General features: G+C 36.6%; 4 protein-coding genes across 5 annotated transcripts; 2 read left to right on the top strand and 2 right to left on the bottom strand.

Annotated features, from left to right (window-relative positions):
* The first annotated feature begins 5,614 nt into the window (after positions 1-5,614).
* Positions 5,615-7,216, top strand: LOC119765599. Its single transcript, XM_038249833.1, has 4 exons — positions 5,615-5,792; positions 5,849-6,684; positions 6,753-6,795; positions 6,856-7,216. The coding sequence occupies exons 1-4, from the start codon at positions 5,736-5,738 to the stop codon at positions 7,075-7,077; spliced, it is 1,158 nt and encodes a 385-aa protein (XP_038105761.1). The 5' UTR covers positions 5,615-5,735; the 3' UTR covers positions 7,078-7,216.
* Positions 7,217-7,495: 279 nt separating this feature from the next.
* LOC119769524 lies at positions 7,496-8,900 on the bottom strand. Its single transcript, XM_038262335.1, has 5 exons — positions 8,844-8,900; positions 8,455-8,785; positions 8,000-8,336; positions 7,885-7,927; positions 7,496-7,831 (listed from the first exon to the last, which is right to left on the bottom strand). The coding sequence occupies exons 1-5, from the start codon at positions 8,898-8,900 to the stop codon at positions 7,598-7,600; spliced, it is 1,002 nt and encodes a 333-aa protein (XP_038118263.1). The 3' UTR covers positions 7,496-7,597.
* A 5,316-nt stretch (positions 8,901-14,216) lies between these two features.
* On the top strand, positions 14,217-38,872 carry LOC6047059 (serine/threonine-protein kinase stk11). Of its 2 annotated transcripts, none has more exons than XM_038259976.1 (6): positions 14,217-15,130; positions 22,917-23,282; positions 23,350-23,486; positions 23,551-23,736; positions 23,803-23,966; positions 37,758-38,872. In XM_038259976.1, the coding sequence occupies exons 1-6, from the start codon at positions 14,612-14,614 to the stop codon at positions 38,162-38,164; spliced, it is 1,779 nt and encodes a 592-aa protein (XP_038115904.1). In that variant the 5' UTR covers positions 14,217-14,611; the 3' UTR covers positions 38,165-38,872. The 2 variants fall into 2 exon arrangements, with proteins under 2 accessions (XP_038115904.1, XP_038115911.1); XM_038259983.1 differs by having other exon boundaries at positions 37,708-38,052.
* A 4,901-nt stretch (positions 38,873-43,773) lies between these two features.
* On the bottom strand, positions 43,774-59,110 carry LOC6047061 (integrator complex subunit 5). Its single transcript, XM_038266994.1, is given in 7 exon segments — positions 43,774-44,349; positions 44,352-44,466; positions 53,057-54,057; positions 54,060-54,851; positions 58,062-58,528; positions 58,530-58,669; positions 58,727-59,110. Coding segments are annotated over 7 exon segments (3,123 nt in total). The 5' UTR covers positions 58,946-59,110; the 3' UTR covers positions 43,774-43,960.
* Between the last annotated feature and the right edge of the window lie 12,979 nt (positions 59,111-72,089).

Below are 72,089 nucleotides of genomic sequence, written 5' to 3'. Positions count from 1 at the left end.
ACATATTTCAAAATGATTAAAGTTCAAAAAAATCTTAATTAAAAAAAATCAATATAAAAAAGTTTTAAAAAATTCGAAATAAAATAACAAAAGTTTTTTTTTAATTTATGAGTTCAGAATATAACAAATTCAAAAGCTACAGTTAAAAATAATAAGATAGAAACTCAAAGAAATTATAATTTCAAATACAAGTAAAATTGAAAAATTCCGTAAATCAAAATTTTTGAAACTCAGCTATAAATAAAAAAGGATTTTAAGATTGTAAGAATTTAAAAATTTAAGAATTTAAGAATTTATGAATTTATGAATTTAAGAATTTAAGAATTTAAGAATTTAAGAATTTAAGAATTTAAGAATTTAAGAATTTAAGAATTTAAGAATTTAAGAATTTAAGAATTTAAGAATTTAAGAATTTAAGAATTTAAGAATTTAAGAATTTAAGAATTTAAGAATTTAAGAATTTAAGAATTTAAGAATTTAAGAATTTAAGAATTTAAGAATTTAAGAATTTAAGAATTTAAGAATTTAAGAATTTAAGAATTTAAGAATTTAAGAATTTAAGAATTTAAGAATTTAAGAATTTAAGAATTTAAGAATTTAAGAATTTAAGAATTTAAGAATTTAAGAATTTAAGAATTTAAGAATTTAAGAATTTAAGAATTTAAGAATTTAAGAATTTAAGAATTTAAGAATTTAAGAATTTAAGAATTTAAGAATTTAAGAATTTAAGAATTTAAGAATTTAAGAATTTAAGAATTTAAGAATTTAAGAATTTAAGAATTTAAGAATTTAAGAATTTAAGAATTTAAGAATTTAAGAATTTAAGAATTTAAGAATTTAAGAATTTAAGAATTTAAGAATTTTAGAATTTTAGAATTTTAGAATTTAAGAATTTAAGAATTTAAGAATTTAAGAATTTAAGAATTTAAGAATTTAAGAATTTAAGAATTTAAGAATTTAAGAATTTAAGAATTTAAGAATTTAAGAATTTAAGAATTTAAGAATTTAAGAATTTAAGAATTTAAGAATTTAAGAATTTAAGAATTTAAGAATTTAAGAATTTAAGAATTTAAGAATTTAAGAATTTAAGAATTTAAGAATTTAAGAATTTAAGAATTTAAGAATTTAAGAATTTAAGAATTTAAGAATTTAAGAATTTAAGAATTTAAGAATTTAAGAATTTAAGAATTTAAGAATTTAAGAATTTAAGAATTTAAGAATTTAAGAATTTAAGAATTTAAGAATTTAAGAATTTAAGAATTTAAGAATTTAAGAATTTAAGAATTTAAGAATTTAAGAATTTAAGAATTTAAGAATTTAAGAATTTAAGAATTTAAGAATTTAAGAATTTAAGAATTTAAGAATTTAAGAATTTAAGAATTTAAGAATTTAAGAATTTAAGAATTTAAGAATTTAAGAATTTAAGAATTTAAGAATTTAAGAATTTAAGAATTTAAGAATTTAAGAATTTAAGAATTTAAGAATTTAAGAATTTAAGAATTTAAGAATTTAAGAATTTAAGAATTTAAGAATTTAAGAATTTAAGAATTTAAGAATTTAAGAATTTAAGAATTTAAGAATTTAAGAATTTAAGAATTTAAGAATTTAAGAATTTAAGAATTTAAGAATTTAAGAATTTAAGAATTTAAGAATTTAAGAATTTAAGAATTTAAGAATTTAAGAATTTAAGAATTTAAGAATTTAAGAATTTAAGAATTTATTGAAGAATTTGAGAATTTTAATTTTGACAAAACAATTTTTTTTGTTCATATAAGAATACAAATTGGTAGCACCGTTAAAGGTATAAATAATTATTTGCCAATTAAATTTACCTGTTATTGAACACACATATTTAGTATATTTCGAGGTATATTCGAAAACAATCGAAGACCAAATATTATTCCTAAACAAATATCTATTTGAAATTATGAAACTCAAAAGAAATGTGTCTTTTAAAAGTTTTTAAAACAATTTTTTTATAGTACAATTTTTGTTGGGGTACTAGCCGTGCTGTAATACTATGGCTTAAGTTATCAATTTTTAATCAGGTAAAAATATTAACACTGAAAAAAATCGCTATATCATTTACATAAATGAACTAAGCCTGAAATCGTTAACATAAAAAAAAATCGGTCTCAATAAAACCAGACATAAAAAAACTACCCCAAAATCATTTATTATTTTTATTACAACTTATAATAAAATGCTTAATTTCACCCAACTTGCAGATTTTATGTAAGCGTGTAGTCAACATCCACCACACCAAATTGCAGTAACTTTTCAACAAGAAAGAGAAGAGAGAGAGCTTGCAAAAAAGTACGGGAACGGTTTTGCTGCAACTTCTACCTCTCTCACTGCAGAAATTCTGCCTGAGAGAAAAGTTACTTTTGTTGCAGAAAAATATGGGAACGCTCTGCTGCCATTTTTGTGCAGAATTGCAGAATTCTGCAGTACGGGAATAGACCTAATGTCCGCTGGCAAGAAGATTTTTTAATTAAAACGACCGAGACGCAACACGCCTTGTTCAGATTGTCCCTCCGACTGGTGGTTGCCAAATCCACAGTGTTTTAGTTGAATTAAATCCATCCATCACAGCCAGTAGCTGCTCATATTTTCCACTACATAACTGACGGCATCGTTCCGTCGCTTAGCACGATGCAGGGCGCGTGATTCCGGATCATCGCAAACATGAGTCGCACGATACTGGCCCATTCTAACGAACATTTCCAGTAACTCCGAGCTGGACACGGCGACGGTGAACATGTAAGCATTTCCGGCGACCGCTTCCGCCATTCCGGGTGGTTCCGTTATCGTGGCACAGATTATTAAAATTTGGCATCCGCACAGGCAGCCACGTCCCTTGTGAAGAAAAAACACTATCAATTTTGCGTTCAACCTAACCTCGCTTTTCCGACAACCAGAGACAGCTTGAAAAAAAAAAACATCAGGAAAGAAATGTCATTAATGTCAAAATTGACATTTCTAAAGAGAATAGCATGGTTTCTCTCATTTCTCTCATTTCTCTCGATTCCTCCCGTTTGCTCCCGGAGTAGGGGAACAGCATCTAATTCCAGCGTGCCTCTAATGTTGGCAGGTCAGAACTTTGACATGCAATTAAAGCTAATTAAAAGCGTTTTCAACTGAAATCGAGTGATAAATAGCTCAATAAGAAGTGAGCAAGCAAGTTTCTACCAAAAGTTTTGCAAAATTAGTTGTTTAAATAGTGAAAATCAGCAAATTGGATGGAGTTAGGAGCGAGAGCTTAACCTGCCAAAGATACGAGAATTTCCCCTAACTCTCGTTTGTTCTGGTTTCTTCACTGTCTTGCCCCGAGTCACAGTGTCCTGATGCAAACAAATATTTGGCTCTACTCCGAAATAGGGTGGTCCAAAAAATTGCGTTTTTCGTTGATTTTCACAAAATGCACATTTTTCCAAAAATCATATCTCTGAACCAAATTTAGAGCGTCACAATTCAAAAGAAAGATTAGGCTTTTAAGGAAAAATATGTTGAGGTTCGGAAAAGCTAGCTGAATATCTTTATCAGACTGTACAATAAAATTGAAAAAGTCCAAAATGGCGTGTACATCATATCGCCGTAAAACGGCAGTATGTTAATCGTTGATTTCTTATGAAATGATTTGCTCACAAAAAAAGATAAACGTTTGACGGTTCTTCTGTTTGCGAAAGTTTTTTAAAAGATTCATTTGCGTTTTTGTGATGTGCCCGAAAATATGCAAAATCTGGCATGCTTTGGACTCCTACACTGAGCAAAACTCCCACAACGCATCGAAGTGTTTCGCACATGATCTGACCCTGCAGTACAGAGCACTCAAAAATCATTCGCTAAACACTTGAAATTGCGGTAACTGGCCTTGAAATAATTTCAACAGCCAATAGCGATGTACAAGCTCTCGCTTGCTAGTCGTGCACGCTACCACTGTGCCGGCCGGCCAGTTGAAAACGGGAGAATTTTTCAACCCGTGGAGACTACTCCTACACCTGGAATGACTTAACGGCCTAACAACATCCAAGGCCGGGACCGACGTTTTACTTCCCCATCGGATGGAAGGTTGGAGCAGATGGGAATCGAACCCATGATCTCCCATGAGCCCCTTCTCAGAAGTGGTGAAATACTGGTAAGCGTGTACGTCAACTTGTGGGGAATGTTGATTTTCCGTGCAGAGTATTGAAAAATTCGACGACGTTTTTTCCGCTAGGTTCGCTGTTGTTCCAGCGGTGTTCGGAATGACAGCCCCCATACAGTTTGAGCAGTTTTAAGGGAAAAATCGCGTTTTTGATGAAAAATCAAGCATTTTCAGAAAAGTGGGGTATTGCAAAGTGTGGCAATTTCGCTAACGATCATAATGCGTGGTGATTTGTAGAGATTAATTGTGACTAGTATTTTATTTAAACGATTTTTCTAAAAAGATGATCGATATTTTGGATAACTTGAGTTAAATGTTGTAAAAGATAAAAGTAATGATGAATTGTTATGTAAAAGTGTTTAAACTTTACTTTTCTTCCCCTTTGACCAAAATATTGACCATAAAAATGCATTTTGGTGATTTTTTGGATTTTTTAGGAAAAAATCGAATAACTGGCAATTTTTTCAGAAAATTATTGTAATTATGCTGTAATATGACTCTAATAGTTTGTTCTATCAATAATACATGCATAAGGAGCATTATCAATCAAATAAATCATATTGAGGTTTTGCAGCACGACTGTGTTTCAAATGTAGGTGGCGCCAAAATGAGGTTACTTGCCAAAAATCGTATTCCTTTCAGCTAGATTGAAGAACAAAATCGCTTATTTCTCATGATTCCCTGCATCAATCTTAATGAAACTGATTGCAAAAGACGAGAAAAATTTTTTGCTTTAAAATAATGAACATCAAATTTTGGGCGCGCAAAAATTGTGACCTTTTTCTTTAAAAACTGTTTTTGAACACGAAAAATTAGTTTCCTGTATATATCAAGGAAATAACCAGTTATATAGTTGATAACAGATGTGTTAACGTATATTCAACAATTTTTATTGATTTTTGACAGACTTTCTTGCCAAATAGTCCAGATTACTATCTTTTTCTAAATTTACAGTTTTCTCATAGAAAAATCAAACAAATATTGGAAAGTTATACACCAAATTGTTGGAAATAATTTTTCTCATCCGAATCCGGCATAAGTTTTATAAAAATGTTGATTAGGAAGGAAAAAACACATTTTTTCTAAAAATCATAGGTTTACGCTATTTGTTCATAGGTGGCGACACGTGTCTTTTAGCTTTGCTGCAAATTCTCTATTTAAATCAATTTTTCAAAAGATCTTTTTGGTAAATTTGAGGAAAAAACATGAAAAATTAACTCAGCCCCTATGATTTATACATCATTCGATTCGTTTATGCGATTGCCACACTTTACAATAACTTTCATCGAAGTTAAAAAATATTTGAAGGAAATAAAAATCAAAAACGGCAAAAAAAATAATATTTCCAAGCACGCTGTCATTCCGAACATCGTTGCGTAGTGCTTCTACTCGCCACCAGGATGCGTGCACGTTTCTGTCGAATCTCTCAATTCTATCTTATTGTTGATTGTTGCAAATGAGCGTGAATGTCTTGAACACAAATCTTTTTAATTTTCAAAACAAAACAAGAATCAACCCGACTCTGTCCAGTATTTTTTTGCTTTGGAAGCAACCCCTTTTCATCGAATTTAGTGGACAGAAAATTGTAATGGAAACGAAAGAAGACAAACAGACCGTTCCGGATCTCAACGATTTTCCAAATGAGGTAGGTAACTGGTATGGTTCTTTTTCGAAGGAAATTTCGAATTATTTTCCTGTCAGATTTTGGCACTGATTTTCCAGCACCTCCGCTTCTCCGATCGTCTCCGGATGTCCGCCGTTTGTCGTCGCTGGAACGAGCTGGTGTTTGCCTTTTTTGGCGATCGGATTAAGCTGCACCTGAGCGCTTCCACGGATCATTCCGTTCCGATTGGAAAGCTTTCGAATCGAAGCTACCGACACGTTCAAGTGTTCTGGACCGAGGACAGTTCCGGCTGGATGGACGCGGTCGAAGACCTCGCTCCGAAGCTGCTCTCGTTGGATCTGTACATAATGCCGGAGGAGAGGGGCTTTCTGGCCAAGTGGAATCCTCCGCCCTCGTTGATGGAACAGTTTCTGCGAATTCTGGCCAACCTTGAATCATTAGCGACACTCTTCATCAACACTACGCCGACGACTTTCGGTGCCGTTCTGGAAGCAATTCACGATCTGACCAATCTGGCCACCTTGATGGTCGAGATCCGGATCGACGACGGCAGCTTTGCCCTGTCCAGCTTCAACGGGTTGTGCCGGCTGCCCAAACTGCGAGCGGTTTCGATTTGCTCGTACGTTCCTTTTTGCGCTCCGGGGAAGGACCGTCTGGTTCCGGCTCCCTTCGTCGAGAGTCTAGCTCTCCAGCAATATTCGCCGTGTTTCAGCATCTTGCACTTTTACAAGCTGTTTCCTTGTTTGACCAAGTTGGATGTTCGTCAGGTCGAAATGGATCCCGAAGAGCTGGAACTCGTCATCGTCACTTGGCCGACACTGGAAGTGCTGGTAATCGGCCTAAATTCCTCGCTGCTGAATACAACCGCTCTGGAGATGCTGCAGCAGCTGCCCAAGCTGCGCAAACTTGAACTGTACGTTTACAAGCTCAAATTGAGAAATGAATAATTAAACTTTTTTTTGTTCTTCGGTTTCTTTACAGGCAAACTCAGGTTTATTGCACCGATGAATGCATCGAATTTGATGTAATATTTTCTTTGAAAATAGAAATAATCTTTCAATTTTTAAATAATGCTTTGATCCAGTTCCTACAGGCTAGCTATTACCTGCTGGAAACAATCTTTCAGATATCAACGCTGGAGGAGTTGCGCCTTGTACACGGACCCGCCGCCGGCATCTGGTGGTCCGGGCGGATCCCAACGGACGCGCCGTCCTGCCGGCTGTTCATCAACGACATTTACGTGCCCCGGACGTGCGCGTCGCCCAGCTTCGAGAGTGATGCTTCGAAGCAGGAAATTTTGAACTAAGGGAAAAGTTAAAAAAAAAACGCCTAAGAATGAAATGATTCTTTAAAAAAGTTTTTTTTCCAGTTACTTGAACTATACTTGTACTACACATAAATGAACTTTGGACTATAATTTCAAATATATACGGATTCCACTTCGATGCCATGTTTTTCAATTTGTTGACAGAGATGCATCGAGCTCTATAGTCTCCAACTCGGTCCTGGGCAGCTTCTCTCCAATTCCGACTCGGAACCCCCACAATTTCCAGATCTTCCTCCACTTGGTTTAACCACCGTGCACGTTGCGCCCCCCTCCGCCGCGTTCCAACCGGCTCCGAATTGAACACCAACTTCACCGGATTTATTGTTTGGATTCGGCCAGCCTTGGCGACCTTCCGAATACTTGGCTTGCCGTAGAGTTGCGCTAGCTCGTGGTTCATCCTTCTTCTCCATACATTGCAACGGTTGTTCTAACTGGTTACATTAGGTTATATTTATATATTGTAATACAGGTGAATACATGTTAAAAGGCCAGTAATTTTCTATACCGGAAGTTTCCATGGATAACGGGGAAGCTTATTCACGAAGCTGGCCAACGACGCCGGCGACGTTCGGGGCATGTACACGTTGTTGATGAACAGTCGGCAGGACGGCGCGATAATTGGAATCTGCCCGGACCACCAGATAGTATCCCTTCTTCCGTGGACAAGTCGAAGCTCCGTAAGCGTTGGAATCCGGAAAAGTGTGCTGAGCTTGGAAAAGTCGACCTGCAGATGCTATAAAATACGTTAGTTTCCAGTTCGTTCTGTAAGTTGACGTTATTTCTTACTTCAATTTCCATGTGTTTGTCCGTGTAACAAACCTGGGTTTTCCTGCAAAAAGAGAATGAGAGAGAGAGAGAGAGCGAGAGATTAGATTCCAGTGATATTAGTTCATCAACTTACAGTTCGAGTTTACGCAGCTTGGACAGCTGGTGTAGCACCTCCAAAGCATTTGAATCGAGCAGTGAGGTGTTTGGGCCGAGCACGAGGACTTCCAATGTCGGCCAAGCGCTGACGATTCGCTGCAATTCATCGGGATCAATTACAACTTGGCGAACGTTCAACTGCGTTAGACGTGGAAACAGGTCCTGAAATTTCAAGATGCTGGAGAGGATTGCAAACACCTCAACAGTAAGATTCCTGACGAAGGAATCCGGCACCGAGTATTCCTCATCCGGAGTAGAAAACGGAACGTAGGAACAAATCGATACTGCCCGAAGTTTGGGCAGCCGACACAAGCCTTTGAAAATGGACAATGGAAATCTGATGAAGCGATCTTTGACGACTTCGATCTCGATCATAAACGTGGTCAGATTCGGCAGATTGTGAATTTCATCCAGAATGGCACCGAAAGTTGCCGACGTCGTTCATCAGATTGGGAGGAGGAATCCATCTGGTCAGATTGTCGTATATATGCGCCTTTATGTACAGCTCCAGCGAAAATAGCGATGGCGCAAAGTTCGCGACCGCGTCCATCCAGTCGGAACTGTCCTCGGTCCAGAATACTTTTACATTTCGGTAGCTACGGCCCGAAAGCCCTCCAATCGGAACGGAATAGTCCGTAGCAGAACACAGGTATAGCTTGATCCGATCGCCGAACGTAATCACCACCTGGTTCCAGCGGCGACAAACGATGGACAACCAGAGACGGTCACGGATGTGCAAATTCTGAAAAATTTCCGCCAAAATCTGAAACACAGTTCTCTGGATAATTTCTAAAAACAAGATTATTCATCAAACATTTTACCTCATTGGGGAAATCGTTGATTTCCGGGACGGCCAGTTTGTCTTCTTTCGCTTCCATTTCGATGTATTTTTTTTTATTCTAACCCGATTAAAAATTGCTATTTCCGGTAGAAATCAGATGAATGTGGAGAAACGTGGGCGAAAAAGTACCTGCTTTGAAATTTTCAGTAGAACTGTCACGAAAACGTCAAAACATACACGTTCATTTCGGAAAGGTAAAAAAAAGTAATCCCCGTATTGAGAGATTCGACAGAAACGTGCACGCATCCTGGTGGCGAGTAGAAGCACTACGCAACGATGTTCGGAATGACAGCGTGCTTGGAAATATTATTTTTTTTGCCGTTTTTGATTTTTATTTCCTTCAAATATTTTTTAACTTCGATGAAAGTTATTGTAAAGTGTGGCAATCGCATAAACGAATCGAATGATGTATAAATCATAGGGGCTGAGTTAATTTTTCATGTTTTTTCCTCAAATTTACCAAAAACACAGACAAACAGACATGAAAGTTAGAACAAATTTGTGTTCAAAATGTGGGACCAGTTCGAATCAGTTCAAATTCAAATTTTGTCTGCACACTAGCGACATCTATTGGCGAATCCATAAAGCTCATCTTCTGCTTGACAGCAAGTTTTGTAAGTGTGTGTGTGTGAGGGAGTAAATGGTGACAGATTGACAATCGACCAAAACCAAACATTTTGAATGGATTTCGAACCAAATTTTTGTATAAATGAAATTAAAATGCAAGTAATTTTGAAAAGCAGTTATTGATAATGCATTTATTTGCCAAAAGTGTGATATGGGGGTGGGGACTTCTTTCGGAGGAACTATCGACTTTAACGACTGTCCTTTCACTCAATCGACGAAATGCTCGCACCTGGTTTAACCTGCGACCACCGTTTTTCCGGAGAAACAACATCGTGGATGAAAAGGTTGTCCTCCCATTCGAGCGATGAATTGCTCTCACCGGAAGAACCAAATCGTAGAAGATACGGCTGTCCCTCCACACCAGGGAAGGATTGCTCTCGCTTGTTTCCTCCAGCGGCCACCGTCCTTCCGGAGCAACACCATCATAGACAGAATGGTTGTTCTCCCACTCTACCGACGAGTTGATCTCACATAGATCGACCTGCGGACGGGAATACACCACCGAAGAAGGAACTGCTGTCTTTCAACTCCAGCGGCCAGTTGTGCATGTCGAGCTCGGTTTGCGGCAGAAGGTCAGCCGGGGGAAAGCTATTGAAGAAGGAAAGGATCTCGGCAAGTTCGACCTGCGACCTTTCCTCCTGGGGAACATCACCGAGAAACTCCACCTCCATGTAATAAAAATCTTCTTGATCTTGGCAACGTTGACGAACTGCTGTCGCCGTTCTTCCGATGTAACATCCTCAACGAGGGAAATCCTGTTAGCCCAACAGAGGCACAACCACCGGCGACCGGCTTTTTGTTTCCATTTCTGACTAAAAACCACGCCACAAACGTTGCACGCGGCAAGGTCAACTCAAACCCAAACAACGAATTCCAAGCTGTCATCGGAAATAAATGTCAGAGCACAAGGGCGTCTCTAGTGGCGAATCCGAAAAGTATAGACCATGCTTTGCACATTTTAAATAAAACCGTTACATTTTTGGGGACAAGTTGGGATCCGGACTTTCATGTCTGTTTGTCTGTGCCAAAAAGATCTTTTGAAAAATTGATTTAAATAGAGAATTTGCAGCAAAGCTAAAAGACACGTGTCGCCACCTATGAACAAATAGCGTAAACCTATGATTTTTAGAAAAAATGTGTTTTTTCCTTCCTAATCAACATTTTTATAAAACTTATGCCGGATTCGGATGAGAAAAATTATTTCCAACAATTTGGTGTATAACTTTCCAATATTTGTTTGATTTTTCTATGAGAAAACTGTAAATTTAGAAAAAGATAGTAATCTGGACTATTTGGCAAGAAAGTCTGTCAAAAATCAATAAAAATTGTTGAATATACGTTAACACATCTGTTATCAACTATATAACTGGTTATTTCCTTGATATATACAGGGAAACTAATTTTTTCGTGTTCAAAAACAGTTTTTTAAAGAAAAAGGTCACAATTTTTTGCGCGCCCAAAATTTGATGTTCATTATTTTAAAGCAAAAAATTTTTCTCGTCTTTTGCAATCAGTTTCATTAAGATTGATGCAGGGAATCATGAGAAATAAGCGATTTTGTTCTTCAATCTAGCTGAAAGGAATACGATTTTTGGCAAGTAACCTCATTTTGGCGCCACCTACATTTGAAACACAGTCGTGCTGCAAAACCTCAATATGATTTATTTGATTGATAATGCTCCTTATGCATGTATTATTGATAGAACAAACTATTAGAGTCATATTACAGCATAATTACAATAATTTTCTGAAAAAATTGCCAGTTATTCGATTTTTTCCTAAAAAATCCAAAAAATCACCAAAATGCATTTTTATGGTCAATATTTTGGTCAAAGGGGAAGAAAAGTAAAGTTTAAACACTTTTACATAACAATTCATCATTACTTTTATCTTTTACAACATTTAACTCAAGTTATCCAAAATATCGATCATCTTTTTAGAAAAATCGTTTAAATAAAATACTAGTCACAATTAATCTCTACAAATCACCACGCATTATGATCGTTAGCGAAATTGCCACACTTTGCAATACCCCACTTTTCTGAAAATGCTTGATTTTTCATCAAAAACGCGATTTTTCCCTTAAAACTGCTCAAACTGTATGGGGGCTGTCATTCCGAACACCGCTGGAACAACAGCGAACCTAGCGGAAAAAACGTCGTCGAATTTTTCAATTTGGATAAAGGTTTCTTCTTTACTTAGCTTACCCAAAACTGGGTTTACCGTTTTTTTACACGCAATATTTAGATAGAACAGAGTTGTGTAAAATTCTAAACAGATTGACCTGAAACGTATGGAATAGGTACAGCCCTAGGGGTTGGTCAGAGTCAAAGTTTTAACTATTCGTCAATATATTGACGTTGTTTTTGATATTTCGTCAATATATTAACGCAAAATGTTTCGACCTGCATTTGGACACCTTGGTTTGACAGATGACAGATGGATCAACCTGCATTTGGACACCTTGGTTTGACAGATGACAGATGGATCAACAACCACATTTTGACGACCGAATTTTTTTGCCGTTTCCGCTTAGTCTCTGCTAACAATCCGAAAATTCATGAAAAATAGAAATATACTTAGTCGAAAATTCAGTCAAAGCCGGCCATTATAAGAGAGAGCTCTTACCCTTGCTCTTACCTGAACGAAGAATCTGCTCTTTTGAACGAGTAAAACGGAGTTAGAACGGGAGAAAGTTTCAGAGCAGCAGGCAAAAGAAGCAGCTCCGGTTCAGCTTGCGGTAAAATTTAACGGGTTTCTCGGTTCGCAGGATTTTTCCAGTTTTCTGACCATGAATATGACCGTAATTTCTCCTCTCGCGTGAAAAAGGAGGTAAAACGTTTAATTAAACCTGTTAATAAATTGAATCCCTGATCCGAACCTCCGAATCGCCCTGAATAGATTAACCCGGCGTTTCTCAGACGCATAACGTGGTCGAACTTGGCATTCCGGAAAAAAACGCGCAGCTTACGGTCTGAATGCACCGGCTCAGCGGATCGTAGAACGTTTCCTTTTCGCACGGACTTCAGTACGGTCCGCATGGAGCCACGCAAGATAACGTTCAGACTGGAGGGAGGTCTTAGCAGGAGCAGACGGTCATGTCTCCCGGCCGGTGCACAGGATTGGCAAGGTTAAAATTCGAATTAGCCTTAAAATTTCTTTCTTCAGAATCTTCGCTATAATTTTATTAAATGTTTACTTCCTAACATTATTTCTGGAACTCATGCCGACTCTACCAGTTGCCCACGTCCCAAATGGCATTGACTTAATTGGGACGCAGGTTCTTGCTCAGCAGGTAGTACACATGCCCCTACACGTCAGTTCCGAACAGTGGAACCAAACCCGTAGTTGTCTCCAGCGGGTTCTGGTCCGGGCAGGCCATAACCAAAGCGATGTCGTCTTCTTGTAGCTCCAAACTCTTGACGGCCACGGCGGCGGCCTCCATCTATTTCTTGAGTCAATGTAAGTCCCACTCGCTCGGTCAACGCTCGGCAAACGTCAACTAAGTCTCCTTCAGCTCGTCCAACGGATCCGACCGGTCCAGCAAGAAGTTCTTGCGGAAGATCGAATGGTTGATGTGGCCACCGCCTTGAAACTTGATGGCACCGTCCAGTTGATAATTTTTGTGACAGAGTGTGTGTGTGTTTACGTTTATGTTGACATTTTAATTTGACATCGTTTTTTTTGGATCAAGGTTGCGAAAAACAAGGTAAGGTTACGTTAAACTATCGACGAAATATAAATATGTTAACAAACTATTGTTAACCTATTGACCGAGTTGTCCGACCCGACATTAGGTTTTACGCCGACTCAATTTTTAGGTTAGAAATTTGACAGCTTGGCTGCACTGTTTACATTTTTGCACGTGTGTCTCAGCAAAAATGTGTGTGCTTGTGCGCTCGTGACGTCACGCTGTAAAACCTAATAGAGATCTTCACGGTTTCTCTCACGCACACCATGATTCTGTGTTAGTATTTGTATTTGAAGTATTGTTTTGGTTTTGAACGATTGTGATTGGCTGAATTCCAAGCAGCTGATTTTGTTTACACTTTTTTTACGCAGACATAGGCAAATCGAGTAGATCAATCGTCTGTAAAAACCAGCTGTTTACCACGTGCTCGTGGTATAAGCGGTGTATGCACTTCGGAAGAAATCGGTCAAGAAAAATTTCAAATGGGCAGCAGCGGTAGCGAAAGCAAGCCAGTGAGGGTGAAGAAAAGCCCCAAGAAATCGCTCCCTCTCCTTTGTTCTGCTGTTCGTAAAGCTGTTTCTTGACCCCTTTCCTTCCGATCTCTATACTGCATTTCTGATTTTCTGCATTTTTGGTGGGTATGTTTTTACCCGGCAACAATGCCATGCAATTCGAAGAAGAAGATCAACAAAAACAAAACGCGCAGTATGGGATTTGACAGCGCGCATTTGCCGAAAGTGCGGTGCGTCGTTTCGAGGCTGGTATGCCGCGTATCTTTTTCGGGAATACGCGCAATGGAGCACCCGCAGTAAAGCAGTTTTTGACAGTTCGCTCCATAAGAAATACATTGTAGAAAAAAGCAAAAACTGCTCGAATGGAAATGCTCCATATCCAAATTTGATTTTCTCCGTGCATGCGCCCCTTCAGAAACGTCAAATTTAACCCAATTTCGAGAAATTCAACAAGCGTGTAACTTTTGACAGCGCACCTTGCGTCAACGCCGCAAAAGCAAAGAACGCGAAAAACAAACGAGAAGGAGAAGAGAGAAAACGAGAATCTCAAGTGATCGCAAATGTCAACCGGGTCGTAAATTTTCTGGCGTGAAAAAAAAAATCGAACGGAAAAGGACTTTTTTCTTTTTCGACTGCTGCAAATTAATAAGTTTTTCGACAACTTTACGCGAGAGTTTGCGCGAGTGTTCCGTAACCGCGACGACGACGATGCTGGGCTGGGCGCCGGAACGGGTTTCACGGGAGCGGTCCTGAAAATTAGAGGAAGGACAAAGTTGGTGTGTTTGGTGTGCGAAAAGTGGGAGTGTTGTGCTGTGTTTTCATCTTCTCTCTCTCGGAAGGGGGTGGTTGAACACGGTGGGGATCTGTGCTAGCGGGGGACGGCGGCAAGGTCGCGTACGGCAACGACCTCCAGCGGCCATGGAGGTGGAATCGGCCCCGACGTCGGAACTGTTGTGCTACAAGAACCAGAACAATAACAATGGCACGGTCCTGGGTCACAAAGAGATCACGGCGGAGGAGGACGGAGACGGGGACCAGCAACAGGAGGAGGCCGGAGGTCGTACCAGTCGGTACGGGTACGCCGGAGGGGACGATCCGGACGTCGCGGAGACCAACAACGGCAATGGGTTGCCCCAGGTGGAAGATTTCGACGATGACGAGCTGGAGCAGGTCTACCGAACGGTGGACAGTCAGCGCTCGGCCACCGTTCAGTGGATGGACGACGACGAAATCGAGCGGCTCGATCTGTCCCTGTCGATCGATCCGACCCAGATCGTGTTCAACCGGGTGGACAGCGCCGACATCATCTACCAGGCGAAGCGGAAAAAGTGCAAACTGGTCGGCAAGTACGTGATGGGGGACGTCCTCGGCGAGGGCAGCTACGGCAAGGTGAAGGAGGTGCTCGACTCGGAAACGCTGAGCCGGCGGGCCGTCAAGGTAGGCACGAACGAACGAACGGGTCGGTTTTCGGGAAAGGGCCAAAAGGGTTGCGTAATCGAATCGATGCCGATGGCGCTCTTTGATGATGGCAAAAGGGAACGGGAAATCGAACGCGGACTAATTAGATTGATCGCATTTTATAGTAATATCTGGGATTGGCTCTCTGTTAGTGGCCGACATCGAGACCGTTGTTTACCTTTCGCTTCTATCTCTCTACGAATTGTATTTTTTTTTTCTTCTTTTATTCCTTTTCCCATCTCTTGTGATTGATTGTTTGGGATGGAAGAAATCGATGCTCTACAAAACAGAAATTAATGCAAGTTTGATTAGTGTTTTGGGCAGGCGCAGAACGGATTTTGAAAAGCAGTTTTGTTGTTTTTTAATCGAATGAAATAATTTCTTGTTGAGTTCCCAAACCATATTTTTTGAGGAAGAATAATTAAGGAAATTTCTTCATTTTTTGAAAAGTTTTAGATTCGGTCCTGTTAGCCTATACTTCAATAGTACGCATAATTGTTCATAATTTTGAAAATTATCTTGATTCTGAAAACGCTTATTTTTTTTTTTTGCCTTTTTGTGCATGTAATGATTTAAAGAAAAAAAGTCAATCTTGATGACTCTTGCAGATGCCCTGATATGACTTTTAACAGTATGAACGAATTATCATCGGCTGATAACCTAAATGACATTTTTCTCTAAAATCACACATTTCAACCAAATTTTAATCGATAAAATTATCGTCTGACTATAACGGTACGATAATACGATAAATCGAGCCGAACTTTTCATTAGGGCACAAAACCAAAAACCGCGATTCGATAAAATCGCTTGCAAAAAGTAGACAACAACTTGTTTCAATTCCTATCTTAAAAAGAATCTTGACTGATGGTATTTTTACAAATGATACGATAAAACACATCATAATCCTCAACTCTGCTTGAATGCTTCCTAATTTATATTGATTTTCGCAATTAAAACTCATAATTTAAAAAAAAAACTTGTTATTGGGCCCTTTTAACTTTCCACCTGTTGTTCATAATGGGCCCGTTCTGAATGCAATTCTGAAGAGAACTAAAAGGGTGTTGTTTTGAATGATGTTTATGGGCCCTTTTGTTTAGTTACAAATAATGAGGAATCCAGCGGAAATTATGATAATTGGTGATGTTTTATGATCGAATGGTGTAGATAAGGTATGTGAAACATAAAAATTCTTCAAAAGTGTACTGAACAGCAGCCGCGGGACCGTAACAAATATTGTATTTTGACGAAGTTTTTTTTTCTGCAGAAATCCTTGGTGAAACGTAAATCAAACTTTGTCTTGAAGTGAATTAGTGTTAAGAATGTATGAAAAATTTGCTTTATAACATAGAAAGTTCCTCAACTACGAAAAACTAACGAAAAATAAAAGGGCACAATTGAACTTTTTGTCTAGTTTGGAGTGAACATTGTTATGTGCCCTTTTGTGTTTGTGATTTTTTCAATGGGAAATTGTTGCTATCAATCTGAATCTTGGAGGGCATGTAGATGAGTGTACTAATGAATGGAATAGCGGAATAATCCCGAATGTTTACGTTTTCATTTTGTGCCCTAATGAAATGTTTGGCTCGATTTTATGTTGTAAGAGTCTCTATTGAACAAGTTTCAACAATAGGTCTATTCCCGTACTGCAAAATTCTGCGATTCTGCACAAAAACGGCAGAAGAGCGTTCCCGTACTTTTCCGCAAGCTCTCGCGTCTCTTTCTTGTTGAAAAGTTACTGCAATTTGGTGTGATGGATGTTGAGTACACCCTTACATAAAATTTGCAAGTTGGGTGAAATCAAGCATTTTATTACTAGTTGTAATAATACATTATTTTAGGGTAGTTTTTTATGTCTGGTTTTATTGAGAACGATTTTTTTATGTTAACGATTTCAGGCTTAGTTCATTCATGTAAATCAGCGATTCTCAACCTTCTTCTAGGCCAGTACCCCCTGCCATGTAAATCAAGTAGGCCCGGTACCCCCGTTGAGAATCGCTGATGTAAATGATAAAGCGATTTTTTTAGTGCTAATATTTTTACCTGATAAAAAAATTAATTACTTTGGCACGGCTAGTACCCCAACAAAAAATGTACTATTAAAACAAATTGTTTTAATAGTACTTTTAAAAGACACATTTCATTTGAGTTTAATAATTTCAAATAAATATTTGTTTAGGAATAATCTTTGATCTTCAATTGTTTTTGAATATTTCTCGGAATATACTAAATATGTTTTTCAGAATAATAGGTAAATTTAATTGGCAAAAAATGAATTGTACCTTCAACGGGGCTACCAATTTGTATTCTTGTATAAACAAAAAAAAAAGATGTATTTTGACGAAATTCTGAAACTCTGAAACTATTAAATTCTTAAATTCTTAAATTCTTAAATTCTTAAATTTTTAAATTCTTTAATTCTTAAATTCTTAAATTCTTAAATTCTTAAATTCTTAAATTCTTAAATTCTTAAATTCTTAAATTCTTAAATTCTTAAATTCTTAAATTCTTAAATTCTTAAATTCTTAAATTCTTAAATTCTTAAATTCTTAAATTCTTAAATTCTTAAATTCTTAAATTCTTAAATTCTTAAATTCTTAAATTCTTAAATTCTTAAATTCTTAAATTCTTAAATTCTTAAATTCTTAAATTCTTAAATTCTTAAATTCTTAAATTCTTAAATTCTTAAATTCTTAAATTCTTAAATTCTTAAATTCTTAAATTCTTAAATTCTTAAATTCTTAAATTCTTAAATTCTTAAATTCTTAAATTCTTAAATTCTTAAATTCTTAAATTCTTAAATTCTTAAATTCTTAAATTCTTAAATTCTTAAATTCTTAAATTCTTAAATTCTTAAATTCTTAAATTCTTAAATTCTTAAATTCTTAAATTCTTATATTCTTAAATTCTTAAATTCTTAAATTCCTAAATTCTTAAATTCTTAAATTCTTAAATTTTTAAATTCTTAAATTCTTAAATTCTTAAATTAAATTCTTAAATTCTTAAATTCTTAAATTCTTAAATTCTTAAATTCTTAAATTCTTAAATTCTTAAATTCTTAAATTCTTAAATTCTTAAATTCTTAAATTCTTAAATTCTTAAATTCTTAAATTCTTAAATTCTTAAATTCTTAAATTCTTAAATTCTTAAATTCTTAAATTCTTAAATTCTTAAATTCTTAAATTCTTAAATTCTTAAATTCTTAAATTCTTAAATTCTTAAATTCTTAAATTCTTAAATTCTTAAATTCTTAAATTCTTAAATCCTTAAATCCTTAAATTCTTAAATTCTTAAATTCTTAAATTCTTAAATTCTTAAATTCTTAAATTCTTAAATTCTTAAATTCTTAAATTCTTAAATTCTTAAATTCTTAAATTCTTAAATTCTTAAATTCTTAAATTCTTAAATTCTTAAATTCTTAAATTCTTAAATTCTTAAATTCTTAAATTCTTAAATTCTTAAATTCTTAAATTCTTAAATTCTTAAATTCTTAAATTCTTAAATTCTCAAATTCTTAAATTCTTGAATTCCTAAATTCTTAAATTCTTAAATTTTTAAATTCTCAAATTCTTAAATTCTTAAATTCTTAAATTCTTAAATTCTTAAATTCTTAAATTCTTAAATTCTTAAATTCTTAAATTCTTAAATTTTTAAATTCTCAAATTCTTAAATTCTCAAATTCTTGAATTCTTAAATTTTTAAATTCTCAAATTCTCAAATTCTTAAATTCTTAAATTCTTAAATTCTTAAATCTTGAATTGTTAAGTTCTTGAATTCAAGAACTTTTAATTTCTCTGCCATCTTGAATCATAAAAAATACACATTTTTTTTGAGTTATATTTTAGGTTAGAAACTCAAATTTAGATGATTTAGAGATTGAAAATTTTGACTGTTTCTATTTTTTTTATCTGAGTTTTAAAATTTTTGATTTATTTTTTTGAATTTTACTTATTTTCGAATTTTAATTACTTTTGTTTTCTATATTATTATTTTTGCCTTCCTCACCTCACTGAGGCAAGGCTATAAAATCACTCGAAAAATGAACTTCTTAAATACGACTCCTAGATAAACCTTCACGTATACCTATCGACTCAGAATCAAATTCTGAACAAATGTCTGTGGGGATGTGTGTAGACATGATTTTTTTTTTTTCCACACGATTATCTCAGAACTGGCTGTACCGATTTTGGCCGGATCCGCCTTATTCTGTTCGTTTTGGGGTCCCCTAAGACCCTATTAAATTTTATTCTGTTTAGTGAAGTACTTTTAAAGTTATGCCAAGAAAAAGTTTTTTTGTAGCTACAAAAAAGGGTGATTTTTTGCATAACCTCAAAGGCCGGGTCTTTTTTCTTTTTTGACTTTTTGACCACGCGGGGGATTGGCAGCCACACCCCCTTGCATGCGTAATTGCGTATCGCCCGGTTGCCACATCGCTTAAGCAGTGTCTGCGTCTCTTCTGGAAAAAATCTGTATTAATTATGTTGCTGCATCATTTTGTCTCGACAAAGATTTACATGAACTTTTTACTGAAATATATAACTCATGAGACTTTTCACCTTTATTTTGAAGAGTTGGTAAAAAAAAGAAGAAAAAAAAAGAATTGAAAATTTCTGTTCAAGTAAAAACAATAATTAAAAAAAACAAATAAAAAAAAATAAAAAAAAAACTCTTAAATTAATTTGTAAAAACCACCTAAAATACAACATGAATGCGAGGAAGGCACCAACCACCTTAAGGTGGATTAAGTAACGTTTTTACTGTAGCTTTTGAATTTTTGGTGTTCTGAACTCATAAATAAACTTCTGTTTTTTTATTTCGAATTTTTTTTCAACTCTAATTTTTCTTAATTTTTTTTTTAATTTTAAACATTTTGAAACAATTAGTTTTTAATTATTCAAATTTCGTAAGCTTTGAATTTGTGACTTTTTTTCTGATATAATTATTTGCATTTTTAAATTTCTCAAATAACTGATTTATTGGTAGCAATCCAAAATTTCGCGAAGCGAAATGAAACCGAAAAATGAAACACCTTCCCCAAGCAGAGGGGAAAATCTCAGAAGCAGCGCGGCCGACGGTTTTGAAATAAATATAAACGCCACTCCCTCCACGTGGAGGGAGCTCGAGCTTAGCTCTTCTCGCGAGCGCCAGCCTTCTCTCTTCGCCCTACAAAACCACGGGAAATTTGAAGGCTGGCTTCAGTCGGTGGTCTACCACCGAAGGGGTGTAGGGGGCAATATGGGTATTAGGGATTTTGATACTGGGCATGAAATTTGACATTTTGGCAGTAGTGGTCACCATCTGGAGTGGCTGGAGGCCCTCGGGGATGTTCCGATAAGGGGACATTTACGGGACCATAAGAGTTGGGGCAATATGGGTATCAAACTTTAGGGATTTTGATACTGGACATGAAATTTGACATTTTGGCAGTAGTGGCCACTACCTGGAGTGGACGGAGGCCCGGGGGATGTTCCGATAAGGGGACATTTGCGGAACCATAAGATTTTGGGTAATATGGGTATCAAGCTCTAGGGTTTTTGTGTTGTGTCTCACATGGTTCAGAGTGACTCTTTGTAATAAATTTTATTATTTGCAAAATATTTCTTGAAAATTGTTCAATGCCGAAAATTTAACAGAGAATTGATGAAATGATTTCATATCAACTGGCCCGAAAATTTTGCCATTGCGATTAGCTGAAGAAGCGTTTGAAAGTATTAATTGTTATCAAACGCCAAAATACCATGAGACCATCTTTGAGCAAAAATAAATAGATCTTACGAAATAACTATTTCGTGATTGATTTTGTGGCCAAGAAACGCAAAAATTAAAAACTCTAAAATTTTCATTTACTTTTGTGTCCGAAGTTCTTCGTCATGATGGTTATGCCTGTAGGATTACCACTGCACCTTTTTTTTAAAGTTTCTCAATTTGAATTATTAGTTTCTTAATTAATCATTTCTTAATTAATGTGTTTATTTTTTGAATTTGTGATTATTTGTTTTAATTTGTCAATTTTGCTGCATAACAATTGTTCTTTCATGTGACATCCAGTCATAATTTAGTTTAGTGTTATCTCGAATAATCGTTTGCAAGATTCTGCTATTAAAACATGTATTTGTGGTCCCTTCTATATAAAACCTTTGTTTGTTTTTTTAATCATATTTATTAAACGTACCTGCCACTCTCATTTGTAAAATTATCTACTTAATATGAACATTTTGAGTTGTTTTTAATATATAATTCCTACCTTATCAAAGTTAATTTCTAGTTACTCAATAATAATATAACCTTGATTTTTTAAATAAAATGTTGTGCTGCATAAAACGATAATGTCACCGTTCTAGAGGTAAACTTCTTTCAATTACTTTTTTTGCCATCCTTTTTTTTAATATTTTGAAATAAATAAAAAAAACTTTAATACCTGCAGAAATTCTGCAATTCTGCAAGTACGGGAATAGACCTAATATTTGTTCAAAATATACATTGTTTTCATCTTTTTTATTGACATTTTTCGACCAAAAATACCGTTTCGGAACAAATACGTTAAACAATCCGTATTGTCCCGGAACCTGTTTAACCCCTAGAGGGAAATTTTGTGGTGGTCAGATAGAGGACAAAAACCCAAAAAAAAAAATCAAACCATCCACATTAACGACCCCCCGGGTCTTTTGTGGTCTCTATTGCAAGTTTCTGCTCGAACCTAGGAGTCCGAAGACTTGAATGGGGAGAGCACCCAAACCTCTTTCTACTCCAAGGAACCTTCCACCCCAGTGTTTGAACTGACGACCTTTGGATTGCGAGTCCAACCGCCGCCAGCGATTCCACCGGAGTAGGCTTGGTTTGGTGTGTTGTTTGTACTTATGGCATGGAGACGACTCCTACACCTGGAATGACTTAACGGCCTAACAACCAAGGCCGGGACCGACATTGTACTTCCTCATCCGATGGAAGGTTGCAGCAGATAGGAATCGAACCCAGAATCATCCGCTTACAAAGCGGACAGCGTAACCATTCGGCCACGCACTGCCACCTGTCACCACAAAAAACCCAAAAAAAAAAAATCAAATTATTCGCTCTACAGCATTGCCTTGGCGTTCTCGATTGCGAGATTCCTACTCGAAACTAGGTATTCGAAGGCTTGATTGTTGAGGCAATTGCAAACCTCTTTTTACACCTAAGCTTCCATTCACCCCGGGATTCGAACTGACGACCTTTGGATTGTTAGTCCAACTGCCTACCAGCGACTCCACCGAGGCAGGACCCAGGGAGACGACTCCTACACCTGGACTGAGCTAACGACCTAACCTTTTAGGTTAGTCCGGGACCAACATTTACTTCCCTTCCGAAGGAAGGCGTGATCAGACAAATCTCGTCTCGAAAAATGCCACCGGGACCGTCTGGGATCGAACCCAGGCCGACTGGGTGAGAGGCAATCACGCTTACCCCTACACCACGGTCCCATCTCTTGCAATTTGAAGCATCTAAATTCGTCCACTACAGCCCGATTACGAGTCCCTGGTCTGAAATTTGAAAAACAAAAAACAACAAAAGCAAAACATTCTGACCCTGGACGGTACAGAAATTCTTAGCACGTCAATTCTAGAGTACCTATTCCTATTCTATGCTATGAGTCATGGGCTTCCTATGCAGGTAGGACCTTTTGAAAATTTAATCTAGAAATACAGTACTCTTTCGGTAACTGGGCTGTAGTCAACTTAAAAAGCAGTCAAACGTAAAAAAAACTAAAACTTTTCTCAAAATCCCCCAGATCCTGACGAAGCGCAAACTTCGCCGCATCCCCAACGGCGAGCAGAACGTCCGGCGCGAAATCAAACTTCTCCGAACGCTGCACCACCGCAATGTAATCGAACTGCTGGACGTGCTATACAACGAAGAAAAACAGAAGATGTACCTCATCATGGAGTACTGCGTCGGGGGGCTGCAGGAAATGCTCGATTCGGTGCCTCCGGAGCGAAAACTGCCGATGCACCAGGCCCACGACTACTTTGTCCAGCTGCTGGACGGGCTGGAGTACCTGCACGGTCGGGGAATCATCCACAAGGACATCAAGCCGGGGAATTTGCTGCTGACGTTGGACCACACGTTGAAGATATCGGATTACGGGGTGGCGGAGGTAAACTGTCAAACTTGTTCAAAATTAAGCTCGTGTAGTGACTTTCTTTTGTTTCTTATCTTGGTAGGCCCTGGATGAGTTTGCTCCGAGTGACGAATGCACGACGGGGCAGGGTTCGCCGGCGTTTCAACCGCCGGAGATTGCCAACGGCCACGACGTCTTCTCCGGGTATAAGGTGGACATTTGGAGCACCGGGGTAACCCTGTAAGTTTGGCCGGCAGTGAAATTATAAAAAAAAACTTTAATGATTCCCTCCTCAACCTTCCAGTTACAACATTACGACCGGTCTGTACCCGTACGAGGGGGACAACATCTACAAGCTGCTCGAGAACATTGGCAAGTGCAAGTGGGTCGCCCCGGACTGGCTGGAATCGCGCCTCGCGGACCTCCTGACCAACATCCTGCAGGAAGATCCGGCCCGACGGTTTACGCTGCAGCAGATTCGACAGCACGAGTAAGTTGAACGGAGTTCCTTTAAAAAAAAAAAAAAACTTCAAATAAATTCAACCTTCCCTTGTAGATGGTTCCGTTGCGCGCCGGTGGCGACCTGTCCACTGGTGCCGATTCCACCCCTCAAAGGCGATGCGCTGCGACGTTCCACGGTGTTGCCGTACCTGGAGGCGCACCACTACGAGGCCGAACGGGACCTGGCGAACGTGTACTTTACCGAGCACGACATCAACGGTGAGTTGGGCGTGGGCCGGGAATGGTGCGAGTGTTGCCAGTATACTAATCGTGTGTGCTTTTGTGTGAGAAGCTTAAATTTTTTTATTGGAAAATGTTTGTTAGTTGCACCATGCTGCGATGTTTTGATGCTCCTGGATGGGACATCTCGGATTTGCTTACTTTTGCATTGTAGAAGATCAAATTCCTTTCTATGGATTGAAATTCCAACGCTGAGTAACATTTTCTAAATTAAGTGATTTTAGATATGGCATTACACTCGAAAAAATTCTAGCGAAATTTCGTAACTCAAGAAATCACAAACCAAACTTGCAATACCATTTGAGCAGTTCTTTACGAAATCGATTTTTTGTTGAATTTCAATTTTTGTATTTTTTAATTCGGCTGAAACTTTTTTGGTGCCTTTGGTATGCCCAAAGAAGCCATTTTGCATCATTAGTTTGTCCATATAAATTTCCATACAAATTTGGCAGCTGTCCATACAAAAATGATACATGAAAATTCGAAAATCTGTACCTTTTGAAGGAATTTTTTGATCGATTTGATGTCTTCAGCAAAGTTGTAGGGATGAGATAAGGACTACACTGAAAAAAAAAATGATACACGGTAAAAAAGGTGATTTTTAATTTAACTTTTCGTCACTAAAACATGATTTGCAAAAAAAAAACACTGTTTTAATTTTTTTTTATTTTTTGATATGTTTTAGAAGACATAAAATGCTAACTTTTCAGAAATTTCCAGGTTGTGCAAAAAATCTTTGACCGAGTTATGAATTTTTGAATCAATACTGATTGTTTAAAAAAATCGAAATATTGATCGCAAAAAATTTCAACTTTATTTTTTGATGTAACCATATTTAAGGTGCATTGAATTACGGGTGAATTTAAAAATATTGAAATAATTAACATATAATTTGCATTCGTTAAACAAATTCAAGAATTTGATGTTATCCTAGGCCTATATAAGCCATTTTTGTGTATATGGAGCCAGTTACACTCGATAATGACATTTGAGAATGGCGTAAGGTATTTAAATATTTTTGTATTTTGTAATTTAAAAATAACTGTATCTAGAAGCCGTTGCGTCGTATCAAAAAGTGGTCAAAGACAAAATTGTAGGAAATTGGACGGGCTTTCTGGAAAAAATACACTGAAACAAAAATACACGCCATATCTGTGAGATTTTTTGATTTTTAAGTCTAAAACTTAAATTTAAAGGTGATGTCACGATGTTTTTTCGTTCAAAATTTTTGAGATAATAGCCTAAAATGTTACCAAAAGACTGACGAAAAATGCAGGAATCATTTACTAAAACAGTTTTTTTGAAAAGTGGTCTAAACGTCAAAATTTTTGAAAACTGGTAGTGGCAATCGATTCCCCAGACAATTTTACATAAAAATCTTTATATTGACCATTGTCCTATGTCTAATCCTTGGGAAGATACAGCGGTTTTGAAAATAAAAATGTTGAAAAAAGGGTTTTTTTTTTTTGCAGGCCAAGGATTGATACCTAAGAGCATGCAATGGCACTGACCTTGTTGCGTGCTCTTCGGTTGACGTCCACGTAAGGAACATCCTGGAAGGAGCGTAACTAACTACATCCGTAGTTCTGTTAGATCATCTGAATTATCTTGATCAGAACAGTATAGCTCTGGTTCCTTGCGAGTGTCCTATTTTCTTACCTCCACGTTGGCTTGGTTTTCATGATGACCTAGGAAACGGATCGTAAACCTTTGACCACCGCGGGTCAGAGTCGAGACGGCTAAAAGAAAGGGGCGCGACAATGTGGGAAAGGGAAGTAATTTGTGATTGTAGACGGTATTGTTTTGATTCGCAGTATGTTGAGTCAACTGCTGTGGATGTACCTGAAACATCGCACAACGGGGTTTCTCTTCTCTTCATTCTCAGCTACCACCTATCTCCTATTTTTATTTTGTTCTTCTGATCCCCAATTCTGCACTGATTCTTCTATTTAATATCCAACATTTGATTTTAATATTACTAACTTTTGATTCTCTTATCTCTCAAAGCTTTTCCACTCTTTTATATCAATTGATACTGCTGTAACAAACTTTGTTTTGTTTTTTTTTCCTTAAAAATATAATTTTCCTTAATGTACTAGTAGTATCAAGTCTATTTATTATTCGCCTAATCTTTTTTGATTTTATTGTGAATTTATTTATTTGAATAATTCTTTATCTGTCCTATAAGTTATCATTACTATAATCTAAGCTTGTTTTGTATCTCTATTTATTAACTATTGTCTAATTTTACATCTAATACATCTAGCTTCTCATTTTTATTCTTCAAAATACGCTCATCATTCTCTTACTATTGATACTTGATTTTTATAAAATAAATTCTCTTTTACTGTCTATTGTTTTCAATCTTCACCCTTTTTTCAAACAAGTGAGGTTTGAGCCCTTACTCAATTTATGGAATGGTTAAAGGATTAACACAAATATTACTATTGTATATTTGGTAAACTTTTATAACATGCTTAGGACCAAAAATTGTAACAAAACACCGCGACAAAAGAAATAGCAACAGATAAACAGACTCAACAATAAGGAAGATTTCAGGAGAAAACAATACACAGTAAATAACAATAAGTTTTTGAATTCAAACTAAAAATAAAACAGTTTTTGCTTTAATGAAAGTTGATAGGCACACTATAAATGGTTAGGCGCTTATACACGCAAAACAACCAATGCGAATTCTTTGAACATTGGTATCGCAATTTTGAGCATCGAATGGTCACAAACGATCATGCACATTCGATGCTCAAAGCGCTTTGACCATCCGATGTTCATCTTGCTTCGAATGGGGTTTGACAGTTCGTATGATTGTGTGCGTGTCGCCTCGCGCAGCTTTTTTGCTGTTTCCTCTATTCAACACTGGCGGCGCCACCGTACATTGCTGCTGCTGAGCAGTATTGCTTTTCGCCACTAGATGGCTCTGTTCAATGTTTTTGTCACTAGATGACTCTGTCAGTTATTATTTTGGGTTAAAATTAAATAATTTGAAGGAATTTTAATCAAAACAGATGTTTTTATTACTTTTACTTCAAAATTAAACTAAATCTAACTGTTTACAGTGAAAACATTAGATTCATTTAATTTAATTTTCAAGTTAAAGCAATAAAAACATCTGCTTTGATTAAAATTCCCTACAAAAGGAAATAATTTCTAAAGCGTTAAATTATCTTTATTCAGTTTTAACAACAAACGTTTTACAATAAATCTTCGTTACTCTAGTCATCCGTAAACCTTTTTTTCTAGCAGCAGAGTTGAAATTAATAAATCTGGACAAAAATGCTCAGTCTGTTTCGTCTGGCTTGTGCTCGTCGGTCATTCGATTCCAGCGCATCAAAAATTTGCTGAAGGAACTGTCGACCGTGCGGTTTCCATCTGGGCTTCCGCTTGGTGATGCTCGACCAGCACCAGATCGACCTCGATCAATCGGAAGAACCGCGCAACCACAAAACATCCTCGTTTTTTTCGACGCTAGAATAAAATATCTGCTGCCACGCCGGAAGTGGGTGTCACATAGACCCACGCGAGAGCGAGAATGCTCTTGCTGATGGCGGAGTCGGTGAGGTGGATGCTTCTCAGAGATATGGTCAAAGATCGTCTTCAGCAGGTTTTGCAATTTGGTTTTTGTCGGGGCGGGATTTACTAACGGAAAATGCACGCTGTGGAAAGAGTGAAAGTTGTGAGTGAGATTTATATTCTCAGGGTTGTTGTAGTTTTTTGTACCATTTCGGTCCGTTCTTTTTCTGCGTTCTGCGAGTTTCAGGGCCGAAGTTTTGGGGAAGTTTCGGCTCGGAAAGCTAACCGGATTAAGGAGACGACAAACATGCTTCTTCGAGCTGAAAAAATAAACAGATTGTTGGACATGGGCCGAGTAAGACTCAAATGAAGACTTATACCTCCGTTTCGGCTCCAACGGGAAACCCAATTCCTCCACGTGTTCCTCAAATCACTCTGAAGATAAACCGCTGCAAAAATGGAACGATTCCAGCACGATTCGAGAGTTGATGCTGTCGCAGAGGGCCTCGAGAATGTACTCCGATTGGAGGCGTGAGTCACCGACTATGTGCCGAAAAAGCTGTCGAAAAGAGCGCTGATGGGTTGGCCTGGTCCGGCCAGGAATTGGACCGTTTTGACGCACTGGAACTGTCGGACGAGGTTCTCCAGGTTGAGTACGTACGCCTGGTCACGGGTAAGGGTGATGCGATTGAAATATAGACGGCAGATTTTGTAGACCAGCGTGTGGAGTTCATCTTCGAAGCGGAGCGCGCTGTGCAAGTTGGCCTTGGGTTCGTTGTGTCGCTCGGTCGAGCCGCTGTTGAACTTGACGCGTTCGAGCGGTTGAGCTTCAGATGGGAGGCCGTGATTTGTTGGACGTCTGAGGCAACGGCGATGCTTTGCAATTACAATTTTGATTTCGCTTCTCAAAGAACAGTGTGTGGAACTTGTCCGTCCGATCTTTGAGCACTTCCCGCCAGCACGCCACACCAGCACGATCGAATTCCAAACGTGCGTCTCCACCGTCGGATTCGTCTCGTTAATAAACTTGAACGCACTGCTTACGATCTGCGCCCGGTGCTTCTCCACAAAACGGCGCGTGCTGGAGGGACGCCGACACGACCTCGAACCACGTCGACAGAATGGCTGAATTTTGTAAAGCAAAGCCCCGTGTTTGTCGACCGATTTGTGCAGCTGTTCCTCGGGGACCTCGCTCAGGGGAAAGGGCGATCAGCACGCGCTGGTACTTGTTTTCGGGGCGTTAGATCTTAACGGGGGGAAGAGATTGAGAAAGTTAAAATTTAATTTTAATTTTTGTCCTTTCCTAGCTTTACTCCCAACATGCTTCGGATTGGTCAGCGTGTTTCCGTCCCGCAAAACACAAACACTTCTTTTAACTTGCTGGCAGGAACGTACTGCCGAACGACTAGAGGTCAATCCAAACTGTTCCGATCCGGCGCGATTTTCGATTGCGATTTCTTTCTGCATTTTCTTATATACACACTTGTTCGGTTCCGTTCCAATCTGTCATTTTTTGCCATCCGGCACAACGATCCGGCAAAATAAAATTTCTTTTGACATTTGCTGCTTCAATGAAACGGAAGCGTCGGAATCCTGTCCACATCCATCAGGCAAGAAATGACGGACCGAATTCGACGACGCCAGATCGGAACAGTTTGGATTGACCTTAGCTCGACAATCTGGCCGCCTGAGCGTGAGTGTCGTATTGGGACGGAATGCAGACCGGTACTAGCTGCTACGGCGATATTCTTACCTGCCTTCGTGACGACCGCCGCCTGTTCCACGTCGGTGGACAGATTCCCATACAGGCGGGGCCAGAACGGGAGGACGGCTGTGACAAAGTCCAGCTCGAACTTGTTGCACTACACTTTTTTCTGCGAACGCATCTGTTTAGACAATTTAATTGAATTTAATTTGTTGTTTTATTGGTTGAAATAAATAAACAACGCGACGCGGCACCAAGCCACACTCGGCTTGCTTGGATCGTTTTTTTTCAGTTTGACGTTTCCTGCAGATTTTCTAAGAAGATCGGGAAGAACCTTTCGCTATTTAAAAAACGTTACTTAATCCACCGTAAGGTGGTTGATGCCTTCCTCACATTATTATAGTTTTAGTGATAGAATAAAAATGTCCAACTTACCCCTTACCCCAAATAAATCCCTTCTCTCTGTTCTATCTTTTGGACGCGTACAGGTATTTTAATTACGCATTCAAGGATGGGTCACATGATTGTTCATTTTTCGAGTGATGGTAGAGCCTTTCCTCAATAAAGTGAGTAAGGCAACAATTTCTGAAATTGGGTCCTAAAATGAAGCATAGATTGCTGATATTATTGTTTACAGCGATAAAGCTTATTTTTCTGAGTACAATGACCCTTTGTACGACCACACAATGTTTAAAATGGATTTTTAAATCAATTTTAAAAAATTTACCTCGCGGTCCTTCTTAACAGAAAAGCTCCTACTTGACAGCTCGTTCCAAGGGGACCATAGTTGATCCATCGAAAAAATGTTGTCTTGTCAGAAAAAAAATTGCATTAAAATGAAAAAAAGTGATCAGAAATGTGTTTTAAGCGTGTTTTTAACCGTTGTACATAAAAATTGTCATAGGGCTTTAGTACCCAATTCACATTTCCCGACATTGACCCATTTACATTGTTTTGTCTGTATGTATAATTCTACGACTCCGATAGATCACCCGGTTACACATCCTACCAACCTATTTTCCATCCACGCTCCCCTCGTCGAGTGTTGTTTGTTTTCTCCATCCAACTGTCAAAACAATCTTCGCACTCCACTGCAGTTTGTCATGTTGGTCATGTCTCGATTAGATAAAGTGAATTTTTCTCATTTTATGAATTTCTGGACCGTGGTGCATAATAGCTCATTGCTTCTGGTTCCCGAGTGCGTGACCAGCTGGATCTGATTGCCCGCAGTTTTTGGGTGAGTTTTGAGAGTTATTTGGTTGGGAAAAGGGATCACTCAATTTTCATATTTTCTTCCTCTTTCAGGTGCTGTGCTACACTTTTTGCGGGAGCGATGTCACTCACGAAGCTGTGCGGCTCCGATGCCCACTGGCGGCTGCTGTTTAAGCCATCGACCTTTACGGTTCATGTTTTCAGGAACTTGTTCCGGGTTGGCACGGGTTCTTGGCAGTAGATCACCACCGTCGTCGTCGCTGTTGACCCGGATTGCGTCCGACGGAAGTGAGAGATGCGGGGATTGAAGCTACAAAAATGTTGACCACAAGCCAGAGAAGGAGGCAATCATTACTAGGGATTTCTTTATCATTCTTGAACCGATGGAAAAATTCCCACGAACTGGAACAGGTCCAGTTCGATAGTGAGCTACTGGACTGCGTTCGGAACCAAGTCGACGACAATCTGCTCTAAGTGGACAACCTCTTGCTGTTGGCGGAGTGCAATCAGAACCTAAAGAACTAGCTGAGCAGCAACTGGGTTTGGACGGAACTGGGTGGTGCTGCGGCTACGAGACGATGACCCAGATTATTTCAGTTCTCAAACTAACGGTTTTAAAGAAAGATTGATTGATGGAACTCCCGGAAGAGATCAACATTAAAAAATAAACTTCATTCTGAAAAAAGCAACCTAGTAATTCTGAGTTTCCTTTTTGTTCAAAGAAAATGTGGTTTGCGAGAAAACATCTGAGAGAATCAGCCCGAGCATGAGGTTGATTTGGGGAAAACGATAGAAATCCAGGCCGACGATGACGGTGATGAAGTTTTTGTAATAATCCAATGACGGGTCGCATAATGAATCCGTCCACCATTTCAACCAAAATATTCGAGATCAGGCTTTAACAAACGGTATTATGAAAACTTAATTGCAAATAACACGGCCTCAAAAAAGTGGATAAGCAACACTTAAGTGCCTATAACTTTTGATAGGGTTGTCAGATCTTCAATGTTTTGGGCTCGTTGCAAATGTCTTTTGATTACCCATCTAACGATGGGTTGCATGCTAGATCCGGACAACGTTTTCATCATAATATATGAGATCCGGCCTCAAAAAAGTGAATAAGCCACACTTAAGTGCCTATAACTTTTGATAGGGTTGTCAGATCTTTAATGTTTTGGGCTCGTTGGAAAGGTCTTTTGATTACCCATCTAACGATGGGTCGCATGCTAGATCCGGACAACGTTTTCATCAAATTATATGAGATCCGGCCTCAAAAAAGTGGGTAAATAACACTTAAGTGCTTATAACTTTTGATAGGGTTGTCAGATCTTTAATGTTTTGGGCTCGTTGGAAAGGTCTTTTGATTACCCATCTAACGATGGATCGCATGCTAGATCCGGACAACGTTTTCATCAAATTATATGAGATCCGGCCTCAAAAAAGTGGGTAAATAACACTTAAGTGCTTATAACTTTTGATAGGGTTGTCAGATCTTCAATGTTTTGGGCTCGTTAGAAAGGTATTTTCAATACCTTTCTAAAAATGTATAACAAGACGGGGTTTCTAACAAAAACCACCCTTTTTACAATCTTCTGAAATGTAGTCAAGATCGTTTTTTTAGCATAACTTTTGAAGTACTTAACTAAACTTGCTGATTTTAAATAGAGACCTATGGGACCCCAAGACGGATCGAATGAGACTAAATCAGTCAAAATCCGTTCATCCAGTCCGGAGATAATCGAGTGACATTTTTTTTGTCCACCCACCTACACACATCCACACAGACATTTGTTCAGAACATGATTCTGAGTCGATATGTATACGTGAAGGTGGGTATAGGTGGTCAAATTAAGAAGTTCATTTTTCGAGTGATTTTATAGCCTTTCCTCAGTAAGGTGAGGAAGGCAAAAAGAAGAGGAAGTCATAGCGCTCGACACATAAAATACACGAACACCGTCAAGCGATGCATTGGTGTGTGTAATGTTTACGGCGATGTGAACATCCGATGTTCATAAATGTGAGCATCGGATGGTCAAAGCGATGTTCAACGGATTTGGGCTGCGTGTACTTACATCAAACCCTACGTAATGTACCACCCCCGGCCGAGTTAAAATGCGTAACCGGAAAAGAAGGTGTGCATGCCTGGCAAGAACACTCAAAGCGTGTTCTAGCGTGCTGCTCGTACTGACTCAGAGCAAGGGTGAGATGTAGGTGTAAGAGCAGTGCGTGTTCGTCGGGAACCTAGTGCATAAGATCGGTCAAGGCCCGTTCTTACACTGAAAATTGCGAATTGCGAAATTGCGAAACTCTAGAAACAAGATTTACAAAAAATAAAAATTTAAAGAACATTTCATAGTCTCAACATTTGAATGCAAAAAGTGTTTAAAAAGGCATTTTACACTATTTAAGTTATTATGCAATCATTAATCTTCAAAAAATGTAGGGGAAGGTGGGGCAAGAGGACCGATCGCTCGTACGGCCGTAATTTATACAATTTTGATTATTTCCAGTATGAGGAATTGTTGCTAGCAATGCAATTAGCTGATTCTACTACCACATAACCGAAAAAACGACGTAAACGCCACGAGGCATAAGATTTAATTAAGTTTTTTCAAAACTGTTGTTTTCTTATAATATTTGGAAAGTACAAAATAAGGCTTAGGGTTCGTTTTAAGGCTCATTTTATCAAAATGCTATTTTTCCTAGATCAGTAGTGTCCCTACCAATGACTTGCACCTATTTTAAAGTATGATTTAACTTTTGGTTATTTTTGTTGAGTTTTAAAAAAATCTTTTTCAGGTGGGGCAAGTGTACCATATGCATTTTTAGTATGGAAAAAAATACGAATTGCTGCAACAACATATTTTATTGGAAAATAAATACATACACGTACTTAAAAACTGGTAAACAATTGTTAAAAAAAATTGTCCATGCAAAATATAGTGATATTATGAAAATTTCCCTTTTTTCATCAAAATAATATTTTTTTCGTAAAAGCGATCAAATTTTAAGTAACATACTATTATTTAATCTAAAAATGAAAGAAATGTTTCAAATACATCCTAATCTGATGTATCTAATCGATAACAGTTCAATTAATTGAATTAATTGTTAGCAAATTAACATGTTTTTTTCATGCATTGCTCCTCTTGCCCCAACGGGTTGTTCGTCTTGCCCCACTAGTTGAGTAGAACGTACGGAAAATCAAAAAAATTAAAAACAATTTTTTACATTAAAAAACTGGATTTTTTAAAAACTTGTTCTAACAAAGTCTTAGTCAAGACCTAGAATAAGATGATTATAATAAAATCCGACAGATTTTTTAACTTTTTAACGAGCATTTCCTTAGCTTGTTACACAAAACAACTTTAAAAAACTTTAAATAAAATTTGTATCAGCCTAATGTGTTGTTGAAAAAATCGCAGAACGGTAATTTTTTTTTACGATTTTTACCATTTTGTGTTTTGGGTTTTATAGAAAGTTTAAAAAAAATATATATTTTCGAAAAATTCCAAATTTGAAATGTATACCACCAATGTAATACATACATATTAACTTACCGAAGATAATAAATCGATAAAAAAAGTTTCAAGGTACCGATTTTTTTTACATTTGTATGGCACTTTTCCAGCACTGCTGCCAAAGTGTATAAATCTGTGTTTGGACTAATGATGCAAAAAGACTTTTAAAAAGAAAGTACTCACAGAATTTAAGCCAAAAATAAATAATTAATTCACAGGAATTTATAATTCTAATCTAATCTAATCTAATCTAATCTAACCCTAGCGCAGCCAGTCTTTCGAGGGCATCCTGGAGAATGCCTTAGGTTGATTGACGCCTAGCATCTTCTTGTCATTATCAACATTTGCAGTGCGCCATTGCATTAACATGCATTGAAACATCACAAACGTCGAAACGGCCAGGCCAACTGCGTAAAGTTAACCGCAAAGATGATTCGTTGAATTGGATTGAGTTTGAACACGAATGTTCAAACAGCAATACATTTCTGAATCTACAGGGTGGAAGAAACGTGGGGATCCCCCGCTCACGTTCCTGTTTATTTAGGCAATTAATCGTTGGGAGCCACCATGCTAAGAAGTTTTGGTGCTCCGGGACCCTCGAGGATGGGACATCGTATTTCCACAAATGCCCTGGACACTATTTGCCGTGGTTATAGCGCCACAACTCGCTCTAATTCACAGGAATTTATAATTCTTAGAAGAATCGTTCTTCTTGAATTCAAAAAAAAAAACATTTTCAAAGAATATTTACGAGCATTTACATAAATGCTGATAACAAAGCATTTTTAAAAATCTTTTCTCATAAATTCATTTCCTACTTTCTAATAATAATTTATGTTATTCTAAAAAATAAAAACATTTTTTTTTTATTTTGAGTTTGTAAAATCTCAATCATTAGGGAAATTAGAGGTTTGGATTGGAAACAGATAAAAACGGCTTCGTTTACAACTTACTTAGGGGAAATTCTCGTATGTTTGGCAGGTTAAGCACTCGTTCCTAACTCTATCTAATTTGCTGATTTTCACTATTTAAACAACTAATTTTGCAAAACTTTTGATAGAAACTTGCTTGCTTACTTCTTATTGAGCTATTTATCACTCGAGTTCAGTAGAAAACGTTTGAATGTCAAATCGAATGGGCACCCCGAATTCTTAACCAAATTGGCTGAAACTTTCAGGAGATCTTCTGTGGATGCTAAACTATAGTTTTTTTTTGCCCGCCTATCCGGAATAGCTGAACTTTTGCCATTTTGGCGCACCCTAATGATGGAGACGAAATATTGAAAAATGCATTTTATTTTTTATTAGCCAATCAATTATTCAAATTTGACTTAAGAAAAAATAAAGTGAAAATTTAAAAAAAACTATTTGGTCTTGCCTTGAAAATATTTTTGAAAAATTCGTTTAAAACTCGTTAAAATTTTAAACTGTTTTCAGTTGATTGCACGATTGAAAATACAATCGATTTTGCCTACAAATTAATACTGCCGCAGTAATATAACCAGTTTGAATGATAATTTTGTTAGGCCAGATGTTATGAAAAATGCTCTCGGTGACACTTTTATTTACATTGTTATAGAAGTTTTTGAATAGAAACATCTTTTAGATTTATTGACAATTTGATAATCTGGCAACACTGCCCAGTGATATCGTGGCAGCCCTCTGTCACTGCCGCCATGTTTATGAAACCAAAATATTCGATAACGAACATCAAGCAAACAAAGAAGAAAACGAAGGTGTCTACTGTCAGATTTAGAAAAATAAACAAAGTGCTCAGACGTTTCTTAAATTATTTACTTTTTCACGTGTTACACTTGCCGCATGTCCAGGACTCCTTGAAGAATGTTCCTTCCGCGATTGCAAGACATTTTCGATCCCCGGTCCCAGATTTTCTCGGTCAATTCGGATTTTTCCTTTAAATTGGTTGTTCCTTCTTTTGCCTTTGTGGAAGGTTCTTTACTTACTCCACGCATCAGAGCAGCTTCTGTCGGGTTCTTGCTCCGAAACAACAAGAACCAGTTCCGGTACCGGTCATCGGAAGAGGTAAAATTACTTCTGCTTCTCCGGCTGCTCATCCTGCCTTTTCTAGAGCTCCTCGGATTCCGGCCTCATACACACACGATAAATATCCGGAAATCTGCCCAAGATAAACAGGTCCACTCGCGTGACCACTTAAACCGAATTTCGTAATAAATTAACACAAAAATGTTATTTTTGGTTAAACTTTTTCGCGCTCGCCATTTCCTTATTTTCATGTAAATAATCACAAGACACCAATACTAATTCATTCAAAGCTTTGTTGATGGTGGGCTCTTCACACATACTAATGCACATACTCTATCCAATGCTTTGTTTATGGTGGGCTCTTCACACATACTAATGCGTGGGCTCTTCGAGGTTTTGGTGACTGTCAAACGTTCTAGACAGTTACAGTGGTGCCAGGGGGCTGTATCGTGGCATAAGTTAAATTTTATTTCAACTTTAAATTACTTGCAAAAAATAACTTTCGCCACAATACAATTTTAAAAATAACTTTCGCCGATCCTGCTCAAATTTAGCAGGGCTGTCGACTATCAAATCATGCAAGAATAAATCGAGTTTTCGTCGATAATTGAGCGAACCTCCTATTTTGAAACAGCGATAGCCCAAGAACCATATACAGTAGTTGTTCGGTAACTGGGCTGAGAACGTCACCCAGTCACCGAATCTTGCTCGTTAATTGGGCTGAACAAAAAATAACGAGGAGACCACCGATGCATAATATTTTCCTGATGAAATATTAAAATAAAAGTAACTCAAATTTAATACAATGCTTACTTTTCATATTTCTTCAATTGTAACTTGAAATTAAATAAAAGTTTAAAAACAGTTTATTTATTTATTGAATATGATTTTAGCATCCATTAACCCCTCGGTCATTTTTGTTTGTTTTGGTTTGTCTGCTTTTTAACTGGGCTACGGCCCAGTTATCGAGCGCCCAGTTAAAAAGCAGCCCAGTTAAACAACGCCCAGTTACCGAACAGCTACTGTATCCGATAAGTTGTAAAGTTTGATGGGCTGGCAACCCTGCAATGCCAGTTTCTGCACATTCTCAACTTAAATAAATTTATATTACACTTAAACCCCTCAATGGTTTGACCAGGAAGGTGCTGTGTCCTATCCCTCGCCTAGACCAGACCAAAATCCATGATAAAGCTGACAGACCAAATCTGTCAGACCAAAGAGCAAAAAGTAAACAATCTTGGTCTTCGACGTAGGTGCACACAAATCAAGAAAAGAAAATTTGAAAAAGAATTTTATTTTTCCAATTTAATGACTGGGTTTGGACTACAAAATTGAATGGACGTCAGAAAATGATTAAAAAGTGCGGCGTCTTGTACACCGACAATTAAATAAACAATTAAAAGTCTTATTCTTCCACTTTAATTTTTGATCGCGTTTTCGGTTTACACCTGAAAAATCTTGAAATTATTTATACGGATTTGTGATTCCTCTCTTTCCACCATTCCCTTGGGTTTGACACCAACTGTTGTCAAACGAACGGGGTCACTTTTTAGTTTGACACCCCTTTTACACGGAGTTCACACACACTACCAAACGTTTGTTTTGATAGTGTGCGTGAGTGCCGTGTTAAAAAGTGACCAACCACGGTCACCGGGTTTAGTTTGTCCCCAACCCATCCTTCTACTTACCGCTGATCGCAGCCCACCGTAACCAACTCACAGAACACGTTCAGGTCACGATTAACACCCCAGGTGCCACCTCCGCCACCGCCGATTCTCCCTTTCCGATTCTTTGCTTACAGAGGAGCTAGCCCGCCAGCGGCAGCAGCAGCAAAGTGCCTCCTTGGACCCGGCCGCCACCGAGCAGTACATGTCCCGGCTCGATTCGTTCGTCATGGACGAGTACAACCACTATCACACCATTCATCACAACACCAGCAGCAGCGCCGCCGGAAGCGGAAGCAGCAGCAAAAAGAAACACCAAAAGTATCAAACGGCGGCCGGAGGTTATTCCGGGGAGGGTTCCGGCGATGCCGAGAGTGGGTCTTCGAGTCAGCATCGAAAGTTGCGGAGTTTTTCCCTGTCGCCCAAGGCCGGCTCGAGGCATTCCACGGCGGAACCTGGCGGAAGTAGTTCGAAGCGGAGCGGTTCCCGGAAGCCGGTGTCGTGTATTTCGTGGAAAAAGTGGTCCCACTGCCGGCAGTCGTGAAACAGTGATGACGAGGAGGACGATTAGAGAGAAAGAGATGCCATTCGTGTTGTACTAAATTACTAAATGCGCGCCGTCAAGAGAGGGGGAAGAGAACAATAGAAGCAGTGCTCTTTTCGTCGTTCTTCTTTTTTGTTTTTTAGTGATGAAAATAATATATATATATATTTAAAACATAAGCTTGTTTTCTAAGTTTAGTTGTAGTATTTTTAAAATGAGCAAAGAAAAACAATCGCGAGTGTGAATAAATTGAGAGCCACCACCACTATTAGTACTAAATAAAGAGAGAAAAAAAAAACACTAGCAAATAGCTACTTGAAATAAGTTGAGAGAGTATACAGTCCTACTTTACCTATTCAACAAAACGCAAAAAAAAAACATAAAATAAAACAGAGAATATGCCTTGTTGTAGGGTTAGTTAGCTGATCGCCAACCAAACCACTTCCCACCCAGAAAATATGGTTTGTTGACTAAATAGAGTTCCAATAACAAAAACAACAGAATGCAAAAACAAAAACAAAAAAGCTTTACACATTTGCCACATCATTTCACCTCAATTGGGTTTTGCGGTTTTGTCTAAATTACGCGTGAACTGAAGCAGAGAAAAGAAGTGTTTTGTAAATAGTTAGAAGCAAGTAAGGAAGTATTACTTCATTCGATGAAAAACAATACAACACACACACACACAACATTAAAGTGAAACAACAACACTTGAGTTAGATCATTGTCCCGAAAATGTCCCTACATGCAGGGTTGTTACGGAAAAGTCGAGAAAAAATCCGCGCCATATAAAAAAATCGCGACAAACATAGAAGAGAGTAACATAATGAATGAAATTTTAAACGAAAAAAGACTAATACAGAAGGCATTTGGATCAGTACCGTTGATCAGTTGTGGATTCATACCCCACCTGTACCAAATGGAACCTTTTTTGCCATTTCTGAAACAATATTAGCATTTTTTGCAACACTTTAAATATCGTTGCTTTAAAAACAAATTCAGAAAAAAAATTAAATTCGAAAATTTTAAAAAATTGAAGCCATAAAATAAATTACCAAATTATAAAATCTAGGTATTTAGTGCTTGATAATTCTCGCCAAAACTTTACTCTGGTAAATCGAAACACGAAATTTCTATTATTTTCTTCTCTAAATTTCTCTAAACAAAAATATGACTCCGAAAATGATCCGAACCAAGAAAATGGCAAAAAAAAAATAATTTAATTATTTAATGTTTTAATAATTTGATAATTAAATGATTTAATAATTTAATAATATAATAATTTAATAATTTAACAATTTAATAATTTAATAATTAAACAATTTAATAATTTAATAATTTAATAATTTAGTAATTTAATAATTTAATAATTTAATAATTTGATAATTTAATAATTTAATAATCTAATAATTTAATAATTTAATGATTAAATAATTGAATAATTTAATAGTTTAATAATTTAATAATTTAACAATTTATTAATTTAATAATTTAATAATTTAATAATTTAATAATTTGATAATTTAATAATTTAATAATCTAATAATTTAATAATTTAATGATTAAATAATTGAATAATTTAATAGTTTAATAATTTAATAATTTAACAATTTATTAATTTAATAATTTAATAATTCAATAATTTAATAATTTAATAATTTAATAATTTAATAATTCAATAATTTAATAATTTAATAATTTATTAATTTAAAAATTTAAAAATTTAAAAATTTAATAATTTAATATAATCAAATAATTTAAAAAATTAATAATCTAATAATTTAAAAAAATTATAATTTGATAACTTAAGAACTTTCATAAAAAATTAAAAATTAACAAAAAAAAATCAATTGTAATATTTTCATAATTTTTCAATTTAATAATTCGTACTTTTTTAGGTTTTTTGAGTCTGTAAGTTTTGACAATTTCAAATTATGAATTCTATTTTTTTATTGTTTGAATATGTAAATTCTGAAATTTCAAATTGTTGAATTCCAGATTTCTTATTTTTTTAATTTTATCATTACATTTCGCTTTTAGACGGAGATTTTAGCAGTGGATTTCGTCATGTTGTGATAATGGAGCATTTCCATTCGAGCAGTTTTTGCTTTTTCCTACAATGTATTTCTTATGGAGCGAACTGTCAAAAACTGCTCGACTGCGGGTGCTCCATTGGGAGTAGAATCAATTCTACCTGAATCAGAGTGGCAACAGAATTTTTATTTTTTTAATAAACCAAAAATTTAAAAATTTTAATTTTTATATTGAAAAACATAGAAAATCTAAAAAGTTTCATAGCTTCAAATTTTTAAAATTCTGTAATTTTCGAATTTTGTTCTTTTGATTTTAATAAAATTTGATATTTATTTGAATTGTAAGGCAGGCGTTTTAAAAATAATGATTTGTAATGTTATGTTGAATTTATATAACAAATCTCAATACATTAAAAAATCGCTCCTTGAAGATTATTTCAAAGTTTCATATTAAGAAAAAAAAACAATCAATAATTTTTAGAAGAAAATTTTCTTCATTAACAACTTCTTAGAAACTGATGTTTTCGCACTCAACGAAAAAGAATTAATTTATTTAATTCCTAATAATATTTCCCTTTGTAATTTGAAAGAAATTCTATCGTTCTCAATTATTTTGTTTATCAAAATTGCTATCCGCGCCTGAGCAAAATTAGCCAGCAAATCCGCGCCAAATCCGCGCGATCCGCGTCGTCCGTAACAACCTTGCAAGTGATGACCCTGCTGCTGACGACCGTTGCAAATTGTTCTACCGGGTACGACCCCTTTCATTTTTGAACATGCGAAAACAGAGGTGTTTTCAACCAAATTTTCAGCCTGAAACGGAGAGGAGATAGAAATTTGGTGTCAAACGGACTTTTATGTAAAATTAGACGCCCGATTTGATGGCTTAGGGAAAATAAACCAATTTTAAGTCTAATAAGCGGCCGTGTTTGAATGATGCTGAATAATCTGGAGTGTTCCTTGAAATTCAATAAAACCAAGTACACCAACAAGTAGAGCAACTTTTTGTGAACATTTCTGTTTATTTTCACTTTTATTAAAAGTTATGCTATTCCTTTTACAAGCATTAAAAAAAAATATTTCAAAAATGCATTCTAATCAGTCGAGTGCATTTGGGCCACGCCCATTTCTCTATTTTCAGCTTAGTTCCTTTTTTTCTTCCAGCGCTATTTTGGGTCTGCTTAGTGCTGCCAAAATTGATGAAATTTTAAGCGAACACTCACGAAAAGTAGCATTTATAGCGTATGTTTCCTGGCAGCACTTGCTCACTCCAACGGGGGCTGCACCAGCATGTTGGTGGTGTTGGTGGCTCGGTTTTCTTCAGCCTTCGATTGGAATGGGTATTCAAAATTGAAACGTCAAACGACTTGGCGCGTTTGTTTTTTTGATGGTGCTTGCTAATTATTTACATTTTTCGGGATTATTTTTCGAGTGACTAACTAATGTGCAAAAGAACATGTTGCCGGTGGTTGGAAGCAATTTTATATCTTAAGAGCTTTGAAATCGTTAGCGCAAGTGAAAAGATATTGATGGCGACTTTCGTTAAGCAGTTAACCTCTCATCTTGCGTGTGGATGTGTGTGCCACCGAAATGTTGAGGAATGGTCTCGCAAAATAGAAATTATGTTCAAAAGTGCATTAAATTTGATCTTTTTGGCCAGTAAATGGCATAAATTTGCGTGCTTACTCGAGGCGGTGCTGTTGCAGGTAAGTTTATAGCCTAAATAGTATTTTTGGAGTTTTAATCGAGCATCAAACTCTCCATATGAAAAAAAATAGGTGTTTGATTGGAAAGGATATATTTCCGCTACTCAGAATTCCGAAAAAACGACATTAGCTTTGAAAAATATTTGCATCGGCCTTGGTTTTAAATCTTTTTGTTAATTTTATCTATATATTTTTTTATTTTTAAATTTTTAAACATTTGATTTTTTATTTTTATATCTTTATTTTTTTATTTTTCAGATTTTTTTAAGTTTTTTAAATTTTTGTTTTTTTTTTAATTTTTAATTTTTTTCTATATTTTATTTTTAATTTTTTTTAATCTTAATTTTTTTCAATTTTTGAAATTTTTATTAATTTGGGTTTTTTGTGCTTGATTCGATTTTCCGTGCATATTTTCATTTGATGCGGTAGCAAACAGGTTGTACACCCTTACCAAAAATCATGATTTTTTGAGTTCCAAATCCCACTTTTCATACGATTTTTTGAGTTCAGGTACTACAACCATAAAAATGGTTATATGGGTTGAACTGAAAAATTCGTATGAAAAGTGGGATTTGGAACTCAAAAAATCATGATTTTTGGTAAGGGTATATAAATACCGGGTACCAGTGTTGCAAAAGAGTGATAGAAAAGCTATCAATAGATAATCTCTGCACCAAAAATATCCGAGAGTGTAGCGGCCGTCACTATAGCTTGTGAGATCTCTTCTTGTGTCTCGTGATTCCCAGCGATGCCATTCTCTCTCTATCACTCCTTCCCTTTTCCTCGACTATGCGCTCTCACCGCTGAGTCTCTCAATCTCTCCGAAAACTGCAATGAGAGAACGCGAGATGGCGATTAGGAGCCGACCACGCATAACGTCCCGTTAAACTGCGTCTGCAAAATTGGTTTTGTGGCGGCTTTTGTGGTTAAACGCTGTTGCGGTAGGATGTTCGTGGAAGCGAGAATGAGAGAGAAAAGGAAAATGTCAATCGCGAGTGGGTAAACACGAAAACGTGTTCGGCTATGTTCGGCGCTGAGAGTTTCAATGAAGAGAGAAGACCAGTTGTATTTGAGGCATGAATATTCGGGCGAGATAATTGTAGTTGCTGAGAGGTGATATTTTGATATTTTAACAACCCTGCCGGGTAGCAAAGTTAAATCCCGATGAACTGAGAGTAAATTTGCTACCGCGGTGGGGTTGACGTCGGGTGATTTGCTTCGATGTTTGCCACCAGCGCTGGAGATGCCCTTAAATCTAAGAAAATAAAAATACGAATAGTCCCATACAAACCTTCGGATAACCGACGTTCCGGTTAGTCGAGGCTTCGACTGTACACCCGTAAAACTGAATTGCAATCATTAATTTAACAATCGAGGACTTGACGAAAAATAAAATGTCCGTGAAAAAATATATTTTTGTGTTACCGTAAACCGGGGTGACTTTGATATGATTTCAATTTGTTTTTGGAATATTTTCCAACAGGTAGGTTTTTCTCAAAATTATTATTTTTAAACCATGTACTGGGGTAGGCAACACAACCCAAGCAACCATCCAGCATTAATATAAATCATAAATTAGCTGTTCATGTATCGTCATGTTCCGTATCAAAAACTATGAATCTTGAATTAAATGTTAAAAGTAAGAAAATAAAAGTTGGTACCTACCGAAGTTCATACAAACCTTTGAATAATATAAAAAAGCAACTGTTGATTAAATAGTGATTTAAAAGAAAAAAAGAAAGAAATCTCGCTTACTTTTCAAATATGTTGTACATAAAAAAAACCCATGGCGCATTGGTTGTTTTGAAAAAAAATATATATATATATATCTAAAAATCAGGACATTTCGGCATTCAAATTAAAACCCTAATTTTCCTTGGAAAATCTTACGGTGCTTCTTAATTTGATTTTTGTTTCTTACAAAAAGTAGATTCTCGAGAAAAAGAAAATAAAAGAAAAGAAAGAGAAAACAATCAATAGTCCTATCTACAATTCTACAATCTTACACGTGTATAGAGAAAATGATAAACTTTTAAACTCCGCTCCTACTACTACTGCTAATCCAACGTTACGACCGGCCCCAATATGACCGGCGGCCCTGGGTTGCCCATCAAGTGTCCATTCCCGTTCGCCCCGACCATCCCCGGTCCCATCTGGCCATGATGATGTTGCGGCTGTGGCAGGTGTTGATGCGGATGTGGATGATGATGCTGCATGACCATCATGTTCCCGTTCCCGTTGGCCGCGGCCACCATTGGCGGAGGTTGGCCACTTCCGCCCAGCCCGTTGACCATCACAATTTGCTGTGGCGGCGGCTGCTGCTGGTGGTGCATCACCGTCGGATTGCGCAACTCCGGTCCGACAAACATCTGCTGGTACAGGGTTCCCATCTTGGGCAGGCGCTTTTGCATCGTGTTCCGCAGTGGGTTCGTGTACTGGGGCGGGGACGGGAACTGGCGGGGTCACGCCAGTGGAAACCGGTCGGATCGCACACGAAGAGGACGGGTGAGGGGACGTGGTCCTTCATGTAGTTCCAGACGCACTCCTTGAGCACGTAGACGATCTGTGAGAGGGTGGAAGAAAAAGAAGATGTCGTTAGGGTCGGTTTGCTTATTGATCGTGTGAATCACTTGAATTTCCAGAAAATGAAACTTTGAATTCTTAAATTTTTTAACTTCGGTTTTTTAAAACTTTAGTATTTTTTATTTTCAATTTATAAAACATTATTTTTTGGCTTCATAAGTTCCATTTCTCCAATTTTTTTATTTTATGAATATTTGCATTTTTGAATCTCTAATTTTTTAAATATATTACAGTCGTGAATTTACAATTGTTTTTTTAAGTGTTCGAACTTTGATTTTTTTTAATTGGTGAAAGTTTACTAAATCTGAGAAAGTTTTTAAATGATTTTTAAATTTAAATGAAAGTATCAGTAAAAGTTTTTAGTAGTTTACATGGCAGCTGGGGTTTGTTTGCATCAGATTTGCTATCTCTTTCTAGCTCTAGCAAAAGTTTTAGTCAGGCTACTTCTAGCTGTTTTTTTGACCGTCCGATTCTAGTCAAATCAATCCGAATTCTGAAACGGAATCTAATTAGAATCGTACACAAATGCATTTTCAAACGCAACAACCAGTTCGAACACGGAATCGGTTGTTGCGTTTGAAACGGAATTACGTAAAAGATTCGAATTGAATTCCGTTTCAGAATTCTGATTGAGTTGACTGAGTTGTTTGCATCAGGACACTGTGACGTTCGTCAATTTTTGGATTAAATAATATTCTTTTCACTGGGTCTAGGAAGCCTTAGTGCAGAAAATGGTGTGTATGATTTATGAATTTCTATTTTTTAACTTTTAGATTTTACCTGTTTTTTTATTATTTTTAAATGTTTACAAAAATATTTAAACATTTGTAATTTTCAGTCGCGCTCAAATTAGAAAATCCGGACCAGCCTTTTAATCAGTCTTCCCGAAACGCACGCACGCCGTACAAGTTTTCAGTGCAGATGAACCTCAACCACACCAGGCTACCATGTTTGAGTTCTCCCCGCACGGCGCACTAAAGTTTACACGCGGTGTAAACACGGAGTGCACACCTCGGGTACAACGTCGTGCGAGCTAAGAGCGTATAAAGCAGGCCTGCCCAACGTCCGGCCCGCGGGCCAGATCCGGCCCGTGAAGCCATTCCATCCGGCCCGCGACGGCTTTTCAAAATAGTTCTATAACCGGCACTTAAGGGGTTACATACATGTAAATCAACAAAAATGTAAGAGGTTGGTTTATGCACACACTTAAACTTTTTTTAATTATCTTTCAAGGGCATTAAAATACACATTTTCAACTAATATCAAAATAAATTTGAAGATATTTGGTTGTATCATTGCCGAGATATAGCCATTTTTAGTTAGCAGTTTCAAAAAACGGATGCCACGATACCTCTACACTGCTTTGACCAAATTGGCTCAAAATTTTGGTGAAGCCTCGTTAAACCGGTCCTGTGTGCATTTTCAAAAAAACTGTTTGAAAAAAAGATAAAAATATGTTTATGTTTTTTATATAAAAAATCGCCAGTTTAAGATTTTTGTATTTATTTAAAAAGCAAAACTTCAAAATCAGGCTTCGTCATGCACACGGAATATGTCTTAAGAGTCTTCACCCCAAATTTCAGCCAATTTGGTCCATCCCATCTCGAGATATCGTGGCACCCGTAAATCAACTCGGAGTTCAGAGAAAAATTCTCACAAAGTTCGACAGTTCGCTTTGCGCATGGCAAAATTTTTAACGTAAATCGTCTTTTACTCAGTTTAATCATGAAATATCTTTATGAAACTTTCAGGAGTGATTAAAAATCATCTTTTTAGTAGATTTATTAAATTTTCTGAAACATGAAATTTTTGAATTTCTACATGTATGTAACCACTTAAGGCTCATATTGAAAAACTCAATAAATTAATTGAGTGTCAAAATTTTAAAAATAGTCTTGAGATCAATCTTTTAGATATTACAAAAAAATTTTTTTTTGTTTTTTTTTGCTTTTGACATAAAATGTTGCCAATTCAAAGTTTTGTTTGGATTTTGCCTTTTTATTTTGTTAAATGATTTTATTTCACATTTAAGGCTGGTACAAATATTTTTAAAAGTTTTTGTCACCCCCTTCAAAATTGGCCCGAAAAATCAGGGGGCAAAAAAATATTTTTACAATAAACTTCAAAATTTCAATGAAAATTCAAGGGCAACCAGCTGAAATCAAATTAAAATACATTCTCCTGCGTTTAAAATCATTTTTAGCATGTTTGGGTTTATTAAAAAATCTTAAGATTTTTTGAAAATTTTCGCAATTCGCAATTTTCAGTGTAAGAACGGGCCTTGACCGATCTTATGCACCAGGTTCCCGACGAACACGCACTGCCCTTACACCTACATCTCACCCTTGCTCTGAGTCAGTACGAGCAGCACGCTAGAACACGCTTTGAGTGTTCGTGCCAGGCATGCACACCTTCTTTTCCGGTTACGCATTTTAACTCGGCCGGGGGTGGTACATTACGTAGGGTTTGATGTAAGTATAAGCGCCTAACCATTTATAGTGTGCCTATCAACTTTCATTAAAGCAAAAACTGTTTTATTTTTAGTTTGAATTCAAAAACTAGTTGTTATTTTACTGTGTTTTGTTTTCTCCTGAAATCTTTCCTAGTGTTGAGTCGTGTTTTTATGTTGTTATTTCTTTTGTCGCGGTGTTTTGTTACAACTTTTGGTCCTAAGCATATTATAAAAGTTTTTCAAAAGTACAATAGTAATATTTGTGTTAATTCTTTGATCACTCCAAAAATTGAGTAAGGGCTCGAACCTCATTTGTTTGAAGAAAAGGGTGAAGATTGAAAACAATGGACAGTGAAAGAAATATACTATTTGAAGAATCAATAGTAAAAGAAAGATAGTAATTTATGAAGTAGATAAATAAATTAACAATAATTAATAAATAGAGGTAACAAACAAGCTTAGATTGTATTGAGGGCAATTTATAGGGCAAATGAAAAATTATTCAAATAGATAAATAAAGAAAAGGCAGATGATAACAACATTGATATCGCTGCCAAATTAAGGGAAAGCAGAAAGTATGTTACAGCAGCATCAATTGGTAAAATAGAGTGAAAAAGCGTTGAGAAATAAGAGAATCAAATGAGTAAAATCGAAATCAAATGGAGGATAGTAAACAGAAGCCGCGTTAGAAAATCAGTGAAACAAAATAAACAGAAGATAGGTGGTAGCTGAGAATAAAGAGAAGAGAAACCCCGTTGTGCGATGTTTCAGGTACATCCACAGCAGTTGACTCAACATACTGCGAATCAAAACAATACCGTCTACAATCACAAATTACTTCCCTTTCCCACATTGTCGCGCCCCTTTCTTTTAGCCGTCTCGACTTTGACTTTGGTCAAAGGTTTACGATCCGTTTCCACAGGCCACCAGCTAGGTCATCATGAAAACCAAGCCAACGTGGAGGTAAGAAAATAGGACACTTGCAAGGAACCAGAGCTATACTGTCTTGATCAAGTATGATCTAACAGGACTACGGACGTAGTCAGTGACGCTCCTTCCAGGATGTTCCTCGCCTGAGCGTCAACTGAAGAGGTATCATCAGCATCATTCGCACTTGGCCTGCAAGATTTTTTGAAAATTTTCGATGCAAAATCTTAATTTTCGATACAATTTTTGTTTTTGTCAGATCTTAGATTTTTTGAAAACTAATGATTGCAAAACAACTGAACTAGTGTAAAATGCATTTTAAAATACTTTTTTCATTGAAATGTTAAGATTATAGCTTGTTATCTAAATTTTTATATTTTTTTATTTTTTTGCCACCCCCCCCCTCCCCCTTGACCTCGGCCAGTGCCGAGGGACAAAAACTTTTTTTAAATATTTGCATCGGCCTAAACATTCTTTGAATTTTATTCTTGTCATCCTTGCAATGACTTAACGCCCTAAAAACCAAGGCCGGGACCGATATTTTACTTCCTCATCCGATGGAAGGTCGCAGCAGATGGGAATCGAACCCAGAATCATCCGCTTACAAAGCGGACAGCGTAACCATTCGGCCACGCACTGTCTTTAAAATCATCAATCGTAAAACTTTTCAATTTTGTAAAATATTTGGATAATGGTGCACTACAACGTAAAAATAGTTTTAATCGTACAGAAGATTTCTTTTCAATAAATTTTATCTTGTCTCGTTGATTTTAAAAATTATAAAAAAAACTTGCAATTTACATGTTATTTTTTAATAAATGATATCAGGGTATTAAACTTCAATCGACAAAAAATATTATAATACAAATTCACTCAAAACAAACTAAAAATAAATCCAATAAACACATCTGTGAAAGTTATCTTTGTTTTTTTTCTTTCTTAAAATTAAGATACATGAATCATATTTAAAACACTTGTTTATTTATAAGTTTAATTGAAACAATCTGATAAAATAGGTTTTATGAAAAAAAAATATTTTTTTAAATATTAAACATAAGCTCCGGCCCGCAACAACTTCAGAAATATCAGATCTGGCCCGCAGGGCCAAAAGGTTGGGCAACCCTGTATAAAGAGACCAAAAAATGCCTCACGGCAAGAAAAATGGGCGGTCCTCACCAGCAGGATCGGCAGATTTAAAAGAAGCTAAAGAATACCGATGCGCTACCTGCAAAGCCAGGCAGTTTGAGCAGGGACGCTCAAAATTCTTCTGGAAACCAGTTTGCTACCCCTGATGGTTTGGCACTAGCTGTTGTCAAACGAACGGGGTCACTTTTTAGTTTGACAGTTCCTTTTACACGGAATTCACACACACTATGAAACGTTTGTTTTGATAGTGTGCGTGAGCGCCGTGTTAAAAGTGACAGTTCGTCACTTTTTAGTTTAACTTTGAACAACTAACGGGTTCAAACTAAAAACTCAAAAAGTGTCAAACGAAAAAGTGACCAACCACCGGTGGTTGAGTGTACCCCTATCAGCCAAACATAGTTTAATGTTTAAACTTTCAATTGGGTCCTAAAATGAAGCTTAGATTGCTGATATTATTGTTTACAGCGATAAAGCTTATTTTTCTAAGTACAATGACCCTTTGTACGACCACAAAGAGTTTAAAAAGGATTTATAAATCAATTTTGAAAAATTAACCTCGCGGTCCTTCTTGACAGAAAAGCTCCTACTTGACAGCTTGTTCCAAGGGGACCATAGTTGATCCATCAAAAAAATGTTGTCTAGTCAAAAAAAAATTTTGCATTAAAATGAAAAAAAGTGATCAGAAATGGTTTTTAATCGTGTTTTTTACCGTTGTACATAAAAATTTACATAGGGCTTTAGTACCCAATTCATGCAAAAGGTTCATAGTTTCGTGAGAAATTAAGCGAGTTACATTCGATACAAAAAAGGGGAAGTCTCCCCACTCTCCCCAACATTCCTGATAAAGTGCCTTTTCAAAAGGTCCTTTGCGAGATTCCACAAGTTCGACGCGGATTGACATTTCGATGCCTCTGTGCTCTCTTGTACTAAGCTTGCTGGTTTTCCTATCTAGTTAGCATAAGAGAGCACAGAGGCATCGATTTTATGAACGGGGATTTGAGCCTGTACTGTCAAACTGTTTTAAGTTTTCAATTGTTGTCGAAGAATTTTTCAACAAGCTTTAAAATTTCATTGAAGATGGAAGTTTACCAACCGCACAAAAAATTAGCTTTAGTCAAAAAAATAATTAAATATTTATCTAAAACAAGCCTAACCCGACAAACTTCGTTTGTTGACGTTTTTTGCTAAGCTCTGTATGGAGAAAAATAATATTGAATTGCATATATTTCAAAAACGATAAGTTTTAGAAAGTCGACACGTTCTAGAAAGTTGCTGGTTACAAAAGGTTCTATATTGAGCAATTCCAGCCTAAAACAGTAATTTTTTAGGTACTTTTTTCTCGACCCTCTCCGATTTCAATGATACTTTGTAGACATGTTATCCTAGACATATATAAACCATTTTTGTGTAAATGGAGTCAGTTTCACTCGAAAATGACATTTGAGAAGAACGTAGGTGTTTTACATATTTTGTATTTCGTAATTTTATTATTTCTGTATCTCGAAGCCGTTGCATCGTATCAAAAAGTGGTCAAAGACAAACTTGTACGAAATTTGACGGACCTTCCGAAAAAAAAATACACTGAAAGAAAAAACAAGCGACTTTTATGAGATTTTTTGATTTTTAAGTTTAAAAGTGAAATTTGAAGCTGAGCCCACGACTTTTTTCCTTTAAATTTTTTTGTGAAAATAGTTAGTAAGATGTTACAAAAAGACTCACGAAAAATGCAAGATGGAGCAACTCACCTAAAAAATACAAAAATCATTTACTGAAACTGTTTTTTTTTTCAAAAGTGCTCTAAACTTCAAAATTTTCAAAAACCGAACACGAGAGCCGATTCTCCAGACAATTTTACATAAATGTCTCCATATTGACCATTGTCTTAACTCCAATCCTTGTGAAGTTACAGCGGTTTCAAAAATAAAAATGTTGAACAAATAGGTTTTTTTATGGTTGGACTCTCGTGTTCAGTATTTGAAAATTTTGAAGTTTAGAGCACGTTTGAAAAAAAAAACAGTTTCAGTAATAGATTTTTGTATTTTTAGGTGAGTTGCTCCATCTTGCATTTTTCGTGAGTCTTTTTTTAACATCTTAGGCTATTTTCACAAAAAAATTGAACGAAAAAAAATCGAGGGCGTACCTTCAAATTTCACTTTTAAACTTAAAAATCAAAAAAATCTTATAACATTTTGAGTGTTTTTTTGTTCCAGTGTAGTTTTTCGGAAAGCCTGTCAATTTTTTTCCTTTTTCTGCGTCATTTAGCCCATTAAAAATATTTTAAGGGTTTTAGCTCATTTTTCAAAAACTAAATTTATAAACATTTTGCAAAAATAATATAATTTTAAGAAATCGAAATTTAAATTCTAAATGAGAAGAGAAAAAGTAGTATTTTTAGCTTTCACGGGAATTATACACCCAAATAAACAAATATCGTTAAAATTTGACAGGCCCAAAAAAAATTTGTTATGTTTCTAAAATATGATTCCTAAGATAAAAAATACTCTTAATTTTATTTTGAATAAAACAAAGCTTGATTCATTTAAGGTGAAGCCGTTGATCATTTTCTAAGAAAATTAATCATCACTATAAAATATTCTGTATTAAATTCAATTTAACGAATTTCAGCACCAAAAGGAATCAGCATGTGCCGGTTGTTGCCTTTTTGAAGCCACTGAAAGAATTTTTGATCTAAATCAAATGTGCTTCAAAATTTATATAATTTTGTGGCACAGTCATTGCCGTCCTAGTTGGCAATCATTGATTAATGACGATTTCCATAACTTTACAAGGAATGGGATAATCGTTACCAAAAGGAATCAGCATGTGTAGGGCACTATTCTAAACAACTTGTTGAAGGAATTTTGTCAAAATATTGAAAGTGACGCAAAATTTATATCTTTGAACGAAAAATGTTGACAATGATGGAAGTCTTCACGTTAATTTCTTTCAAAACTATGCCTTTCAAATAAAATAGCACAGAAATTTTTAATACAGCGAATGAAAATATTACTAAATTTTGATAGTTTCTGAAAAACTCAAAAATCTCAACATTTCTTCAAATGGTTCATATCAACTTGACACACATATATAATCAAGCTTTTTAATTGACAACTAATAAAATATCTTTTCTTTTTGGATGACATATTTATTAAGTTGTTAGGCTGGTACAAATTTTACTAAAAGTTTTTGTCCCTCCCCCCTTCCCCTCCCTTCGAAATTGACCCGAAAAATCAGGGGACAAAAAAAAATTTTTTTCGAAGAACTTAAAAATTTCAGTGGATCAGCTGAAATAAATTTAAAATTCATTCCCCTACGTTTTTCATTCAATTTTTAGAATGTTTGGGATCATTTTAAGAATGTTTGGGTTGATTTAAAAATCTTTCGAATTTTTGAAAATTTTCGATGTTTGTTATCGCAAAATGTTTTTTTTTGCTAAAATTTTTGTTTTCGTCAAATCTTACATTTTTGAAAACTAATGATTGCAAAACTAAACTAAACAAAACTTTGCATTCAATGAATCGAGAAAATTGATAAATTTCACGAATTTCACGCCGTCTACGAAACCGTCAACAATCATTAACCCTATATTAGTAATAAAACCAGAATATTCACTCGCTTAATTCTACAGTACACAGAAAAAAATAATGTGAATTTGGAAGGTTGAATATTACCTCTTTTATGATGTAATTTTACCTCAATTTAGACTGAAAAGTGACATTACACCAGAAAAGTGGTAAAATTACACATCTCCAGAGGTAAAATTACACCTTTTTTCTGACATAAAAGATGTACCCCTTCCCAGATGTAATATTACCATGATTTTTTTTTCTGTGTAGTTCATAACATTATTTTTATTCCCTTTTGAGTTTAATAAATTATTTTATGAAAAATCGTTACATTTTCATACAAACATAAAATTTCACGGGATTTCGCGGAAAAAGCCAAATTTCGCGGATTTCACGCTGTCCGCGAAATCGTGAAATTTCACTAACCCCAGTTACAACCTATTGGAATTGCTCATCAATAACGCAAATCAAGTACTCACCTCCGCCGCATCCAGATGCGGCAGCACAATGTGCAGATAGCTCAACGGCGGCGGCAGCAGCTGTCCCAGCGCCATCACCTCCAGCAGCTTCGTCGTCACGTACATCAGTTCCGTCCGGTGGCCGTCGACCATCGTCTCCGCCGACTTTGATCTCCACTGGTGCAGTACGGACGCCGCGAGTGCTCTCAGCAGGACCGAACTGTAGCAGAGCGCGGGTCGATAGCAGGCCACGAGACCGAGCAGTGACCACAGGATTGGGTTGTTGCGGAACATCCGCCGGATCTGGAGGTCGCGTTCCATCGTCACTTTGGTGTACTCTTCGTCGGGCCAGGGCAGTCCGTTGTACATGACGTCCGGGGAGACGAGTTCAACGAGGAGAAGGGACATGAAGCTGAATCCGTCGATGGTGGCTTGTTGGTCGGGGTCTTGGCAGCAGGCCACGATGGCGCTTACTAGGCGGTTCTGCATTTCGGATTCGGGGCCGTCGGCGGACCGGACGGGTTGTTTGGGGCCTTGGCCGATGACGCCGGCATGTAGGACTGTGGAGCGGGACGCGTTCATGGCGATGCCTTGCTTTTGGTTGAGTTTGATGAGGAGTTCGTCGGGTTTGCTATACTCGACGGAGTCGCGTTCGGTTTCGAGGGAGCCGAACAGGTTGCCGTACAGGAAGAGGGCGCCTTCGAGGATTTCACGAAGGGCTGACGTTCGGGCGGCTTTCCGCATGGCGCAGTGTCGGGACAGGAGTTGGTAGCAGCGGTGAAGGTTGGTGTCGTCGTCACCGTTGAGACGGGTTGCCGCTTGCTGGAGACACAGAAAGAAGTACTTGACGGTCAGCGCGGACAGTTTGAGGCACTCGGACATGTTCAGGACGGCCGACTTGGCGTTCAACTCCATGCAGTCGATCAGCTTGGCCAGCATGTGAATTTGGTCGAACGTCACGGGGGTCGCGATTTGTGACGTTCTGCTTCTACTTGTCCCCTCGCCGGTGTCAATCTGCTCCGTCCCCCGTCCTCCCGTTTAATCCGCTTTATCTCCGGCTTAATCTCCGCGTTCCCGAACGAAAACGTGCCCTGCCTCTGGAGCAGTGTGTTCTTCTGCTGGTTCATCAACATCTCCCAAATGGCCAGCAACTTCCCCAGCAGCTCCTGCAGCACGACCACGCAGTTCGTCTTCTTCAAGTGCACATTGAACGAGTCTCGCTCCAGCTTCACAATCTCCACCAGATTCCTCAACACCCAATAGTTCTCCCCGCCCCGCGTCGGATTCAGCAACATCCGCTCCAACGCAATCTCGAACCCGGGCTTAATCTTCGGCAACTCCGCCGACCCGTGCGGCCCTCCCAACAACCGCACCAACGCGTTCAAGTGCGGCTTACCCGGTCCCATCTCGCCGGAACTTCCGGCCAACAGTTGCGCAATCGACTGCTGCAAAAAGTGCGCCGACCGCAGGCTAACCAGCAAAATCAACCTCACGCCACTCTGCTGAAGCAGCGCGCAATCGCTCAAGCAGGCGCGCCACAGCAGCTCCTTGGCGGGTTCCTTCGTAGCGTCGTCCAGTAGCGGACAGGATCGCTTCTCCAGCACCAGCGTCTCCAGCTCGACGAACAGCATCTCCAACAGTTCCTGGCACCACGGGTAGCGATCGGCGAGGCGGGGCAGCGTTAGGAGAACCGGGATGGAGTGCTTTTTGACCTTCAGCAGCAGACCGGTGACGATGTGGACCACGTTGGTGATGTTGTAGTTGGCGGGCCAGAACTTGCACTGCGCGCGGAAGAGCTGCAGGTGGGCGTCGGTGTCTGGAAGTTATTGAACAACAGATATTTAAATATTTATTTATTTTTATTGGTTATTTTGGTGAAATGCTTTAAAATTTGATAATTTCTTCGGGATTTTTAATTTACAAATTAAAAAATGTTACAAATTTTCCAGGTGAATATACAAAAATCTGTATCTTGAGAAGGGATTTTCTAATCGACGTGATGTCTTCGGCAAAATGCGAAATTTCTAGCGCATTTAAAAAAATAGAATTTATGTGTTTCAGGAATAAAAGGTATCTTTTGCGCTAGAATGTTTTTTTTTTTTTTTGAAATGGTGACTATTAGAAAAAAATCTACAATATTTTCAAAAAAAAGCAGAAATAATTTTTTAGATGGTATTTGCAATCGAAAATGGCTTCAAGCATTTTCTTGAAGGAAAAGCACTCCTGCAAAAAATATTTCCGAAAAGCTGAAAAAAATCTTATCTGGGCTCCGTTCATCGGACTGCTAGTTACTGAAGGAGATATAAGACTTTGACAAATAAGCAAAGAAACTAGCCATTTTCACAGTTTTTCTGGACACATTTTGCTTTGTTTGCGATTTTGCCAAACACGAAAAGTGAGAGTTTGTTTGTCATAGTCTAACACCTCCTTGAGATACAGTATTTTAAAGATTAAATTTTGTGAAAAATTAGTTTGTCTCATGTTCTCGATGAATAGCCGTCATTTTTCAATACGCAATATCTCGGAAACTATTGGATCTCGATTTTCTATGTTGAAAAATGAAACTGTTGTAAAAATGTCTGCGCTTTCAAGGAAAACAATTTATAAATTAAAAAAATCTAATTAAATTGATTCCTACTAGAATTTAGCTGTTCGAAGGTTTGAAATGGTGAGGCAATCCAAACCTCTTTTTACACCTAAGTTTCCATCCACCCCGGGATTCGAACTGACGACCTTTGGATTGTGAGTCCAACTGGAAGACAACCTGGACCTGGACTGGCTATCCAAAAAAAAAATAATAAATTAAAAAAAATCATTAATTAAAAACCCAAGAGAAATTCTGAAATTCTAAAACCTTTAATAAATCAAAAATTCAGAAAAAACTTGAAATTTATTTAAAAAAAAATCCAACATTTCTAAAATGGGGTCCTAAAATGAAGGTTAGATTGCTGAAATTATTGTTTACAGCGATAAAGCTTATTTTTCTGAGTACAATGACCCCTTGTACGACCACAAAGAGTTTAAAATGGATTTTTAAATCAATTTGGAAAAAAAAATGACAGAAAAGTTCCTACTTGACAGTTCGTTCCAAGGGGACCATGGTTGATGCATCGAAAAAATGTTGTCTTGTCAATATTTTTTTGCATTAAAATGAGAAAAGTGATCAGAAATGGTTTTTAATCGTGTTTTTTTAACCGTTGTACATAAAAATTGACATAGGGCTTTAGTACCCAATTCCTTAAAAATCAAATTTCTGTTTTTTTTAAATTTATTGTTGAAATTTCTAAATTTCCTAAAGTTTATCAAATTCCTGAAGAAATGAAAAAATCTTTAATTTCAGAAATGACTCAAACTTTAAAAATATTCTAATGTTGATTTCGGAAATTTCTAAATACTATTTAAATTCTATAAAATAATAAAAAAAATACAAAAAAAAAAAACTTTTTTTTATGGAGCGTGGACAATCACCATACCCCCCCTTAAAGAGTCCACGTGATTTATGGATGGTCCCGAAACTCCAAAGGCGATCACTGACTCAAGGCGGTTTCAAAAACACCCAAAAACTGGAAATTTGGTTAATTGGACCTTTAAAAAACTCCGGATATGTAAATTTTTATGTACAACGGGTAAAAAACGATTAAAAACTATTTTTGATAACATTTTGCATTTTAATGTTAAAAAAAATAAATTGACAAGACAACATTTTTTCAATGGATCAACTATGGTCCCCTTGGAACGAGCTGTCAGGTTGGAACTTTTCTGTTAAGAACGTTAAGAAGGGCCGTGAAGTTATTTTTTTTTAATTGATTCAAAATTCATTTTAAATCCTTTGTTGTCGTACAAATGGCCATTGTACTCAGAAAAATAAGCATTATCGTTGGGAAGAATACTATCACCAATCCACTTGGCTACGATAGCTTCGAGAAGTAGACGTGTTGTGACGTGCGCGCTAAAGGCAACGTTGCTTGCCTCGAGTTTTTTGACAGATGGAGGTGGAAGAGACCTCCGAGACGGATGATTTTCAACTCATCCCCGGAAATCGGAAGCGGAAGAAGTCCCTCGAGGTCACTGGAGCTATCGTCGGAGAAGAAAAGGTGGAGCAGAATCTGCGCAACAACACCAATTTCAGCCCGCTAGCGGAAAACAAAAACAACAACAATGCCAGCACAGCAGGAGGAGGAGACGTCCCGGCGGTTTCACCACTCGGCCAGTCGGCAGGTAAACAAAAGCAACCACCTTTTGTGGTGAAGAACACCACGGATTTTTACAAGCTCGTGGCGATAGTGGAAAGTTGTAAATTTGGTTTCGATCCTATCCTCCGCTGCCGGGCGCAGTTCCGGACGGAAAATTGAAGGATCGCCCTCGCCCCGCAGGAAGAAGCCAAGGAAGCAGTGGCTCCCGAGACGGTGGAGCCACGAAGGAGGAAGCCGGGGAGGTGCTCTACAGTTCGGCTGAGCTGTGGGGCATTTTCTCCGAGTACATCGGCAGGTTCAAGACCTGCAAGACCCGCTTGGACCAAGTAACTATCGTCAGTTACATGATCTCCAAGTATGGAGTTTAAGGAGTTGTTTTTTTTGTTATATTGTGAAGGCAGACAAAAATCTGCCGCTTACGACAAACCACTAAATTTTTGTACGGCGCAACAGATTTTTCGCGCAACAGAAGAGATGCGCACTTCGGTTTGGTGGTGCGCGGATAATATATTAGTTATTTAACGATGCTCGGTCCCAACCTGGTCACAGCACCTAAAAGGACCTAATAAAAATAAGTTATGAATAAAAAAAAAATAAAAAAAACGATCACCCATTTAAGATTAATTTCAAGACCCAATTCATAATAATTCTGAAATGAGTAAATCCCTTGAAATTTTAGTCTATCCAAGTAATAATTTTTCTCAAAATGCTTGTCCGCCCTTTTCTCGTGTTGCTCCAGATAAGATTCTAGAGAATTATCTTTTTTTTTGCATATGAAGAATTTTAAAACACGCACTTCAAGCAATTAAATAACAAAGGACGGTTCTACTCACGATGCTCCAGAAACACCGCCGCCAGCGACTGCGCCAGCACCTCCGAGTTCTTCGACAGGTGCAGCAGGTACGGCACGGTCAGCTTATTCCCGGCCGCCTCCCGCTCAATAATGTCCCGCAGCGCCCTCCTCAAATGCTCCTCGTTTGCCGCCGCCAAATAGCTCAGCACTTCCACCTCGGAGTCCACCTGGTCGTACTCGCCGGTGAAGCGCTTCAGCCCACACCCCAACATGCGCGCGATGACCCGCGCCGGGAAACATCCGCCCAACCGGGCCACGACCCAATCAAAGTAGGGGGAATATTGGGCGAAAGTGTTTAGGAGCCCAGCGATGCAATTGTCCACTTCGGCTCCATCCAGCTTGGAGAAGCAAAGGGCGGTCAGGCCAACAAGGCATCGGATCGCCTGACAGCCGAGCCACAAATTACAGGACGTTCGGATGTCCAGCGGACGGCGGCGACTGTTTTGTCGCAGATTTCCCCAGCAGACGCAGACTCCACGATGAGATTAACGGAGACCACGCCGGAGGTCCGTTCGTGACGAGCCGCTCCAGCGCTTCATGAATCTCCTGAATTGTGTCATCCTCGGCGGAAGCATCCGGGTTGTTTTTCTACAACAAAAAAAAACCATCAATTTTCAATCCCCCCGAACAAATCGCGCCACTCACCTCGACGATGCTGAGGTAGCTCTTCACCGCGCCGTTAAACACCAGCGAAAAGTACTCAAAGACGGCGTCCCGCGTCGACGGCAGGTCCTCCAGCAGGTGCAGCGCGCACTTGACCAGGGCCGTGGCCGCGGCCGAATCTTTGAGCGGGACGCCCTTGTACAGCAGCGAAACGCTGCTCACAAAGTACTGCAGCTCGGCGAGAACCGGTTGCTTGATCATCGTTTGGGCCGCGTGTCTTTCGTGAAATCAAAAACCTCCGGAGAAACCCGCGCGAAAATCGTAAAAATTCCAGCGATTTTTGTGGTTCCGATTCGGACGACGACGCGAGTGACAGTTCGGACTGGTGGCAGGGCGTTTTGTTGACGTGCGTGCATCAACGTGAGTTTGACGTTTCTCCGCTGATTCGCGTGTTGGTGTACGGGGCATGGGCGTGCGCGTACGGGGAAAAAAAAGAGAGGGTTGAAAAGGAGAAAACGTGAACGAGGGGTGATTTATGGAGGTGAAATCCCAGTTAGTATTTGAATGCTGAAACGAAATTGGGTACTAAAGCCCTATGTCAATATTTTTGTGCAACGGTAAAAAACACGATTAAAAACCATTTCTGATCACTTTTTTTTCATTTTAATGCATTTTTTTTTTGACAAGACGACATTTTTCCGATGGATTAACTATGGTCCCCTTGGAACGAGCTGCCAAGTAGGAGCTTTTCTGTCAAGAAGGACCGCGAGGTTAATTTTTCAAAATTGAGTTAAAAATCCATTTTAAACTCTTTGTGGTCGTACAAAGGGTCATTGTACTCAGAAAAATAAGTTTTATCGCTGTGAACAATAATATCAGCAATCTAAGCTTCATTTTAGGACCCAATTCAAACTCAACAACCGGTTCTGTGTTCGTACCAGTTGTTGCGTTTGAAATTGAATTCAGAAACGATTTGAATGGAATTCCGTTTTAGCATTTGAATTTAGTTGGCTGGAATGAAGCGATTTCTTGGGGCTCTTCTTACCCCTAACTCTCTCTGTCAACTCAGTCGGAATCCTGAAACGAAATTCCTAAACGACTCGATTTGATTTCCGTTGAGGCAAGATTGCTGCCCATGGGTAAAATTTACTTTGACCAGTCCCTTACAAAATGCGTACATAACAAAAAATAAAAAAAACATGTGGCTTTCTACGCCACACACTAAAATTTTACAAATTATTTTCTGTAGTGAAGCAAGCTTTGCCAAAGTCTAGCTGCGATCGACAGGCCTGTTTCTCAGTCATTCAGTTGCGAACACTTACAAGACACAAAAAAACCCTAAACCGAGCCAATAATTTCATTTTCATAAAAACATATAAAAAATGAAATTGAAAGCCATGGTATATATTAGAGCGTCCAATTTCCCGTCCCGGGAAAACATTCCACGGGAATTCCCGGGATTTTCCGGAAAAAATATTTCTCGTTTCCCGGGAAATTTGTAAATTTCCCGGGAATTCCCGAAATACAAGCGGAAGTATCACGGATTTGTTTAACATTTGTGTTTACCATGACTAAATTGGATGGAAATTGAAATGATATAGCTATTTTTATGAAAAAATATCGTTTAATATCAACCACTTTTAAACTTATTTTTAACTAATTTATTTATTAGGCTATAAATATAACCATATAACTAAAATCATACCATAAATGGAACCATGAAAAATCATTAAAAAAAACATCTTCGTATCATATGAAATTACCATGAATTTACCTAAAGAATGCAAACATATTCCAAAAACTCGCTTCAATATTTTGAAACTGAGTTGTTAATTAAAGTTAAATAGCGCTAGAAATAAGATTTGTAAGGGAAATTCAATGATTATCTATTTATTTACAGGTTGAAAATACTATTTCTGGAATAAATTATTTGTCATGAAAAACATTATTTCTGCATGATTTTCAGTATCTAAACACTTTGAGTAAAAAAATACTTCTCAACAAAAAAAACCAATAATATTGTTTTTATTTGGTGCGATTTGAAAAAAAAAAACAGCATAAAAATAAGACTTTTTTTCAAAGTTGTATGATTTTTTACAAGCAGTCAAGCCATTAATTGATCCTCGCACTCATTTGGACCATTAAAATTGCTGTTCTATACAATTCTTTTGCAAAATATTAATCAGAAACTGCTTCAGAAAAATGTTCGTTAAATTTCAAATTTCCCGGGAATTCGTTGAAATTTGTTGAAAATTTCCCGTTTCCCGGGAATTTTGTAACCCCGATAGCACGGGCACCGATCGTGAGCACAAAGGGGTCAGCAGCAGTGTCCGAGGGGCGCGTCAATCTGCGTTTATACGCAACAGGACCTATTCAACAAAAAAAACTCCAGATATAGACATTTGAATGAGAAAAGTGTTTAAAAGGGCGTTTTACAACTGCTCAGTTGTTTAGCAATCATTAGTTTTTATAATATCGAAGTATGTATTGACGAAATTTTTTTTTCGCCGAAAAACAACATGAACTTTGAAAAATATTTGCTACGGCCATATTTAAAAAGGTTTTTCTTAATCATAAAAACCGGAAATTGATTTGAAAGAAATGAACAGATAATATCACAAAAGTTTCAACATTAAACAGGGACGCTGACTAGGGGGGGGGAGGACACGGGGCCTTTTGCCCTCCAATTTTGACCTTTACCTTTGGATCTCACCAGGCGAGATTTTATGAGGATTTTGCAACATTTTGCATATTCCTAAACCGTCTCAAACTCAAACGCAAATGATGCCTTCATTATAGCCTCTTAAAACATATGAAAAATAATACAAAAATACAAAAAAACAAAAAACAAAAATACAAAAATACAAAAATACAAAAATACAAAAATACAAAAATACAAAAATACAAAAATACAAAAATACAAAAATACAAAAATACAAAAATACAAAAATACAAAAATACAAAAATACAAAAATACAAAAATACAAAATACAAAAATACAAAATACAAAAATACAAAAATACAAAAATACAAAATACAAAAATACAAAAATACAAAAATACAAAAATACAAAAATACAAAAATACAAAAATACAAAATACAAAAATACAAAAATACAAAAATACAAAAATACAAAAATACAAAAATACAAAAATACAAAAATACAAAAATACAAAAATACAAAAATACAAAAATACAAAAATACAAAAATACAAAAATAAAAAATACAAAAATACAAAAATACAAAAATACAAAAATACAAAAATACAAAAATACAAAAATACAAAAATACAAAAATACAAAAATACAAAAAATACAAAAATACAAAAATACTAAAATACAAAAATACAAAAATACAAAAATACAAAAATACAAAAATACAAAAATACAAAATACAAAAATACAAAAATACAAAAATACAAAAATACAAAAATACAAAAATACAAAAATACAAAAATACAAAAATACAAAAATACAAAAATACAAAAATACAAAAATACAAAAATACAAAAATACAAAAATACAAAAATACAAAAATACAAAAATACAAAAATACAAAAATACAAAAATACAAAAATACAAAAATACAAAAATACAAAAATACAAAAATACAAAAATACAAAAATACACAAATACAAAAATACAAAAATACAAAAATACAAAAATACAAAAATACAAAAATACAAAAATACAAAAACACAAAAATACAAAAATACAAAAATACAAAAATACAAAAATACAAAAATACAAAAATACAAAAATACAAAAATACAAAAATACAAAAATACAAAAATACAAAAATACAAAAATACAAAAATACAAAAATACAAAAATACAAAAATACAAAATACAAAAATACAAAAATACAAAAATACAAAAATACAAAAATACAAAAATGCAAAAATACAAAAATACAAAAATACAAAAATACAAAAATACAAAAATACAAAAATACAAAAATACAAAAATACAAAAATACAAAAATACAAAAATACAAAAATACAAAAATACAAAAATACAAAAATACAAAAATACAAAAAAAAACAAACCATCATCCAAATTGAAACAGTCGAACTTCTTCTTTCATTTTAAGGTCAATCACAACTACGTTATTCCTGATTTTCTATCCCTGAACCATGGTAAATAATTGACCCGCAGCTTATTTGCACCGTACTCTGTACCTGTCTGGAATTGTGAACGAATCATCACTAAGCGTTGAATAATATTTTTGCCATCCATTTGGAGAAACATTCTTCCAGTGAAAGCTGCAGAGGAATAAAACCCGAATTAGGAACACGTGTTGTGCAGTCTTCGATAATGAGCTTCCAGAAGGTTCATTAACGTTAGACGAAGAAAGTCTATTTATAGAAGGGAGTTATAGGAGAATAAGCACTTTTGTTTAAGCGTGTGAGTTTTATAAAAGGTATCGTTATGTTGAAAAAAAGCATAAATTTAGTGATTTGGAAACATATTTTATTGAATATCAATCCGGCGAATCACTCACAAAACGGCGCAATAAAGGTCGAACATTCTTCTTCTGGAATAATCCTGCAATTACGGACAAGTGCTCGTTATCGGCGAAATAAAGACTCCTTAACACCTCGGCTTATTTTTTGCACCCATTAGCCCACCCAAATTGAGCATTTTTTTCAAAACCTGAATATCAGCCATTTTAATTGTAAGCTCCGTTTCCTTTCCTCCAGAAAATAATACTCTTATTATTCAAAATACCCTCTTCAATTTTTAGGGGGTAGGATGAAACTTGCAACTCGCATCAGCACTTTTAAAGTCTAATTTGACCGGCCTTTTTGCACAAAAGAGTAATTATCGCGAGCGAGAATGAAAACAAGGATGGAAATGTGGGGGATCTATTTTGGCGGGATCAGTTTGTTATAAAAATAGAAAAGCTATTTATACTCATTTCCTTCCTCCTTCTCCTCGTTGAGCAAAAGTCTGATTGTTTGGCCTTTTTGATTTTTTTTTTCTGCGGTTAAACTTTACTCTTCATTCGAATAAGCGCCTCTTTCACGATCATTTTATGGCAGAGGGTGAAATATGTTTAAAGCTTAAGCAGATTGCTTCTCAACATGTTGCAGCATCGTAAGAAATGAAGAAGGCGATTTCGAAGTTGGCTCTTTTGATTCGTAATAATTAGTTTTTTTGTTATGATATTTTTTTATGTTTTTTAAAATAAATTTAAAAGTTTACCATAATGGCACCATGCTTTACAGTACAATTTTTATAGCAACATTTTTTGTCGATCAAATATCGAAAGGAAGGGTGTGACCGAATGAGCCAAGGGTTAAGTTTGCTTGCGATACCGAAGAATCCAATAAAATGAGCTTGTTTGAAATGGTGACTTTGTGCAATGAGGAAACATTGCATTCTGACGATGATGGTTCTGTTCTGTAAAATGGCCACTTACGGACACATGCCAGTTGAGAAATTTAATTTTGATTGCAGTGCGTTGCAACTTATCGTGCGAGCCGTTATGGCTTCATCTGTCAAAACTGCACGCTTAGTGGAAGAGGACACATTTTACATCAAAGTTACCCAAATCTAAAATTTTTATTTTTGCAACTTATAAGTAAACAACCGCCACGGAACTCAATCCATTCATTCAATAATTTTCCGTGATTTATCGTTCGGATACGCTAGTGTAAACCCCCGTACTAAAGTTCAACCCAGCGTAAAACACCGCCGGCCCCCTGCTCATACAATGTGGTTCACTAATTTGTCCTTATCACATCATCGGTCGTGAGAAACAAATGGTTTTCGACGAAAAAAAAAACAGCCGTCAACCGACCTTCGAGGTCACGGAAACCCACAATTAATTAGAACAAACGTCATAATTAAAGTCGGAGGTTCGTGATTTGACTGCTACTCGGAGCTCTTCTAATTGTTATTCAATGCGGAATCATCTGCGTTGAAGCGATGGGCGATGACCCGTGACTTGGTGTTAATTTTATGGAAAATTTGCTTTTAACACAATGTATTTGTTTTTAAGAATTTCAGGAGACGTTATATTCCCAAAAAAAAAACTAATTTTTCTTTTGCGTGTGCGCATTGAACAGTCAAACTTGCACGCTTATCATATATATTACCAAAATAATTGAAACCAACACAAGTTAATTCGGAAAAAATTATAATAGACGACAGCGCAAAACGGCGACAGCCATGTGCCATTTTGTTCGACTTTTGCCTTCAAAAGGGCGTAACTACCGGTGCAAACAAACTGCACAACACGCTCACGCTAATGTTTGTTTAGGAAGTAACTTATATGGTTGAATTATCATTTTTTTGATTTATTATCACACATTACGTGGTTCGATGAGATTGGCCCTATGCCGGTAGGTGTTGACCACACCTTGACAGTGAAAATCGGCCGTCATGGTCTACGGATTTTAAGCGGATGGCTCACGGCACCAAATCTGCTTCCATGTCTCTCATTTTTGTTTGAAATATCCTCAGGTTTCTCACGTTGGTGCCAAAAGAATTTAACCTACTAGAAATAGATAACTATCAAAATTTTAAAGTAAATATTTGAAGTCAGTTTTAAAACTCAAGAAAAAAGAAAAATATTAATTTCAAATTATGAAGCCACTGAAGGAATTTTTGATCTCTAAATCAAATTGTGTTTCAAAATTTATATAATTTTGTGGTACAATCATTGACTTCCTAGTTGACAATCATTGATTAATGACGATTTCCATAACTTTACAAGGAATGGGATGATCGTTACCAAAAAGTATCAACACATGTAGGGTACTATTCTAAACAACTTGTAGAAGGAATTTTGTGAAAATATTAAAAGTGACGCAAAATTTATATCTATGAACAAAAAATCGTGGCAATGATCGAAGTCTTCACGTTAAGAGCCTATTGTTTGGTTTGACGTTTGCTAGAAGAGCCGCAAAAATGTGAATCGAGGTTTTTAAGCGAAGATGGCGTTCGAATAGTGAACGTCCGAAATGTCAAAATCGTGCATTAGCACCAACATTAGAAAAAAAAAATGTGGCGGTCATGTCATGGCACACTTTTTCGCAATGTTGGTACCACTGCGTGATTTTGACATTTCGGGCGTTCACCATTCAAACGCCATTTTCGCTTAAAAATCTGGTATCCAGATTTTTAAGCGAAAAAGGCGTTCGAATGGTGAACGCCCGAAATTTACACCCGAAGTGAAAGTACACGCTTATTGATATCAACGTATTCGAATTAAAAAGCACTCAAACGTCAAAAATGAGTTGTCAAACTGATGTTTACAATGAAGCATCTGAGCAATTCTCTACGAAATCGTTTTTTTTTTTAGAATTTTAATTTTTGTATTTTTTAATCCGACTGAAATTTTTTTTGGTGCCTTCGGTATGCTCAAAGAAGTCATTTTGCATCATTAGTTTGTCCCCATATTCTCCGCCAAAGTTTTGAAAAAGTTGGTCGTCATCGATCATGGCCGTTCATGGTCACCCGCGACAGACACGGACGACGAAACAAAGAGAAACGCAAAAAGTAACTTTTTCAAAACTTTTTTTTCGTAAAATCTCGATAACTCGTGATGTTTACAAGCAAACCCCTTATGTCTATATATCAAAATTTTTGTAATTGTCTGCTCTACAACTTTGTAGAAAATTGTTACACTCTAAAAAATAACCTTGCAAAGTCAGAAAAAAAACGAAATTTTAAAATGAAAAATTTTGTTCTAAATGAAAAAATGACCCTTCTTGGTCAATGTAGATTCGAAAAGTACATTAAATTTACCATAAAATGACATGTTCCAAAAAATTTTACAGTCGAGTAACGGAAAATGGGAGAATTTTTGAAACTTTTTTAGTGTTTTTTTCAATGAAAAATACGTTTTTTCGGAATTTTGAGTACGCCATCAAATCGGACGTCTAATTTTACATAAAAGTCCCTTTGACACAAAATTTCTATCTCATCACCGTTTCAGACTGCAAATTATTGAAAAACACCTCTTTTTTCACATGTTCAAAAATTGAAGGTGTCGTACCGCCCCTCCGTCACGAGATATCAAAAAACGGACCTCGGATTCGTGATCAGGGACAAAAGTTACCCCTTAGGACAAAGTTTCACGCAAATCGAAGAGGGGTCGGGGCAACTTTTCCCGATTTCGTGTGAGTTGGTAGAGAATTACCCATATAATTTTCCATACAAATTTGGCAGCTGTCCATACAAAAATGATGTATGAAAATTCAAAAATCTGTATCTTTTGAAGGATTTTTTTGATCAATTTGGTGTCTTCGGGAAAGTTGTAGGTATGGATAAGGACTACACTGAAAAAATGGTACACGGTAATTTTTTTGGTGATTTTTATTCAACTTTTGTCACTTAAACTTTTTTCATTTTTGATATGTTTTAGAGGACATCAAATGCCAACTTTTCAAAAAAAATACAGGTTGTGCTAAAAATCTTTGACCGAGATATGAATTATTTAATCAATACTATTTTTTCAAAAATCGAAATAATGATCGCAAACATTTTTCAACTTCATTTTCGATGTGAAATCAAATTTGCAATCAAAAAGTACTTTAGTGAAATTTTGATAAAGTGCACCGTTTTAAGGTTAAAGTCATTTTTATGTAACTTTTTGAAAATAGTCGCAGCTTTACAATTTTTTAAATTAGTTTGCCCACTTTTGAAAAAAAATGAAAAGCTGAGAAAATTTTCTTTATTTTGCTTTTTTGAACTTTGTTGATACGACCCTTAGTTGCTGAGATATTGCCATGCAAAGGTTTCAAACAGGCCTGCCCAACGTCCGGCCCGCGACGGCTTTTCAAAATAGTTCTTTGACTGGCCCTTGAGGCTGTTCATGAAAAATTGGATAAATAAGTTGAGTATCGAAATTTAGAATAAATATTTTATTAGGAACATTAAGTTTTTTTTGCTTTAGCAATTACATATTTCGAAGTCAACGTATTATTTTGATTATGCTTCAGTATATTATCAAAATGTTTTTGTTTCATTTTCAAAAAAAAAACATTATGTTTTAATGTAAATCTTATCATTGAATGTGAAATATATGAAAAACTTGTATTATTGTCTATTAATGTTGAAAAAGACACTAAATATTAAATTTAATCAGTTTTACTTTGTTACTTTCAATTGACTTTTTTCTATTTTGAGCAACTTGATTGAAATTGATTTTCAAATAAAAAAGTGAGTAGCCTAAAAATTATGTTTTTTTTTTCTGAACAAAGTTTCATTTGAAAAAAAAAATAAAAAATGAAATTAATCATACTTAAAATAAAGATTGCTGCAAATATTTTCAAAGCAATTTCAATAAGTTAAGAAATTTGGGAGCAAAAATACATATTTTTCATAAATTTCTAAATACTTTTCTTCGTATTTAGAAATTTATAAAAATTGAATTGAAAACTATTCAAAATATACCTTTTTTATAATGTTCAAGTTTGGTGTGTTTTTGAAATAATTTTCAAATATTTTATAAAATTAAATATATTATAAAACAATATTTTCATTTTTTTTAAATCAAGACTAACATTTCAAAAGGGCCAAATATTCAATATTACGCCCTTTTAAAATGTAAGTCTTAGTTTAAAAAAATATTTTTTTTCCAAAAGATCGGAAAATTTCACGAATGTTTCATATATTAACATTGTAAACCAGACCATTAGTTGCTGAGATATCGACATTAGAAAACGGTGGGTTCTTTGGGTGAGACTTGGGAAACATCAATTATCATGTTTTTAAACCTTTGCATGGCAATATCTCAGCAACTAAGGGTCGTATCAACAATGTTCAAGGAAGCAAAATATAGAGAATTTTCTCAGCTTTTCAAAAATATTTTTTCAAAGGTGGGCGAACATGTGCACTAATTTAAAAACATGAAAAACTGCAACTATTTTGAAAAAGTTACATAAAAATGGCTTTAACTTGAAAACGGTGTACTTTATCAAAATTTCACTGGAGTACTTTTTGATTGGTTGCATTTGATGTCCTCTAAAACATATAAAAAATAAAAAATAAAAATAGTGTTTTTTGCAAATCAAGTTTTAGTGACAAAAAGTTAAATAAAAAAATCACCAAAATTTTTTTTACCGTGTATCATTTGTTTTCAGTGTATTCCATATTCATACGTACAACTTTGCCGAAGACACCAAATCGATCAAAAAATTCCTTCAAAAAAAACACTCCAAAACTATTTTCATGCACGTGGTTTCGTGTTCTTGGCAGCTGTCAGTTATTTTAGTTAGCGAACCTGAAGTCACTCATTCGAATGCTGTTCCATTCGAATAAGCGAATCCGATCTGTATTTCATATCAAAATTCACAATGCCAATTTTTTTAATGTTATTGGCTCAGTTGAGAATTCTAGATTAAATTTTCAAAAGGTCCTATCCTTTAAATGTCCAACCCAAAACTCATATAGGTTGTTTTGAAGATTTACTCTAGAATTATTCTTTTTGGAGAAAAAAAAGAAAAATATTCCGACTAAAACATTTAATTTAAATCACAAAAAACTCCTACATCCGTCGCATACTTCAACTGCAAATCGATATTCCGAAATCACTTCCGTGCCATAATTTATGCATCGTCCGTGGAACGTGTATCATTAACCCGGGGCTTCCGTCTTGGACATAAACGATTTTTTCCCTGCCCGAGGGGCTCGACACGTGACAGTAATGCGTATTCCACCTGTAGTAGACCGACTATAACCCGCACCCCCATTACGGGCCATTTGATGCTATCTTGGAGAAGTTTTTTTTTTCTTTCTTTCTCAAATACCATAAACGACCCCAGAACTTGCTCGTAAACCGGCTACTAAAAGCAAAACAAAGTTTATGGTAAAAGTTCGAGGTGAGTTTTGAACTTTTTGTCATTTCTTACTTAAAGCAATGAACTTGATTTTGCATGATCATTTGCAGAAAGAACAGTGTAGTATTACACCGGAAAAGATTGTTTTTAAGGTTAGATATTTCGTGTTCTACAAAAGTTTTTTTCTAAACTTGATAATATATTATAGCGAAGCCTTTATGACACCCAAAAACTGACAGCCACGGTAATGTCGAATGCTTTAATGACCCCAGCGAATTTTCCCGCTTCGTGGCTTAGTGGGCACCACCTTATTAAAAAGCACCCAAACAAGTGACAACTGGCCAACGGCGGGCGTGTCAAAAGCCCAATACCGAAGCATGCCTTGATCTTCGTTAGCACCGGTCAACAACAAAAAACCATAGCGGCCTGCTACGACCCTGGTTGCGGGTAGGTGGAAGTTGGTGGTTTGACCGTCACTAGAAAAAGTGACTAATTAGATAACTCTAATAAAAGTTGGGTGTGAGATTTTGGTGAGCTTTTTCTGTTTTTTTAAGCGTTCGATCGGATTTATGGTTAGTTATTTTGAAGTCTTTGACTGGGGATGTTTTTACTGCTGGCCAAACAACAGGTTTTTTGGTTTAGTGTTTGCGAATCCACGATGCAAAAAATTTAAGTCATCTCAAAAAAATAAATAAAATAAACTGAGATCTGATTTCTATTGTATTCTATTGTAATATTTTAACGGATTTTGATCAACCGCGGTGGATTTTCTTGAAATAGTTCGTTGGCGTCGAACTGTCAAACATGGATCGCGATGGATACTTTGCTCCTACAGTTTTTTTTAGTGTGGTAGATGCTTTGGTGGAATTCGGCTATGGACTTTTTTATTAGGTCCTACCTACAAACAAGTGAACACATTGAGTTAATCCCTCTTATGTCAATGTCTATCGGAGTAACGAAGTGTTCTTTTTACGGCTCAACAAACATTTGGACCCTCTCTTAACAAAATTTCCACGCAAATTTTAAAATTGTGTATGAAGCCGGCCTTCGACCACCCCCTCCCCTACACCAGACTGAGTTACGTAATAAAAGAACTACCCTCTAGCGCAGCGGTTCTCAACCTGGGGTACATGTACCCCTGGAGGTACCACGAGCGGTCTCAAGGGGTACCGGAAGACAAACCCCGTAATGGCGGACATTTGAATGATATCCCGGACAAAATATTTGAGAGAAGCAAAAACCAACAGATTAGAAACAAAAAAATAACGCAACATTTTTTTTTGTAGATTATTCAATTTACTTCGTTTTTGCTAATCGAAAAAAAAGCAAAGCAAACCACTTTAACGACCCCCGGGTCTATTGTGGTCTCTGTTGCAAGTTTCTGCTCATTTCTAGGCGTCCGAAGGTTATGTGTGGTGCAGGGATGCCAGATACACAGATTTGTCTGTGTTTCACAGACATTTGAACTCGTGTCAGACATTTTTTAGGTACACAGACTTTTAAAAACTTCATTAAATTGTTATTTTGTTAAAATATCAATTGAAACTTATTTCGTTAGTCTTCAAATGCTTAAAAACACAATTTTTGATAGATTTCTATGACTGTAAATTGATTTATTTGAATTTTAGACAAAGACACAGACATACACAGACTTTTTCACAGACATTTTAAAAATCATGTGGCATCCCTGGTGTGGTGAGTCACTCAAAACCTCTTTACGCTAATGGACCGACGTTTTACTTCCCATCCGATAGAAGGCAAATTTCGTCTCGAAAAATGCCACCAGGTCTTTCTGGGATTGAACCCAGGCCATACCGGGGTGAGAGGCTACCACGCTAACCACTGCGCCACCGGACCCGGCGCTAATCGATTATCATTAAATTTGAAAAACAACTATTTTGCATTATAGAGCATTCTACATGCGTATGTATTGTGTGTACGTACACGAAAATAAAGTGAGGTTAAATTTTGTCAGCCAGCAAAACCGAATGGTGCGCTAATTTGCGTACGCGAAACGTCATAAAGCTCTATTGATTGATACATACATACAAAATGGGGCTGTCCATACACAAGTGCTTTAAATATTTTCGAAAATCTGTACATTGAGATGGCATGTTCTGGTCACAAATCTTTGGCAAAGTTTATGATATGGTTTTCCCAGAAACATTTTTTTGAATTGTTGGCCAAATTTTAAAAATCGACAAAACACATAGCAAATATTTAAATGAGAAAAATCGCTTGCATTCGATAAGAAATTTCATTAATTTAAATAAAGTGTACCTTTTTTTAGATTATTGTCCTTTTTTTCTTTAAATTTTTGTCTCATATCTGGAAAAGAAAGAAAGAAACTACCATCTCTTAGAAAAATTCAATAGGTTGGTAAAAGATTCTAAAGTTTCATTATTTAACATTATTTTTTCGACCTGTAGGACCGGCCCGTGGCTTAATGGCTACGGCTCCCGCCTCATAAGCGGAAGGTTCCGGGTTCGATTCCCGACCGGTCTCCTTGAAATTGTGGGATTCGAACTCACACCTTTGGATTGGTAATCAGATGCTCTAGCCACTCGGCCACCGAGGGGTTAACACCCCTTGAGTGAATTAATCCGTAGTGG

Source organism: Culex quinquefasciatus, chromosome 1, assembly GCF_015732765.1.
Source record: "Culex quinquefasciatus strain JHB chromosome 1, VPISU_Cqui_1.0_pri_paternal, whole genome shotgun sequence".
NCBI classification, from domain to species: Eukaryota; Metazoa; Arthropoda; class Insecta; order Diptera; family Culicidae; genus Culex; species Culex quinquefasciatus.
The sequence above is the reverse complement of the archived record's forward strand: the minus strand, read 5'-3'. Positions and strand labels throughout refer to the sequence as shown.

Excerpts from the sequence above, each read along its gene's own strand:
- LOC119765599 (XM_038249833.1), top strand. The coding sequence starts at position 5,736 with ATGGAAACGAAAGAAGACAAACAGACCGTTCCGGATCTCAACGATTTT. Across the intron at positions 5,793-5,848 it reads TCAACGATTTTCCAAATGAG|ATTTTGGCACTGATTTTCCA; the intron begins GTAGGTAACTGG and ends TTTTCCTGTCAG. Across the intron at positions 6,796-6,855 it reads ATGAATGCATCGAATTTGAT|TTCCTACAGGCTAGCTATTA; the intron begins GTAATATTTTCT and ends GCTTTGATCCAG.
- LOC119769524 (XM_038262335.1), bottom strand. The coding sequence starts at position 8,900 with ATGGAAGCGAAAGAAGACAAACTGGCCGTCCCGGAAATCAACGATTTC. Across the intron at positions 8,337-8,454 it reads CAATCTGATGAACGACGTCG|GCTTGTGTCGGCTGCCCAAA; the intron begins GCAACTTTCGGT and ends CCATTTTCAAAG. Across the intron at positions 7,832-7,884 it reads ACAAACACATGGAAATTGAA|CATCTGCAGGTCGACTTTTC; the intron begins GTAAGAAATAAC and ends CGTATTTTATAG.
- LOC6047059 (XM_038259976.1), top strand. The coding sequence starts at position 14,612 with ATGGAGGTGGAATCGGCCCCGACGTCGGAACTGTTGTGCTACAAGAAC. Across the intron at positions 23,487-23,550 it reads TGGAGCACCGGGGTAACCCT|TTACAACATTACGACCGGTC; the intron begins GTAAGTTTGGCC and ends TCAACCTTCCAG. Across the intron at positions 23,737-23,802 it reads CAGCAGATTCGACAGCACGA|ATGGTTCCGTTGCGCGCCGG; the intron begins GTAAGTTGAACG and ends CTTCCCTTGTAG.